We start from the raw sequence: 70,088 nt of genomic DNA, 5'->3' as shown, positions 1-70,088 counted from the left end.
GGCGTGTTCAGGGTAGCATCTGTTCCTCACAACCCCAAGGGCAGGGTTCTTGCTGCCCTCTTTCCAGAAAAGAAAGCTAGATCCCAGAACTGCAGGGTTGCTTGCCCAAGACCGCTCACTAGGCAATGCAGGTGCAGGGACTTGAACCCGGGCCTCTGATCACAAACATCACCTTCACAGAACAAAGAATGCAGCTGGGAACTTCCAGCTCCGATGGCTCGCTCCCTGAAACGTCCCAGCCCCACACCGAGGCCCAGGGTGTGGTTTGTAAAGCCCTGAAATGAAGAGGAGGCGGGACACGCCTGGGAAAGGGTGTCAGGCAATGTCTCAGCAGTTTGCAGAGCTGGCAGACAGATGGACCCAGCACTGCAGACAGCCCAAACAGTGCATTTGCACAAACAGAAAAAAGTGCCCCAACTCAAGATGCTTTACTGCCATCTACTGGAAAATTGTCATAATAACCATGCAAATCTCTGATGACTGAAGTATGAAAATGATGCCCCCTGGAATTATAGAGTGCAGAACCTGAACAACTGTACAGGGCAGCCCTAGATGCATCTTCTCTCACCTGAGAGAATGAAAAAAGACAGGGTCCCTGCCACCATAGTAACTCAAGTCCTGCCCTCTTCTTTCCTGCCTGGGAGTCCCTGGCTCAAACAGAGGGTCTGTAGCGGTCTGTCTCCATACTTTCATCACCCAGGCCCCTGTGGAATCCATTCATCCTTCTTTCTACTCTGCGCACAGGTCCTGAGCATCCCCTCTGGGCCAGGTTCCGTGCTGGCCACAGTGGCTACAACATGGGCAGAAGTCAGTCCCCACGCTTTCTGAGCTCAGAGTCCAATGGAGGATAATGGAACAAGCCATTAAAACTTGGTGTGATATAGTGGCAGAAGGACACACGTCAGCTAGCCTTGGGGACTTAGGGCAGGCTTTCAGGAGACAGTGACAGCTATGTGAAGCCTGAGGGAGAAGTCCAATAAGGCAGGCAAATGGACAGGAAGTGTGTTCCAGGTGGAGGCACAGCACCTGCAAAGGCCTGAAGGCTGGAATAAGCAGGCAGCCTACAAGGCTTTGGGGTCGGATCCTGGAAGGTCCCAGTTGCATCCTTGGAGCTTCAGGGGTCCCAGGCCTCTGCCCAAGGTGGGCTCCTTGCATAGGTGGACACTGGAGGCAATGAGTTGGGGCCCTGGCTTCTGACAGAGGCAACTGCAGGGGCATCAGCTCACTCCATCCTCACAACCACTGATGAAGAACGATTACTGGACCGCATTCTGTGGCTTCAGTTGAGGCTCAGGGAGGGTAGGTAACTCGCTCAAGGTCACATAGCTGGAGAGTGACTGAGTCAGATTGGATCCAGGTCCGTGTGACTCCAGGGCCTGGCAGTGGCCCTCATGGGTGTGACATATGTCTCTGCTGAAGGATGCCAGGGGGAGAGGAGAGCAGCTCCATCCTCCCCTCCTTTACGCTCTCGGGACTCACTTCCTGAGGCCCAAACCCGGGAAAGGAGAGGAAGGGAGCAGGTCCCCATGTGAGAGGATGGCCCCCGACTGCTACCACTCACTCAGCCTGGGCAGTTCTGCTCCAGGTGGAAGGTGGGCGCCCAGCAGCCTCCCCAGGCATCCACCCTCGGGTGAGCCCTCCGCTCATCAATGCCTTCTTCCTCTGCAAGGCCCGGAACAACAGCCTTCTCTCCCTGCGGGGCTTCCCAGGCTCCTTGTTTCTCTCCAGGCTTCAGGCTCTCACGAGGGTTATAGAAACGTATGAGGGGCACTTTCCTGTCTGGAGCAGAGAAAGCGAGTCCAGCTACCCCGGACTCTTTGGGCCCTTCACCAGTTACTAGCCGAGAGCTCTCCAACATCTTCCTGAGCCCCTGGCTCCTCTCCGGTAAGATGTGGATAACATCTCCCCTGGCAGTTTGAGGCCTGGCATGCAGCCACTGCTTATCCCTTCCTCTCAAGGGGACAACTGTCCACTTGCTATGGTGGGGGACTCAGGGCCAACAATCCTGACCTGCCCCTGGCACTGTTAGAGTCTGAGTTACACACACACACACACACACGGCAGAGGGGCAGCTCACTCAGGGAAGACAGTCTCTGGCGCAGTTTCAGAAACGACCGAGAAGCGATGGACATTCATGCACGTCAGTGCCCTGCACAGAGCCGGGCCCAGGGCAGATCGGGGTTCCGTGCCTTCCTCCTTTCTTCCACCTCCAAGCCCTGGCTGGAAATGGATGCGGCCCGGAGGACTCGCGGACCCCGTTAGCTCCTAGGGGGCTGAACAGCTGGAGTCGTGGGGATTGGACCTCACAGGTCCCGTTCACCTGGAGGAAAAGGCTTTCAGTCTGTTCTTGGCCAGGCCTCTGGAAGTTTCCATGGGGCTGGGAGCAGAGCCCCCCAAGCCTTGAGCTTCAGTTTCCTCGTCTATAACATGAGGCCAGTAATATTTACTTTATACCATCATTGTGGGGTTTAAAATTCAAACAGTACCTAAAGCATCTACCACAACACCAGAGACAAGATAAGCATGAAATAAGTCATAGTTATGATCATGACCCTGGGATCCGGGAGGGCTGGGAGCTGTGTGAAGGATGCTACCCTCAACCATCCAACTGCCAGCCACTGTGGGAGTTTGAAAATGCGGGTACAGAGCTGACGAGGACCAGGGTATCGCTCTCCATGCTCCACTCCTCTGTGGGAGGGATGCTGGTACAGACTTTCTGGAGGGGAGTTTGGCAATCGGGATCCTTCTGACCCAGCGCTCCACTTCCAGGAATTCAGCCAAGGAAATAATCATAGAGCCCCACAGAGTTGTTTGTGCTAGGACATTCATTGCAATGTTGCTAATAATAGTGAGAAATTGGAAATAATCTAAAGTTAGAGATGCGCTCAATATACATTTGGCTGAATGCCAGATGGCCAAATGTTAAGGTCGGTACTTGGCAGAAGTCTAGGCGAATGCCCAAGATCACCTTCACGGAGCAAACGTCCTTGATAAAGGAGTACATGTAAGATTTTATTAGAGGTTATTTTTGATGACAGTTTCATTGTTAATGAATTTCATTGTCAACGCTTAGCATTGACATTACAGAGCAGGAGCAAATACGTCCAGAGTGCCGGCACGTCCAGCTTGCCCCGTGTTGTGTGTTACGCACGTCTGAGTTAATAAATCGATGCTTACTTTCTCCTGATGATGGAGGAATGCCATCCTCACTTTTTCTAACAATTCCTTCTTTTCTTCGTATTCTTTATATTCCTTCCCATGTCGAGTCAAATATTATTTGCCATGGGTATTGCCACACGTGATTTTAGACGTTTTCCTCCTCATGAAATTGGGATGTTGACATTCCGTTTTTAGTTTATCTTTACAAGATGTAAAGAATTACCAACAGGGCTTTTTATTAAAGCCTCTTTGCCTAAATAGAATAAAGTAGCCAAAAGTTGGCTACATTTTTAAAGATTATTTTGTTTAGTGTTATGAATGCTAGTATCTCAAACAATTCTACAAAGATTGGAACCATGATATAGTCTAATTTCTGTTATTCTGCTTCATATTATTATTTTAACGTTTTATTGTTGTTGCCTCAAAATATATCTTCTAAAAGTATCTGGCTGACACGCTTTCTCAATATTTGTATTAGCTATCAATGTTTTCTTCTATATTTAAACACTTCAAAACTTTTTTTTTTTTTTGAGGAAGATTAGCCCTGAGCTAACATCTGCCACCAGTCCTCCTCCTTTTTTGTTGAGGAAGACTGGCCCTGAGCTAACATCCGTGCCCATTTTCCTCTACTTTATGTGTGGGATGCCTGCCACAGCATGGTTTGACAAGCAGTGCTTAGGTCCACACCCGGGATCCGAACCAGCGAACCCCAGGCTGCCGAAGTGGAACGTGCGAACTTAACTCCTGCACCACTGGGCTGGCCCCCTTCAAAACTCTTAATAATTATTTCTGTACATAAAGGGGACAATGTTTATAATTATCATGAGTGATCATTTTACTCTTCCAAGAATGAATACACATTTAATCTCTGTCTGATAAAATGTCAACAAATAGAGCACGAAAGAAGTGATTACAAGTTACATCCAGAAGATTATCTAGATTTGAAAGTAACTACATATTAACAATAAATCCGAATGACATGATGTGCGTATAACAGAGGTTATTATGCTACTTGGATGCAAAGGTTATGTCACCTGGTCACAGGATCATGGATCATACACAAATCCGGGGGACCCAGAACTGACATGAAAGCCGGAACCTAGTGACTCAGTCTTTCAAAGACCAAGACTTAAGATAAAGCATATTTTGACCAGATACCAAGGTCAAAGCCAAATTTTGGTGCATCCCTGCGAATCTGTGTCCGTTCTGTGAGAGGGACGGACAAGCTGCCCATGAAAAACAAAGTTGCGGAAATGTGTTTATCAAACAGGAAGGATTGTCTCACTATTGTTGGATCTTAAACGCTGGATATAAGAGGATGAAAATGTGAGCTCCAATTTGTAGTTAAGGGGAAAAAGTCTGAATAGATAGGTGGTTGAAATTCACATACAAAATGTTAATGATAATTATGTCTGGGTTTAGGATTAAAGGATTTCTGCTTTATTTTTAATTTTTTTTTTTGTATTTTCTTATGAAACGTTACTCATGTGGTTTTTAAAAATAAAAAATATTTAAAGTGCATCTTTTCTGTTTCCCCTTTCTGTTTCATCTGGGGCTGGATTTCAAGCTCGCTGAGCTGGCACATGGTCTGGGACACTGACCGCAGCTGCTTGTAGTGCTTGCTGCCGTGTTCATTGGAAGTCAAGGCTGTGGCAGGCGGGCGCTGCCCTTTCTGGGCTGCTTCTGTGAGGAGAAATGCCAAGAGGAGCGGGAGGGTCTGGGGGAGAGGGGAGAGGGAGGGGGCCGTGGCTCCACTGACCAATGAGAAACTAGACTCTCAGAGAGGCTGGAAGTGCCAGGAAAATCCTGCTTCTGTGCCGAGACCAGGGGATGGATAATTTAAATGTGTCTGAACTTTTCCACAGCAGAAGAAAAAACTCCCAAGTTGTCCCCCAAATTAATTTTCCTTTTCCTCTTTATCAACACAATTCACAAATTTTAGGTGGTTACACAACTACTTGTAGCTAGCTAGGTGTGGCCATGTGACTAAGTTCTGGCTGATGAGAGGTAAGTGGATGTGTTGTGTGCAACTTCCAGGAAATGATAAAGAGAGGGGCATGTCCTTTTTCCTTCTCACTGGCTGGAATATGGACGTGATGGCTGGGACAGGAGCAACCAATCTGGACCGTGAGGCAACATGCTCAGGATGACGAAGCAACAAGATAGAAAGAGTCTGGGTACCACATGATCATGGAGCCTCCATATCAGCCCTGGACTGGCTCCTTTAAACTTTATTAAGTTTCACCTTAGTTTAAACCAGTGTTTTCTCAGGGTTTCTGTCACATGTCATAGAACCTAATCTTAATTAATTACAATAGCTATCACTTATGTAACACTTACTATGCCAGCCACCATTCTAAGTGCTTTACAGATGCCATCCTGTTTAAGCTACAAAACAACCCTATGAGGTGGGAATTATAATTAGCCCTGTTTTACAAATCAGGAGCCTGAGACACAGAGAGGTTGACCGATTTGCTTGAGGTCACACAACGAGTGACTGGTGGCACTGAAATCTGAACCCAGATCCTCTCACCCCAGAGCCTGTCTCTGACTGCGCTTCTGGGCCCTCCCCTCTGGCTCCTTTTTATCCTCTGGTCCCATCTGACACTTCCATCCCGACCACAGGCCTCTTCATGTTAACTCCACTCCCCACCCGCTCCATTCCCCATCTCCAGCAAAAAGCCTGTTCTCTCTACGTGCTGTTCCTCTGGGAAAAGACTGACCGGTGAGTCCATGCTAAAGTGTGAGATCGACACCAGCAAAGTATGTCACCACACTGGATGCGGCTTGGGTGTTGGAAGTCAAGTGACCTGGGTTTTATTTCTGCTGCTAGCAAGCTTTGCGATCTTGGCAAATCTCATAACCACTCTGAGCTCCCATTTCCCCATCTACAAAACAGGCAAGTCAGACCTTCATTAGGCAGGTTTGTTGTCAGGATTGAATGAAATAACCAGCGCGAGGCACCTGGCCCCGTCATCCTGGCACATAATGGGTGGCAGGAAATATGGATTTTTATTTAGTTGAATTCCGCTTGTCCGTTGCTCCCTCTAAGCTACCTTTAAAGGTCAGATATTGAGGTGTAAGTTACATACAGTAACGTCCTCCCTGTGGAGAGCTACTGTTCTACAAGTTTTGCAAACATACAGTCATGCAACTACCACTAAAATCAAGGTATAGATCTTCTCACCCCGAATAGTCCCCTCACGCTCCTCTGTCCCCCCCAAACTGTTTCTTTTTTATCCTAATATTTACTGAGCACCCATCGTGGATGAGGCTCTGTGCTGGGTCTAAGGTACAGAAACAAAGCTGATGGTAAGTTCCCTCCCTTGGGGGTTTATATCAGCTATAAAGAGACAATAAACAACAAAATAAACACACAAACAAGATTATCACAGAGGCAGTAAGTGCTATGCAAAAAGCAGGATTATTTAGTAGCTAGTAGCTGGTGGCCTATTTCGGTAGAAATGGCAGGTGTTATTGAGTTGGCATCTTTGTCATTTAAAATTCACAACAAATTCTGCAAGTTAGCTAAAATCCCCATTTAAATGGAAGGGAATTTGAGGCTCAGAGAGGCTAAGGAACTTGCTCAAGGTCACACAGCAAGTGAATGGGAAAACAGGGATTCAAGCCCAGGTCAGCAGACACGAAAAGCTCGCCCCAATAGCTCCTGTTTTTTTCATCACACCACATTGCCTGTCTCCTGGGCCCCGGGCCATCTCTGCCAGAGCAGCAGAGGAAGTTGGAGGCAGTGGGGTTCCGGGGTGTGAGGTCTGGGCTGCCTGCAGCTCTGCAACCATAACAAGGTATCTGAGAGTCCTACAACCAGCCAAGGGCACCGCAGTGACCTTGCTCTCCTGTCTCACCTCCCTCCTCGTCTAATTGAGCTGTCAGCCTTCCGCCTCATTCCCTCCCGTCCCGGACACCTGGCATCGCAGGGCTCTCAGCAGAGACAGCTGATCTCCTCAGGCCTCCCGAGCCTCCTCCATCGTGAAGACATAAACCGAGGTGTGTCGGACGCCGTGGGCACTCTCTCAGCCGCCTTCCTTTTCTTTCCTCTCTCCTTTCCCCTCTTCTCCCCTCTGCCCTCTCCCTCCCTCCTCTTTTCCCTCCCATACCCCCCTTCTCCCTCCCTCTGCCTCCTGCATGCTCTGAGATGAAAGGCCCAATTAATCTTGCTGCCGCCACCTCCACCACCTCCGCTGAGCCGCACACGGGGCCACAAGCATAGGAATCCCTACCAGGACTGCCTGAGCTGTCCCTGGAAACCAGGCTGAATTGGTAAAAGATCACATTCGTTTCTCCACAGCCTGAACACTCCAAAGGAGGCTCCGCCAAGCCAAGCCAAGATTTCCACCCTGATCCATCATCAATCACCAAGGAGATCGCTGGTGTCACCTGTCACCCAGAGGGTGACATTCAGACCTGCTGATTCTACCTTGACAGGTGAGCTTGGCTGTTGAGCATCCCTGTCCCCATCACATGCACCCTCTCCAGCACCCAGACAGCAGAGTGCTTGAGAGCGTCTGGTTCCCGTGCCGTCGGGTGCCCTTATTTATGTCATTTCACATAAATATCTTACCTAAAGGGAGATCATGCAGGTCTTTTATTCTGCAGGAGTATGTTAGATCCTTGCTTCCTTTATGCCCATGACGTGTTCCAGAAAAGTTAAGTATCGATGAGATTTTTGCATGTTAAATCACATTTTAAGTCGAACATAGGCAAGACTTGCAAATTAACGTGCAGCAAATCTCTGAACCTCAGTTTCCTCATAAGAAAAATGGGTTTAATCATTTCTGCCCCAGCTAGCTTGCAGGGCTGTTAAGAGACTTGTGCAATTAAATTTTAATTTCGTGGGTATACTTTGTAAACCTGCAGAGCACTTTATTCCATCCAAGTAATGTTGTTGTTAAAATGAAAACATGGTTGGCCAAGTAAATTAACCACTTCCTAATGGAAATTCTCTGAGAATTCAATTTTCCTATATTCAGTTGGCTAAGATGAAGGTTAAACCTATACATTTTTCAAATCCAGGCAGGCAGGGATGGCATCTCAGTAAGCCTTCTGAGGCTCGAGGAGCACTTTGCTGTTGCCCCTGGCTATGACTTGCTATCGGCAGTAAAGAGCATCCTGTCTGAAGATGTCCATTAAAACCTTAATTTCAGGGCATCAGTTAACCTTGAGACCCCACTCTATCTTCACCCTGATCATGAGAGCATGGGAGCATCAATAAGAGCGTGAGAATAAGGAAAATCCCCACAGCCTCCTTAGGTGTGGCCCCTGGTGTCTCAGCATGTTCTCCATCCCAAACACACAGGGAGTCGTAGGACCAGACAGACATGTGTGTGGGGTTCCCCCCTCAATGGAGAAGCTGCGTGCTGCACAGAGTTCTTCTCTTTGTACACAACATTCTGAGGCAAAATGGAATGATTGCCACTTGGGAGGGAATTCATTTTATTCAAATAACACCACCAAACAGCAAGATTTATGGCACGTCTTTCTGGGAAAGTGCTCGGCAGCAATCAGAGGCCTGTCTGTGTTCCTGCCCCCTTGGGACCGCCTGCAGGCACAGTCATAGCTCAACTATGAGAATATATGACAAGTGCACTGGAGAGTGTGGTTTATAAATTATTTTCTGACGTTGTCTATGGAGATGAGCCTACAGTTGGGGTGGGTGGTGGCAGGATGCAAGATCAATTGTGGGTGCGTCCTCACCAGACATTTCAAAGACCTTGGAACATAGCTTTCCTCTCAGAGAGAGACCAGTATTCACTCATCAGTCAATATACTTTTACTCAGTGTCTCTTCTGGGCAAACCATCCTCTGAGACGATATGGAGGAGACCCCAAAATATTTCCAACCTAGACCAGGAGCTCTCACTTTAGTTGGAAACGTAAGGCGTTCTCATGGCTAAAGATAAGGGCCCAGAAGAGAAATAGGAGGAATAAGCAGCTAACACGGTCCCGTCTCCTGCCAGGATTGAGGCACTCACATTGTCCTGTTTGACTGTCATCACCACAAGGTAACATCTTCATCCCACTTTATGGATGAAAATACTAAGAGCAGAGAGTTTAAGTGACTTGCTCAAGGTCCCACAGCCGGTAAGTGGCAACAAAGTGTCCATTCTTAGTCTGCTTAATTCTGATGGGGCCAGAATGGAAGTGAAGGTTTCAAATTGACCTCCCTATTGATTTTGTCATGGATAAGCACCAATTTTAGAAAAAAAAAAAAAATTTGGCTGTACTTCCTCTTATTCAATTTACTTAAGAGGTGGGGCTGAAGAACCATGCGCTCTAGATCTGAAGCATTAATGTCCTTTTCTGTTGATAAACTATATTTCTAAGCAAATAATTGTTCTCGTCCGTTTGCGTTTCCACGGCCAGATCTCTGTCTCTTTCCTGCCTGAGTACTCCCTTCCCCCACTGACATCTTCCCACGTGCCTTTCGCTTCTCCCTCTCTTTCCCTCCCCTCACGCACACACAAATTCAGACACACACCTTCCCACCACACACCCAAATGCGAAATAAAATTAGAAATACCATCCGACTCTCAAGGTATTTAGGGAATGGAGATCTTCAATCAATAGAGCCAAAACCCAGCGCTCCAGGCTCCCTCCCTCCCAAGCCAGTGCAAGAGGCAGGCAGAGCTTGTGAAAAGGGCCCAGGCAGCCATGATCTTGACACAAAACAGCTCTAAAAGGCAAAAGACCATCTGTGCTTCCCTATGTCTGCCCTGTGGCCACTGGAACTTGCAGGGCTACCAGATTAGCGGGGGATGACGCCTAGCAAGCTGTTCTCTTGCTTCTGTGCAAGACCCTGTCAGAACACGAAAAGGTTTCCTGGCCCCCTTTTTATTTTGATGTACACTGATAAAATACAGAGAAAACAAAATATGTTTTGTTCATATTCAAAAATCCAGGCTGAGCTGATAAGCATATGGTCCTCATTTTAAGGGATTGCTCTTGTTTTAATCAACCAGTTGAGAAAGTGATGAACAATTATTTATTTACGATGCTCGCCTTCATCCAGAGGAGTGAAACAGGGCAGGTGGGTGAGCCATGACAGCCCAGGAAACTGAGGAACTGGGTGCCAATACTCCTGCAGTGTTTCTAAAGCTCTTTTTACTCCACCTCCATCCCCTCCATCTGACACACACTGGCCAGGGGTCCCCCCCTCCTACTGCGTCTCAGCACCCACCTCGGAATAGTGGAGATGGGAAGAGGAAGGAAAAAGGAACAGGGAGAGGGGATGCGGCTCCAGGCAGAAGCTCCCAGCTCAAGCTCTGTATCTGGATAAACCCCTCTGTGTCCTCTCTTCCCGGGCATCAGAGCTCCCCCTGGGTCTCAGGATGAGGCCGGGTTGTGCAGAGGCCGGGAGCAGGCGCATTAGTTCAAATCCAGGCTCTGTCACTTACCCGCCACATGACCTTGGCGTGTGACTGAGCCCTTCTGTGCCTCAACCTCCTCATCCACACAATGGGGGTCATCGAGCTTCTGCTGAGAGGATTAACAAAGCTGCCTTATGCTAAAGGCTTAGCACGCTGCTTGGTACATAGGAAGGGCCCAATTACTAGTGCCAATCAACACAAACTAATACTCCAATGGTGCTTACCATGGGCAGGCCCCGTTTAAGGGCTTTACATAGATTGCCACACAGTCCTCACATCTCTGTTCTACAGATGAGGAAACTGGAATCTGAAGATCACACAGTAGTGAGTGCTGGATATTCAGACCCAGGCAGACAGGCTCCAGAGTCGAGGTTTTCAACCTCTCTGTGCACAATGACGCTGATCTTTATGGGTGTTGCCCCTGGCAAGCTGAGCGCTCAAACCCCCAGGCTTCCCTCGGTCCGAGAGCGAGAGCGGAGAGCAGGGAGGGTTGTCCGCCACAGCGGGGAGGGACGGAGCAGAAGCATCCCTCTGCATGATGTGGCTAGAGCATCCACATCAGGGCCGAATCCAGAGCCTCCAGCTGGAACCGGCAACTGAAGCCAGGCAGGGCTCCCCAGCTCTCTCCAGGGGAATGAGGGGAGGGGGGGCAAGTCCGAGATGCTGAGAGGGGTGGCCAGAGCGCCGCCCCCAGGAGGGGAGGGAGGGGTGGCGGGGCTAGGGGGTGCCCAGCTGCCATCCCCACCGCCTCCTGGCCCCCACTCGCTGGCGCCCAAGTGGGAGGACGGCAGCTGCCCGCTCCCTCCTCCCCGCACCCCCGCTACCTGCCCAGTCCCCGAAGCGAAGCGTGAGGAGGCTGCGAGCCAGCGGGGCCGAGCCCACAACTTTGCAGCCTCGGGGAGGGCGAGAGCCGGCGTCCAGGGCTCCTCTTGTCCGCGACCGGAGCTCGGTGAGTTCGTTTCCCCACCCCTCTGCGGCGGTGCGGCGGCGGCGGCGCGGGGGTCGGCTTCCCGGGCGTCCGGGAGGCGGTGGCCAAGAAGCCGGCGGCCGGCGGCTCTGCCTGCCTCCTAGGGCTCCGGCTGTGTCGCCCTCCGCCGCGGGCGAGGCCGGCGCCGGTGCTGTACGGACAGCTCTCCGCGCCCGGGGTCGCCCAGGGGGGGTCTCTGCTGTCCCTGCTCCGGCGCAGGGCCCGGGCTGCGGCTGCCCGCCGAGCGCCTCTCACTCCCCGAGCCCCTGTCCTTCGCCTTCCAGGCGCCGCGGCGCATCTGGAGGCTGCTCCCGCGCCCCCCTGGCGACCGGCGTGGGGAAGGCACTTGCTTCTCCGGAGCCCGGGGCCGAGGGCTCTCCGGGGTGGGCAGCGCCGCCGCAGCCCCCGGGAGCGCACGCCCGGGGCGGTGCCGAGTCCCCAGCGACCACCCCCGGGCGTGCCTTGCGCTGAGCCCCTGCTGTAGCGAGAGGCCCGCGCTCCCCACGGCGGCCGCGGGTCCCCGGGGACACTGGAACCTGCAAAGGGGACTCCAAGGTGACCAGTCGCCCAATCAAGGCGGGACAGCCCGGACGGAGGCCTCGTGGCATTCGCCCAGCCTGGGTGCAGCCGCCTTCCCAGAACTTTTCTCGCGCCTCGGGCTCGCCGACTCATTAGCCCCTGGAAAAGTTCTCTTGGGCGCCAGAATCTCATTTCCCGGTGGCTTCCGAAGCCTGGCAGAAACCAGCGCTGTGGAAGGCGGGGTGGAGTGGGGATGCGGTGGGGGCTGCGCTCAGCGGCGGGGGGTCGATCCGCCGAAAGGCTGGCCGAGCAGCCACTCCTGCGCCCAGGGCGGGCTTGTTGGCATCGAAAGGGTTTCGGAGCCATCGGGGTTGTTTGGGTTTCTCGCCCAAGGAGGGCGGGAGGAGGGCGCGAATGGGGGATTTTAATTTCGTCGCCTCAAATGAAAACGCTCCTCGCAAAGAAATAGCCTGGGCAGCCAGCGTCGGAGAGATGGGCTGACCGGGACCAGCTGACACAGGTATTCCGGCTGAGCCCCCCATCGCCCCGCACCGAGTGCCTGAGCGCGTGTGTGAATGTATCGATCGTTTTAATTGATTTTTTCAAAAAGCCAAGTGGCAGAGGTTGAGTGTGTGTACACACAGACACACACAAACACAGATACCCAGGCGCACACAGATTACACGTACAGAATCACACACAAGGAAACCCCACCCCCCTACACACACACACATCACGGACGCACAAGCACACAAACCTTCAAAGAGCCTTGGGTAACCAGTGAGGTTCCTGAGCATTGCCCAAAATGTGTGTGTGTGTGTGGGGGGGGGGGGGGCAGGAGGAGAAGAAAGGGGAGGGGAAGCGGGACTTCCAGTTGGTCATTTCTCTCCGCCCCTACCCCAAATCCTTCGATTTCTCCTCATAGGGGGTCTAAAGGAGAAATCCCAAATCTGGGCTCATTTCCACTGCCAGAAAGGAGCGGAGCCCTAGCCCCGCCCGGTTCCTCCCTACAGAGTGCGAACAAGCCCCGACCTCGCCCTCCTTGTGCCTGACCCCGGGGCGCCGGGGCGCCTAGGTCGCTCAAAAACCGAGGGAGTGGGCACCGGGAGGTAAAGCCTGGCACGCAGGGGTCTTTGCGGTCTTGGGGTCTCACGCCTGCTTGGTCCGGGCTTAGGGAAGAGAGGAGGGATGATCCAAGGGACAGGGTTCGAAGAGCATGGATTTGAGTGGAGCGGACGGACAGACAGCTCTGGAGGAGCGCCCTAGGGCGCCCCCTGGACACAGCGGTAAGTCTTCCTCTCACCCCGGGCTCCTTAGGAATGTAATCCAGGATGCTGGCCCTGAGGCTGCTCAACGTGGTGGCCCCCGCCTACTTCCTGTGCATCTCCCTGGTGACCTTCGTGCTGCAGCTCTTCCTCTTCCTGCCCAGCATGCGCGAGGACCCCGCGGCCGCCCCGCTCTTCTCGCCCGCGCTGCTCCACGGGGCGCTGTTCCTGTTCCTCTCAACCAACGCCCTGGGCAATTACGTCCTGGTCATCCAGAACTCTCCGGATGACCTGGACGCCTGCCAGGGGGCCTCGGCCAAGAGGGCTCCATGCCCCCCGCCCAGCACCCACTTCTGCCGAGTGTGCGCCAGAGTCACCCTGAGGCACGACCATCACTGTTTCTTCACCGGCAACTGCATCGGCAGCAGAAACATGCGCAACTTCGTCCTGTTCTGCCTCTACACCTCCCTTGCCTGCCTCTACTCCATGGTGGCCGGCGTGGCCTACATCTCTGCCGTCCTTTCCATCTCTTTCGCCCACCCCCTGGCCTTCCTCACGCTCCTTCCCACCTCCATCAGCCAGTTCTTCTCTGGTGAGTGGGTCTTGGCTGGCAGGTTGGGCCCAACACGGACTCCCCTACCCCGACGCCAAGTTTGCCAGATGTAGCAAATAAAAAGACGGGATGCCCAGTTCAATTGTAATTTCAGATAAACAATGCATAACTTTTTAGTATATGTCTTAAATATCACATGGGACACACTTATACTAAAAAGATTAACTATTTTGTGTCTGAAATTCAAAGTAACTAGCTAGGCACGCTGTATGTTATCTGGCAACCGCCCTTCCTCCCCCCAGCCATCCTCATAGATCATCTCCTCCTTGTCACCACTGACTATTTATTCATAAAATTGTGGTGATGCAGACACTACCCTGCTCTGTGTGAGATGGGGCCGGGTGCTGGCCATCCCTCCAGGCAGCCTGTGAGGTCACCCATGCTGTGACCTTCCTCTGCCTGGACTCCAGTCTTGCTCACACACCACCCCCCCCCCCCCCAAGGACTTTGCCCTCCAAAGGCCTTGCCAACCTACCACAGTAAGGTTGACCAGGGTGCCAGGCCAGCCCCAACAGAAGGCTGAGCCCTACCCTTCTGCCCACTATGTCTGGACCCACCAGGCTGTTCTCCAGCCTGCAGATGGCTCAGAGCAGGGGGACCCTGGCTGGAGATGCAGCCATATTTAATGGCTCCATCTTCACACCACAGAGCCATGGGACTGGTGTGGGGTCTGACCCTCCAGGAGGCTCTGACACCTGTAGGAGCCAGGCATGTGGGTCTTCAACAGGCATGCAGTGGGGCACCCTGGTGAGGACTGTATTTTATATAGTGTGCCCCAAGGAGAGCTTTCTGATACCTGGCCCAGAGGGACCTGGCTCCTGGTGGCAGTTCTTACCACTTTTACCTGGCCTTGAAATTTGCCTCTACCTCACTGCCTTCCACCCCATCCCTACCCTGGCCTTTGACTCCATCTCACTTAGCTCTTAGAAATGGTGGCATGCACATATGTGTGTGTATGATATGATCTCCATTTCTCAGATGAAGAAATTGAGGCTCAGGTGGGATTAAATGGCTTGCCCAGGATCTTACTACTACTGAGTAGCAGTGTCTGGCCTGCCCCCAGGTCTTTAAACAACCCCCAGCAGCACAGGGAATACAGCGTGGTTCCTTACCCACTGACCATTCAGAGACAAAGTGAAGCTGCTTCCACTGAGAACCCGAGGTTGTCTTGATGGGCCTGGGCTGGACATTCATAGAAATTCTGCTCCACTCTGGGGGAAGCCATCATTTCGATCTTTGTTGGGGCTGCAGTCCGGTCCTTCACAGGTGTAGAACTGTCGTGCCATTTAATGGTGGGAATACAGAGGCCCAGGAAGGACCCAGCCGTGGAGGTTTCCTGGAGGTCTGGCTGAGCTGGGCCCAGAACTCAGAGCTCTCGGGCCTTCTGGATCCTGGCGCTGGCATAGGAGGCTGCTGGGACCGAAATAACCAGGACGGGGGAGGGTAGGTGGGCGGGCTGGGGGAGGAGTGTGAGCACAGACAGGTGGAGGGATGAGGAGAGCCAGAGAGCCTCATTACACTTTCTTTTCCAAGTAGTTTTATCACATAAAAATGGATGGTTCCCAAGAGAGGATCTTGAAATGGTTTGATTTGAGATAAGCCTGGGCTTGAGGCCTGTCCATATGTGCTAGGTTTGGGAGACAGAAAGGAAGAGGGGCCTCTTGCTTTGATCTGATGGGAGAACCGAGCCAGTCAGTGCCTACCTGGGGGCCCAGATCCCTGTTCCAGCAGAAGGATGAGTCCCACTATCTTTTACCCCATACCCACTAGGAAAATGGGGCCAAGACTTCCAATCTCCAATTCTCCCATCTCATCTTCCTCCTTTGCCAAAATGTCATCTTTCCCCTTGCCAGCCCTTCTGTCTCCTCCCCCACACATAGGGCTCACCTCTTCAGCTTCTCCCTTCCCATCGCTTCTCCTATTCTCAACCCAAACAATTGAGGGCATGCCCTCTCTCATCTGCTCAAGAGGACAAGTGGATGGGAGTGGGTAAGAAGGAACAAGCTGTTTAATAGAGTGAGCTATCCCCAACTGTGGTACTTTTCCTGAGTCAGATCTGCCACCAGAGCATGAGATGGCTGTGAGTGTGGGCCCTGCGAGCTAGAAGTAGGAGGGGTCTTCCAACGTGAAGGTCGCTGCTGACCACAGGCCCTCAATGGATGCCAAAGAGGTAGGAGACTGGCCAGTTAGATTTTAGAAGTTGTCCTTTCTTTTGGCTTCATGGGACCAGTACAGATTGTGTCACCTCTCTGAGCCTGGTTCTTCTTATCTGGGAAATGGAGATGACACCACCCGACCTGTGTCGTGGCATTTGGATAAGTACACTGGCATGCTGGGTGCCACCGGAAAGCCCAGTAGAAGGGAGAGGGGACTGACATTTGCTGAGCATCTGTGATGTGCTACCCACTGGGCAGGGCTTAATTTGTCCAATCCTCAGTGTGAGTCTGTGAGTCCTAAAGGCTCAAGAATCAGACTCAGCAAGGTTAAGATGCTTTGAGACCATACCGCTGATATGATTCCAACCCAAGATTTGGGCTCTGGGCTGCTGGCTGATGCTCTTTCCACTACACCACACTGCCTACCGGGGGCTGCTTCTTGATGAATGAGCCACTTTGGGAGGGAGGGAGCTTCTTGTCCTTGGATATATATTCAAAATGCTGGGTGATGATCTATCAAAGGTGTTATAGATGCTTGGTGGGAAGCCAGGATGGAGAGATGGGATGGTGTGACCTTTAAGGCCCTTTAGAAAAATTCTGTGATTTTTCTAAAAGAAGCGGAACTATTATTAAATAGTTCAGGAGTTGAGGCTGCCAGGCTAGGCAACTTCAAACACTTCGAGAGAAAGCAGGTCCCCAGAATAGCCTTTTGTAGCTGCTGCATGGGGCCAGGAAAAGGCCACAAGGTCTTTTCTGCGTGCCTTGATTTAGTACCAGAAAAAAGCCTTTGGAAAACAGCTTCTGTCAGCCCAGGCTTGTCCCTGGGGTTGAGTTGCAAGGCAGGCCTGAGCCTGACAGCTCTGATGTTCTCACATCCCAGCTCGAGGGCCATCTTTGCCTGTCAGCATTCCCCAAGCCCAGAGGGCACCATGGCCCCAGGATCCTTCATCCTGCACGTGACTGCCTGAGCTAACCTGTGCTGACAAGGAAGAAGTGGGTCAGAGGAATGGCACAGCCCAATGTGAGCCCTGTCCCGCTGCTGCCCCCATGCCAGCGGAGGGGCTGTGCTCAATGCCAGCTGGAGCGAGCTTTCCATGTGCTGGGCCGCTTGACTTATTCGTCTCCAACTTTGCAAAGAGAAACCTGCTCTCAAAGCTCCTGGGTTGAGGGCAAGGGGAGGCTGCTAGTGAGCAAACCTGAACCAGATCCACATCCTCTTGGCTGCTGAGTCCACTGCTGCTGAGAATGGACATGTTTTAAAAGCCCAACCCTCAGAGGTGTGGAAAATGGAGGCTGGGGAGACCAGGGAAGAGGTGGGCTGAGGCCAGGGGACAGTGGGAGAAGAGCAGGATATGGCTGAGATTTGCAGAGGTCGAATAGGTTGGAAGGTGGGGTCTCTGGGGCAGGTAGCTTCACCTCACTGGAGTGGGTGGTGGTGGGCTTGCCCTGCCTGCCAGGAGAGGGCCTGAGGAGGGCTTTGGAGTTGTCCCTGGACCCGCTGCCCTGGCTATAGGTGTCTGCAGCTGCCAGAGTGGCGGTCCAGCCAAGACTGCAAGCCTTGGAAAGGAGGAGAAAGCTTGATGGCCTTAGGAGTTAACCTTGAACCTTTTTTTTGGATGTAGTCTGTTCGTCTGTGAATGACCATGAGCAGGGAACACTGCCCTGAGTGTGAACCAGAATGCTGGCCACTTTGCATGCAATTCCCTTGAATTGTGCAACTCTATGGAATCATTATTATTATGCCCATTTTTTAGATGTGCCAACTGCAACTCAAAGAGGTTAAGAAACTTGTGCAAGTCCACAGAGCTGGGAGATTCAAATCTAGCATGGACTGATCATCCCTGCTCTGAAGAGGAGTGTGGGATCTCTTACTCAGTGGATGTTTAAAACCAGTAATAGAGAGTGCTGGTTCAGGGGAGGTCCCGCTCAAGGCAGGGGGCTGGCCTGATGACCTTGGGGACCTCTTCCAGCCTTAGCAAACTCTGATTGACAGGACAGCTCTGGCTGAATGTTCTGGTGGCCACATGGTCCTCTTGTTAACATTAATGACTGAATTATTCTCTAAGTCGGTGCTCTGCGCTTCCCTTGAGCCTGAGCTCATGACTTATTCTTCTTGATGACTAGGCCCTATTCTCGATCATGCTGTCACTTCCCTGAGTGCTCCCAGCCAGTGCTCCCAGCTCCACAGAGAGAAGGTGCTTCAGTCTAGACAGCTGCTCAGGCACCGACTCTCTGTCTAGGTCCTCAGCTCACCCCTCTCTCCTCCTGAGAAAAACCCCTTCTCTCTGTTTCCAGCCAGAAAGAGAAGGCTGAGAGAGACGGGCATCTCTCACCCTAAGGAGATGTTAGCATCTGGGCGCTGCCTGGCAAAGCTTCCTTCCCTTCTCTCCCAGGTCCCAGGTTCTCCCCTCTCACCTTAGGAGCCAACAGCACTAAGGAAAGGTTAGGGCAACTAGTTTATCCTTCCTCTCCCACGCTGCAGTGCGGAGATTGCCACCAAATGTAGCTCCAGTCTCATTAACCTCCCTCCCTCCCTAGCGGAGAGCGCCTGCCTGTATGGCAGTTCCTTTACGTGGCCTGGGTGTAAAGCAATTCTGGTGTTTCCCCGCCCCCCATGCAGGAGCTGTCCTCGGTTCTGAAATGTTCGTCATCCTCATGCTCTACCTCTGGTTTGCCATCGGCCTGGCCTGCGCCGGCTTCTGCTGCCACCAGCTGCTGTTGATCCTCCGGGGGCAGACCCGCCATCAGGTGCGGAAAGGGGTGGCGGTGAGGGCCCGGCCCTGGCGCAAGAACTTACAGGAGGTCTTCGGGAAGAGGTGGCTGCTGGGCCTGCTGGTCCCCATGTTCAATGTCGGAGGTGAGAGCTCAAAGCAGCGGGACAAGTAGCAGGCACTCCCATCATTTCTGTGTGTGTGTGTCTTGATACCTCCTGAACATTAGACCACGGCATCCTCGTCTCCACCCATGACCCACTACGACCTCGTGCTGGTAAGGTCCTAGCATCTACCCCTGGTCTGTGACACATAGAGAACAGTGTTGGCTGGTGGATCATGACAAGGAGGAAAAATGACTGCCCAGGCATTGCTAGGCTCCCCGCAAGCCAGCCAGGTGGCTGCTAACTGTTAGGAGAACTCTGCTTTTGTTTCTTCTGTTGGGGTCCCCGCTTTCCCCTTCTGCCTGGCTCGTCCACTCTCTACCATGTCTCATGTCATCACTGCTATCTGCTAGCACTACTTCCTCTTAGCCCCACGTTGGGAATTGGGAGTGAATTCTTGCTGCTGGTATGATGCTCCCAGGGACCTGGAGGCTGGCAAAAATGTTTAAAATTACCATGTCTGAGAGGCAGCCAAATCAGCTCTACCAACTGCTGGAGACATTGGGAAAGGAGGGGAATGTGTCCTTATGCCCTCTGTGCAGTTGTGGGCAGTGGGAGGGAAAAAGAACTTAGTAGCTTGCTGTTCATCCCCCTAAGTTGCAAGGCCCCTTCTCTGGGAGACAGCAGTCAATGGCCTGGGACTTCCAGCTGCTGTCCCCTGTCTGCCCTGCACCCGCTGGCCACCCCAGCCCGGCCCAGGACCTGGCTGGATGCTTCCTTTCCTTGGCACTCTTTCAGCCCTTTCCCTTGGACTCCAGCCTCCGGGTCTTTGCTAGATGCTGGGAAGGGAAGGAAGAAGGGAGAAGGAAAGAGGAGATACTGATCAATGAGGTTGGCATGTGACTGCATACGTGTATAGAAGGGGACGGGTGTGTGTGGTGGGGGGTGGGGTGGAGAGAGATAATGAAGAGTGCAATATGAAAACAGGGGAGGAATGCTTAGGGGAGGGGAGGAGAGAACATCACAGACATTGGGGAATAAGAATGAGAGAGGCAAATGGGTTCCTTTCTGCCCTGTATAAAGGATATTCTAGCAGCTAAAGCTGTTGTGTTTACATGGCTGCCTGGGGAGGTAGTGAGTGCCCCCAAGACTGGAGGTATTCCAGACGCAGGGACTAGGCAGTCATCTGGCAGGCATGCCATGGAAAGAATTTCTGCACAGGGTCAGGAAAGGGAAGAACTCTTCCCACCCCACGATTCTAGAGTCCTCTTCACAACCGCCAGGTCCAGCGGCCAGGTCTGCTGAGATGCCTGTGAGTTATGCACTTTCCTGGAGGGTGGGACATGCATGGAGGGGTCTGAAAATCATGATGCAAACTTCCAAGACCCTACCAAGCCACCAAGGAGAGGGTCTGTGGAGAGACAGGACTGCGGGGTGTTAATGATAGTTGAAGGGGTTAGCATTTGAGGACAGGGAAATGGAGCAGTGTCAGGGGCAGGTGGGGCCAGGGGTAGGGAGAGCAGAGCTGGAAGGTCATGCTCAACTCTGAGAGGCAAGATTGGGAGAGTTGAAGCTGTAATGGGGGAGACCAGAGTACATGGGTGCAATTGCCAGACCAGCCCCACTTATCTGACTGGCTTTGTTTAGGGGCACTGCTCTGTGTCCTGGGGACCTAGAGGACCAGACCCCTGGGCATATTAGGGAGTGGGGACAACACAAGTGCCCCCTGCTGACTGAGTCCCAAGGCCAGTCTGCCATCCATGCAGGCAGCAGAGCTGAAGCTCACGCTCTACAGTGTCCAGCTAGTGGTCACAGTGACCCCAAGTGTTGCCAAAGGACACCCTGAGTTCTTGAGTCCAGCGTGGGAGAACTTAACCCTGATCCTGCCTCCACGCCCCCGAGAGAGGTAATGTGATGAGGGCTCCACCGGCTCCTGCTTCTCCCTCCCATGTTCATGCATTCATGCCTCCTACATAAATTTATTGAGCACCAACTATGTCGCAGGTCTCTTCCAGACAGTGACATACAGTGAACAAGAGAACAAGATCCCTGCCATTGGGGCATCTTGTCACTGCCCCCATGCATGGACTCCCACTTCCTGAAAAATGGTCACTGCCACCTTGGTGGTCAGCAGGGCAGGTCACTTGAAGGGGAACAATATGCCAGAGAGGGTTGAAGGGGAGCCCAGGCTGCCTGGATGAAGGAGTCATTAGGGGGCATCCTCACCCCCAATTCTGGCCATACTTAAGGAGCAGGAGTGGAAGAGAAGAGGGGAAAGGCCCTGGGTGGTTCAGGCCTTGGCTCTCTTCTGGCCCCAAAGCTCTAGCTTGGAAGCTAGCCCTGCCATTCCCAGCTTCTTGGAGCCTCAGCACTGTGAGGCTTGATGTCAGAGAAGAGAGAAAAGGGAAACCTACAGGGGTCGGCTCCGTGCTGATGGCCAGTGGGGGCCAGTGGGAGGCTGCCGGGCGTGGGATCGAGTGGCATTTGTACACATGGTCTGTACTGTCGATGAAGAACATCAATAAAATATGTGGTTTTAAATTGGATTTTCTGTGATCATGTGGGCACTGTTGGTAGCGCGGCTGGCAAGGCTGCAATGCACTGACGCAGTCATACTGGCTGTTAAAATATTTAAGGTAAGTATCACAAAGACTTCTGTTTCAGTAGGTAAATAACCATTGTCTGGACTCCCTGAGTAACCCACCCATGCTGCCCCAGCTGTTCCAGCCCCTCCCTGGGGATCCCTGGCCCACTTCACTCCAGCAATTAAAAGGGCACTGCCTGGCACCTGTGTGAGAACCCTAGAACCCTGCTCCAGCCCTTCTGCCAGTGTCCATTGTGATTGGTCAGGGTTGTGCGGCGTGGTTGGTAAATGTGTGAATATTACCCCCGGGTGGGAGCAGGTCTGCTGTGCTGGAATCTGTGGACCCACGGGACCAGGGGTGGAATGTCTAACCTGGGAACCTTCCTCCTCCTCCCCAACTCCTCCTCCCCTTCCCATGTCAGAGGACAGGTGGGGAGAGAATAAAAAGGGGAATCCACCTGCTCCTCCACCACAGCCAGAGCTGACCACCCCGAGGATCAGCCAGGGTCCCCCCGCCCTCTCAGCCCCTACAACACCTGGAGACCTGGGGCTGTCCAGGCCTGGGGGCAGCTGGGAGCGGGTTGAGCCTTGCAGGGAGGGAGTGGTCCCTGAGCAGGCAAGTGGGTATGACCTCTGATGCAGCCTAAGGACATGCAGGCCTGGACTGATGGAGGACACAAGTGCAAAGTACTGACTCTACTTGCGCTGTTGAAGAACTTTCAGCCTAGGCCGGTGTTGTATACGGTCTCCATTCCCTGAACACATGCCAACAGGCAACCAGCAAGGCAGCCCCGGATATGCTGGGACAGGTGGGAGGGGATGAATGGAGCTGTGGCTAATCTAGCACATTCTAGAGCATGAGCTGTCTACACTCAGAGGGCAGACACATCTGCCTTGCCCACCATTGTATCCTTCATGCCTAGCAGGGGCTGGGCACAGAGTAGGTGCTCTATAAATACTGACCGAATGAATGCGCAGACTGTGTGCTTGCTCACTCGCTCCACATTTCTTCCTTTGGTATGCCACTGTGCTATGCACACTGTGGGGCTGGAAGACAGACAAGACAACTCTGTCCTCCAGGGGTTCATATCCTGGGAGAGGCTCCTGGGAGTGCTCGGAAGAGGAAGAGAGCACATCTAGGCCTGTACCTGGAACCGTGAGCATAGGTGACAGCACAGAGAAGCAGAGGGAGTCAAGGCTAAGAGTTGGAACCTGAGTAGAGGGGGCCTTGAATGCCAAGCTAAGAGATCTGGAGTGAATTTGACAGGTAATAGGGAACCATCAAAGGTTGTGAGCAAGGGAGCTACATGATTAGAGCTGGATTTCAGAAAGCGGAGCCTTGGCGGATAGACCGGAAGTGGGAGGGACCCGAGAAGAGGCATTTGCTGTGATCTGAGTGTGACATAACCAGAGTCTGGGAGGGCATAGTGGCTGTGGGCTGGTAAGGAGGGAAAGGTATCAGAGCCACTTCACAGACAGGGAGCAGACTGGAGGGGTGCTGGGGAGAGGGTCCAAGATGAGCCTAAAGGTTGAGATGGGGTGATCAGGGTGACCTCAAAGGGCAGGCCATCGGGAGCACTGGGGTGGGGAGAAGATCATGATTCTTGGGCTCAGGGCCACCCAAAGCTCTCATCTCTGTCTTGTCCCATCGGTTGGCAGTCGGTGGTATCACTCATAACTAACCACTCCACAACCTTACACGGAGGAGGGGGTTCGGGGCGATCTGCACATCGTATGTTGCAGCACAACTCTCTGACTCCCAAAGCCCGGGGAACCATCTGCCTGTGCCACTAGAGGTCCTGGGTCCTCTGGCCTCCACACCCACTGTCCAAAGGAGTGGGACACTTGGCTCCTCAGTGTCTTGATATTCCCATCTGGAAAGGAGGCACTCGCTTTAGCCCATACCCTAGTGTTGATTAGGCAAAATCTGAACTGCTGCCCTTTAAGCTTCGGGAACCAAGGGGGCTTTGGGAAGAGGATGAACTCAAGGGGCCCTGAACCCCATCCCCCTCCGCTATAACGAGGAAGCCAGTCCTCAGGTCCCAGGGCCCATCTTATAGCCAGTCTCCTTCCCTAAGAACATGGTTGTCCCTGTCACTCCATGCATTTGGTTCCCCAAATGCCCTGGCTCCTCTTTGTACCCTGTGGCCTTCAAATGGCCTCATTGCTCCCCCTTGTCCCCTCCTGTCCTGCCTCTGGGCATGCTCTCAGGGATACTTGGAGGCAGCCCATCCTGCTGGGGACAAAAAACAGGGATGGTCAGGGAACAAGGACGCATTGCTTTTGCCTTGTCTGAGATGCTTTAGAGATGAGGCAGAGCTTGGAGCTGATCGCCAGCCAGGGCAAGCCTGCTGGTGGGGCAGGGGGTGTCTGAGGTAGCTTAGCTGCTCCTGATGTCGGCCTCTGCCTCTGCCTCCATTTCTCTCTCTGAGGGTGGTGCTGAGCCAGCTCCTCCATCCATTCCTCAAGCATTCAATGACGCCAAATCAATGTTAGGCATGATGCCAAGAAACAGGAAGGCAAAGATGAATGAGGCTCATTACCTGATCTCGGGAGCTCACAGGGAAGAGAATCAATGGCAGACGAATGTGGTTCAGTGGCATGAGAACGCTGATGGGGGGGAGAAGGACAGGGTGCTATGGATGCCCAGAGGAGGGCACACACTCAGCAGTGGGTAGGCTGGAAGACTTCCCAGGGAAGGCGACATCAGGGTCACAGAGGATGAATAGGAGTTGGCCAGACAGAAAAGTAGGACCGTGGAGTGGGGTGGGAGGGGTCATGAAGAGGTAGGTCCGCAGGTGATTTGTGGGCATCGCAGTCTCCATTTAGAGTGATGGGGGCACAAGTAGGCACCCTGCAGCCACAGTGGGAGAAGACCTTAGTCCTCAGGCCATGCTCCCCATGGATCCTGCCTCCTTCCTCTGATCACTTCTTACAAAACCTGACTCACCCTAGCTCAAGGTGTTCCACTTGGGTGAGTCAATCACGAACTGACATCTAGTTTTTCTAAACGATCAGCACCATCCTCCAGGTTGGAGACCAAAGGCAGAGGGTCACGTTCATTCCCCAGGGATTCAGCCTGACGCTGCTGGAGAGCTCAGCAGGGAGTGTAACCGCAGGCCCTTCAGGATCAGTTCAACTGACTCCATCTTAACAGAGTCATTAAGAGTGGTCTTTCAGGAACTGAAACCCCTTGTCCAGTTCAGGCCAGTTAAGACCATCAACCCATCAACTGGGCCTGCAGCTATACTCGATAAGGGGCCTTTTTGATGTCAAGAAGGTAAAAATTCCACCCTCAGATCATGGGAAGCCCGCCATTTTGTGAACATGCGTCCTATAAAGAGCCATGAAGCTTGACTACGTTTGCGCAGAGCATCAGTTACCTCACTTCTCCTTACTTTCAACCATCTATTCCCACACTTCAGACCACCTTGCCCTCCACCCATGAACACCCCCTAGTCCTCATTTTTGGGGAAGCGGATCTGAGTTGGATTCTCCTGCCTCCTTATTTGACCGCCTTGTGATTAAATTCTTTCTCTTTGCAAACTGATCATCTCGTCATCTTGGTGATTCGCATAATCGTGTGGCGGGCAAAAATGAAGCTGGGTCGGCAACAGGAACATCAGAGATCCCTGGACCTCTCTCTGAGCCCACAGAGGGGCCTCGGGGACTCCCCACCACTCCTTCCTTCCTGCACCGCCTCAGCAAACGGGGTTGAAGGAAACTGTTTTTACGAAGATGGCTTCCAGGAACTAGAGTAAACTTGAAAGGCTAAAATCCTGAAATGTAGAGATGACCTTTCATGATGTTCAATCCCCATCCTGACTGGCGAGGCCGGCGTCCCCGATGTGGCCCTCTGCACCCCGGTGGGCACGCCATCACATGTCTTTTCCTTTAGCCTAGGCCTCTCCCAGCCCCCCTACATCCCACATCTCCACGGGGCCTTTCCTCAGCTGGTCCAGCCCCCGGGGGAATCTCCCCCTACGCCCGGCAGCTCTCCTGACTCACTCTCTCCTGTGTGGGTTTCATCTCCCAACGCTACTGTCAACATTGGAATCCGGCTTCCCCCATACCTAGCACGTAGTGTAGCATACTGACACTATTGTTGAAGCAATAATTCTACTACGAGTAATAATGATCAGCGTTTACTGACCATTCACGACATGCCAGGCCCTTGTCATACACACATGTAACCTACATTAACTACTTATTCCTTATAGCAACCCCTTGAAGTATACTATGTTATTACCCCTATATATAAGAAACTGAGGCACAGAGAGGTTACATAACTTTCCCAAAGCCTTGCAGCTAATAAGTGGCAGAGGTGGGATTTGAACCCAGGCTGCCTGCTGCTGAGTTTATCCTTTTAAACTAGACAATAGGCTATCTTTCCATCATGGACACTTGTACACACCCAATCAATTCCCTGCTGAAAAGTAACAAGGAGTGGAGTTCTCACTCATTAATTCATTGATTGACAGATTCATTCAACACTAATGCCTAGTTTATTGAGCCCCTGCTATGCATCAGGCACCGGCTGATACAGAGAAAGCAACCAGGCTCAGCCTCTGTCCTCACAGAACTGACAGTCAGCTGCTTACGGTGACTGTGCAGGTGAGAACAGGCTGGCTTCATGGCCTATGTGATTCTGATCCCTCCCACACTGATGTTTATGGGGGCAAGTTGCCCTGGATGGAGCAGCTTCTTCTGGAGGCTGATGGCAGAGGTCTGAGGACAGTCCAGGCTGGGGACCCTACCCCAGGGCTCGAGGATGATGCCTAGCCAGGGAAGGAGGTCTGAGCTGCTTCTGGGCCGCTGACCTGCCAGGCAGCGTCAGGGTGCCTGCAGGAGGTGGACAGCCACTGCCAGAAGGCAGAACACAGCTGGGCACATCTGCTCCCGCCCCTGGAGACCAGGGCAGGGGGGCACCAAAGACCCCAAAATGGAGTGGACTCTGAGGAGAACATCTCCAGAGCTCAACTACGACACAGAAGAGGGAAGCCTCCGGGGGAGCCAAAGCGCTGGCTGGTGAGGCGGGACCACATGTTAATGCCCCCCAGCGAAGGCAGCCATGGGGCAAAGCTGTGCAAGCAGCGAGCAGGGCACTGACCCGGAACCCTGAGCCCAGAGCAGCGGAGAGGCGGCACTGTGAGGCCTTCCAGAGAGGAGCAGCCCCTGCATGGGCTCCCCCCGAGAGTCCCTGTCCCCCTAGCCCCTTTCTGGCCTGCTTGTGATGCCCGAAATCCCCACCATTAGTATCTCCTTAGAAATAGCATTGACCCCACAAACTCCTCCTTCCCAATTCTAGGATTTGCTTGAGCTGCCTGCTTTTTCCGCCTGACAGCTGGCTGAGAGTCGGGCCAGAAGCGTCTGAATGGGGGATTTTAGAGAGGAGGGGAGAGTGGCGTCCAAGGCTTGGGGACCCTGCATGAGCCGTGGGAGGGGGGCCAGCCTGGGAAACCTCCCCACAGCTTGGGGCAGGAGGAGGAGGGCAGGAGCCAGGCCTCGGATGGGCAGAACTGAGCAGGGGGGTGCTCACAAAGCTCCACCCGGAAAGTGGCATCTTGGAAAAATCACCACACTGTGAGTCCAGAGTGCCCAGTGGTTCTGCCCTGAGTCCCTGTGTGACCCTGGGCAGGTCACTACCATCCTTGGACACTGGACTCAGACTTAGCAAGCACTGGACGCTCTTAGCCCTCAAAGGGTATATTGTTTGAATGACCCCCTCCCCAATGGGTAAGTGCATTCTACTTTGCCACAGACTCCACCCCTCCCCACTGTACAACACAGAGCTGCCCACCATCTTCCTCTGCCAGTTGGGTCCCTGGAAGCTTCTGAGTTTGTGACCCTGGACAGGCTAAGCTTCTTGAGAGCTGGGTTCTAGTGCCAACTATGCCCCAGATATGCTGTGTGATGTGCCACAGGCTACTGGGCCTGGCCTGGCAAATCTTCCACCTAGCATTGTGCTGTGGACAGTGGGGGAGAAGACAGGAATAGCGCTTAAGAGAAAGAGCAGTGAGGGATATGACCACAGAATTGGAAAGACGGGAGGTGAAATGACACGAATCTGATTTTGTTGGATTCCGAGCCAGCAGAGGTCACCAGCGGTAGGGGCAGGGCTGTTGCTGCTTGGCTCAGACTGCAAAGATTGCTCGGACGTCCAGGTGGAAAGAGAGCCAGGAGCCCCCAGGAGGGACGCCGGGGCGGCGGCCAGCTGAGCGAGCAGCGAGGCCCATCCACCTGAGCGCGCCTGGCAGCCGAGGCCGCGAGTTCCCTCGCATGTGCTGGGTAATTAACCAACAGGAGCGGAGCGGGCCGGGCGGGTGGGGCCCGACGGCTCGCGGAGAAAGGATTTAATTAGCAACTCTTTCAGGAGAGAAAATTAAATTACAGGAAACAATGGTGCACTCCGAGGAACACGAACCCCCTAAACCGACTCCTCAGACCCCCGCGCGCGCCAGGGCCGCAATTCCACAGCCGGGGCCCCACCCCGTGGGACTCGGGCCGCGCGGGGCTGGGTGTCAGCCGCGGCTGGAGCTGCGCGTCCCCGTCGCGCGCGGCATCCCCGGCACCTGCCAGCGCCCGCTGCCGTGGCTCCGCTCCGCCGGAAGAGGGCGCCGCCGGGCCGCACGCCCGGCTCTCCTGACGCCTGGGCTCCGCGGGCAAAGGTGGGGGGGCGCCCGAGAGGACCTGGGGCGAACCAGCCCCCCGGGACCGGAGTTGCTGTAGCGTTTCTTTCCTCGCCGAGCCACAGAGGGCTTCAGGGATCAAAGGGCAAGATCTGGACCTAGACTCGTGCTGCTAATAGTGGTCTGACCCGAGACTCACCTATGCGTCAGAAAAGCGGGAGACACAGGCGTGATCTCAGAAAATGGGGTCAGGGAGTGCCAGCACAGGGCAGCCTTATCCACTCCCCGGTCGCCGACCCGGCCCCTGTGCTTCACCTCCTGGGAGGTCCTTAGCGCTCACCACCTGGCTCTCACCCCTGCCGACCCTCCGCAGGCACCGCTACCACCTGATAGTATTTTTATTTCTAACAACAGAGACCATTCTTGAGCTCTTGCTAAATCCAGGCCACGTGGTGAGTACTTGGCCTGCGGAAATTCACTGAGTTATGACCACAGCCCTGTGCCTGTGATTAGTCCAGATCTGCAGAAGAGGAAACCTGAGCTCAGAGAGGCGGAGGAAGTCACCCAGGAACACACAGCTGCTGACTGACATTCACATCCCATTGGCCTCTGAGCTCTTCTCCAGCCGGGGAGCATCCACTTTTGATCCCTAGTCCCTAATACAGAGCCTCCACATAATCGGTCCTCAGTAAGGATTTGTCCAATGAATGGCAGGTGTTTCCTTGTTTGTCGTGGGCAGGGGTGGGTGCTACTAGCTGAGCAGCTGTGCGGATGCGATGGTGTGTGTACAACACCTGGAACAAGCTGGACCACTGTGAGCATCTCGTAAAAGCTGGTGCCAATGCCTCTCACACTTGACAGTGTGTGAGCATCACCTGGGGATCTGGGAAAAATGCTGATTCTGAGTCAGTGGGGCCTATGATTCTGCGTTTCTAACAAACTCCTGGGGGGTGGCAATGCTACTGATCACACTTACGGCACTGTGCCAGGCTAGTCTCTCCTCCCACCCTCCCCAATTCCAATCCGGAGATAGGGAGCCATTGCAGCAGTTCTCAGCCTTGTCTGCACATTTGCAATCACCTGAGGAGCTTTAAAAATTACTGATGGGGGTGGGATGCAGGAGGTCCTGCCTCCCAGAGAATCTGATAGAATTGGTCTGGGTGTGGTCTTGGCATAAGGATTTTAAGAGCTTCCCAGAGGCTGCCAAGGCTAGAACAGCTGTAGTGAAGGTGCCTGAGGCGGGCAGTAATGTGAACAAGGAGGTCAGAGAAAGTTCCCCTGATCCAGGCAGGGGTGGAGGTCAGATTGTGCAGGAGACTGGAGGCTGGGCCACCGCTAGGAGGCTGGGCCGGGTGTGAGACGAGGGATCCTGGCTAGGGTGGGGCAGACCACCCATGCTCCTGCCTCCTCAATAGCTCCCCACCCCCTGATTGTATAGCCCCAAAGAGGGGTGAAGCCTGGGACCAGCTGGAGAGAGCATGCTTACCAAATACTCTGCAGGGTGTGCACTAAGGAGGGGCTGGGTTCTGGGTGCGGCAGGGTGTGGGAGGCAGGTGGGGAGCTCGGCTGATTGGCTGCTCACAGCCTGTAAATACAAAGTGAAAGGCTGACCTTGGACCGAGACCAGGGCAGCTGTCCCCGCCCCCCCCCGCCCCCCCCGCCCCCCGGCTTCTTGAAGGGCTGCACAATCTTACAATTACTGTTTACTGAGCACCCACCATGTGGGGCCACTATACTGGACACTTTATATACCATGGCTCACTAATCTTTTCTTTTTTAAAGATTTGCACCTGAGCTAACAACTGTTGCCAATCTTTTTTTCCTGCTTTTTTTCTCTTCAAATCCCCCTGGTACATAGTTGTATATTTTAGTTGTGGGTCCTTCTAGTTGTGGCATGGGGGACGCCACCTCAACATGGCCTAATGAGTGGTGCCATGTCCGCCCCCAGGATCCGAACCCTGGGCCGCGGAAGCAGAGCGCACGAACTTAACCACTTGGCCAGGGGGCTGGCCCCATTTTTTTTTTTTTTACAATAATCTTTTAGAGCAGAAAGTAACCTAACAAATGAGGAAACAAGGCCCCGGAGGTGACAGAACTTGCTCGCATCACATAGAAACCAGATCCAGGTCCACAGCCGTGACATTTCCAGCTCACCGCGATGCCTCTGCTCAGGCTCTGCTCTGGCTGAAACGCTGCTCCCCTTCCTCTCAGCTTATCTAAACTCCACCATGCGCCAGGGCTGAGCTCAAATCTCCACTCGCCTGGAGCTCCTGTCGAGGTCTTGGCAAGCTCCTGCAGCTCTGGTCTGTGGCTGGCCTTGGCACCAGGCCACACTACCTCCCTTGCTTTCCCTGTGACTCACGTCTCCTGGCTCAGCGGTGAGGGCTCCAAGGCTGGGACCACACGTGTCTTTCTGGACGCCCTGGGCCTCAGAAAGTGTTTGGCGTTGCCAAGGCTGGGACTAGGGTGAGGCGAGCAAAGAGCTTACGATGCAAAACTGAAGGAGGTGCTCACGCTTGGGGTCGTGCAAGGGCTTCTGAGGCAGCGGGGTGGGGAGGGGGGGTGCTGAGCAAAGCAGAGGAGGCTGCTGTTGTGGGTGAGCTCAGACGGCTGAAGGTGAGTCACCCAACAGGATAATCCACTTCTGAGAGCTCTCTCCTAGTGTGCCTGGGCGTTGGGGTGAGCCTACCAACTGATTAATATGTTGTGTCTTTACCAACCCTTCTGTTCTCAACTAGTAGTTTCACATGAAGAGCTCCTGCCCTAAGATGCTAAACCCAAAGGTTATCAAAATGTTTGACGTAAAAATAGAAGTGAGTAGGACGTGTCACCTTGCCTAGGCTCACACATCCACCTTCAGACGTGTAAGACCTAGTGGGACCCGGACCATCAAAGGGGCAACTGACCAATTGATGGTCATTGCCACCTTCCCGCTAGAATGAAGCAGGGACCTTGTCTATTTCCTTTATCACTCTCCACCCTACAACCAGGTCAGCAGCGGTGTTGACAACTTTATGTATCTGTTACCCTGAAGTGACAATAACAGTGTCTTAGGTAAGCTTCAGGAATCATTAAAACTTTCAGAAGTAGAAATGATTAAGGTTTGAAAATAACACAAATTTTGATGGAGTAGGGGGAATGGGGGTGAAAAACCGAGCAGTGAGGACCCCATGTGTGAGGATGCCTGGGGCTGACCTGTGCCATCAGGTGCCTGCCCACCTCTGACCCTGTGGGTCCCAGAGCCCTTTTTCCCCTCAATTGAAAAATAGTAATCAGTGTGGCAGAGACATTTACCACCCAGGGCGTGCTCTCCCACATTTCCAAGTCCCCTGCAGTTGGCGGGGCCAGGAGGCCAGTCCTGTCACTGTTGGCCCAATCTGACTAGTATAATCAGCAACATTAGTCACTGACTAGCAGCTTCGCAGAGTAACTGATGCTTGGAAAATGCATCCAGAATGAGAGCAGCATATACTGCGAAATACATCTTCACGGACAAACATCAATTCGAAGGCTTTAAAGAAAGGCTTTCACCTTAAAGTTATCCTGGGCCCTCGGCCTGCTGGAGCGCCAGGACCTGTGAAAGCATGCTGTCTAAACCATGCCTGTAACCGTGTCCTCAGCTGTGGGATCCTGGGCTGTTTGGCAGCTCGCTGCCCTTGGTGTGTTTTGCTTAAGGGCACACTTATTTGCATTTGCCGAGCAGCCCAGTGACAAGCAAGGAGAAGCCCAGAAGCCTAGATGGAGAACAGAGGGGAGTCAGAATTCAACATTTGCTAGGAGGACCACTCAACCTCCAGAGCCAGGCTCTCCTGTGTCTGTTAAATATGATGCAGGGCCTGCGGGGGCTGCAGTGTTTTATTCGTGTGTTATCTTTAAGCTTCTTCTCTTCCCCTGACTTGGGGGCAATTTATTAATTTGTACGAGGGTGACAGAGGTGGCACTCTCGCCCCAGCTCTCTGTGGGGGTATTATTACAGTTTTACCATTCCTGAGTAGTAGCACGTCTTGGTTTTTCGGCCAGACCCCGGGAGCTGCCACGTTCTCAGCCCCGCACGAAGGGCGGGGCTCCAGGCCCAGCACTCCCAGCTGCCCAGCCGGGGGGCAAAGGCTTGTGGGCACCCCTGGGGAACCGAGGCCTGGTCTGCTCTTTACAGAGACATTCACCAGAATTAACGAGCACCCCCTCCAAAGCCACTGCAATTCCTGAGTCTTTACGAAAATTAAAGGCAGCTATTTTTACCCTCATGCTCTGAAGCCACTCTGAAGGCCTCGCTCCAAACACTAACCACTCAGCCCGCCTGGCCCTCACGCGGGCTGCCTCGGGATCCTTCTCTCAGCGTTTATGCCTCTTCCTTCCCTAACAGCTTCCACCCACTCGCTGTGTTAAGTTCGTACTCCACAGGCTTTTCTCTCTTTCTCGTGCATCTTCTCCAGCTGCTGTAATTTGAGGAAGGAACCATACAGACTGTTCTTTCAAGCAAGTCTCTAATGTCTTGCATAACCATCCTTCAGAAAGAGAAAGAGACAGGAGAGCCACGTGTTCCAAGAACGGAGGAGGAATTCTGAGAGGAAGATGCCTAAGTGGGCCCACAACTCCAGGGACCCACAGAATATCTTCTCCCAGGAAGCCAGTCAAAGGCTGGGTTGAGGTTTGCTCTCTTTCCATTGGTTGTAAATGAGATTTTGGGAGAAGACAGTCAATTATTTCAAGCAAATGACAACCCTTAAGGGGCGGAATGCCATCACTTGAATTCCCTCTCCGGGCTTGTGTGCAGGGAGGCTGCCTTGCTCGGTGGAGCAATTTTTAAACACTTTAGAGACATCATTTTCTCGCAGCTCACCATAATCTCTGGGTGTCAAGTGGACAGCAAGGATTACTCCCCTCCTCTTATGACAAAAGAAACTGAGGTATCGGAGATACAGGTGCTCCCTGCCGCCCGCTTCTCCCCAGCAATTCTGAGTGCACTGTCTCACCCAGGCAGACAGCTTCCCATCTCTCCTCTCTCTTCCGGCGTGGATGAAAGGTGATACCCAGGAGGCTGGGACCAGAATAAAGTCCTCACCAAGTACCACCGCATCTACGTGGTCTGTGACTGTTTACCTCAAAAATAATGGTAAATCGGGGCCTGCCCGGTGGCGCAGCGGTTAAGTTCGCACGTTCCGCTTCTCGGCGGCCCGGGGTTCGCTGGTTTGGATCCCGGGTGCGGACATGGCACTGCTTGGCAGCCAGGCTGTGGTAGGCGTCCCACGTATAAACTAGAGGAAGATGGGCACAGATGTTAGCTCAGAGCCAGGCTTCCTCAGCAAAAAGAGGAGGACTGGCAGTAGTTAGCTGAGGGCTAATCTTCCTCCAAAACAACAACAACAACAACAACAAAATAATGGTAAATCAACCCAAGAGGCTCCTTACAACACACACAGAAGCATCTTCCCTGGTTGCGGGGAGAGAAATCTGGAAGGAAATAAAAGCTGATTGACCTACTGTCCAAAGTAGAAAACCAGTTACATCCTTCATTTCAGATGAAAGGAAAGAGCTGTTAGCAGCTGACTGACTAGGAAAGGACATGATTCAGCTCCAAATTATTCTCCTTTGGGGCTAATAATTGTTTGAGAGCAGTCTGTTATATGGGAATTAGTGAATCCATGTTAGCTGCAACCAGGTAAGAAAGGCAAAGCCAAGGCAGACTGGCCGAACGCCTCTCCCAGCGTCCCATACAGTAAGTTAAAGGCCGGCAGAGTACTGTAACACACCGCCACGTAACCAGAGCGCTCGGAACCTACTCTCAGGCACCCCAGGTTTTTAAAAAATTTAATCTGTTTATTTTATAGCTCACCTGTAACACAGCTATAGATCTGACAAACAGATGGAGCTGGGATGAACCACAGACAGAACCAATTCCAATTCTTCATTACTCAGCTGAGAGGAGTGACACCTAGAGGGGGTCAGTGACTTATCCAAAGTCACCAGTTAGTGAGGAACAGATGCGGCAAGTGCACGCAGGTCTTAGACCCCTTCACACGGTACAGTCTGCAGTGCTGCCATAAAGACATGGATCACACAGGCAAGTCTGCGAACACGCGTCCTGGGTAGATGAGTATTTCCACGTACGGGAATCGAGCCAAGGGGCCAGGGCTACAAACTCAAGCAACTGTGCCCTGCTCAGCCCGGCCGGGGCCAGGTGTGTGCCTCGCTGCTCTGGGGTCCCTCTTGTGGAAGGATGGCGCTCTTTCAGGAGGGACCTTCTCTAGCCACCTTTACTCATTTTTATTTCATCTTGATGGACTTACGGCCATATTTTTAAAAGTTACTTAGAAAATTGTGTAGCACAGAAATAATGCTGTAAGAACTCGACTACGGCAACCCTTTAGACCTTTAAATGAGGGTAAGCTTTTTATTTCTGCAGTGTCTTAAAAGTCCCGGGAGGGCGTCCTGGCTGGCTCGGGGAGCAGGACTCCAGGCGTCTCCCCGCTCAGCGGCTCTAGGGGAGGATTGACGAGGAGGAGCAGAGCGTTGGCAGGGTGGCAGTCAACTCCAAGCAGCCTGGAGGAAGGCAGGGACATGTGCCTGCTAAGGACCTTCCTGTGGTACACAGAACTGCACCTAATGTGGCTTTAGTTTATCCCAGGAGACAAACTCCACTTGTGAAAGTGTCAGATCCGATGGAAGAAATCATTGGATTGTGTCCTCCTCTCACTCCTCCCAACCTCCCCCGTCCGAACCTCCAAGCCTCCAGGGACCCGGACGGCTCGCCCACCTGCAGTTCCTCTCAGGACACTGGTCAAAGGCTGAAGGAGGCATTTCCATGAGTTCAGTATCTCAGCCCAACATTCCCAAAGGACGTGAGTACACAGGTTTGAAACTTAAATCGAGTCAAATATTTACTCTAGATTTCACTTAGTATTTTTAAGCAGTTATAAAGCAAAAAGGCCCAATAGTTTTCAAGTAAGTGACTTTTATTTTTCTCTGACATTTCACAGTCAATTTCTACAAAACTTCATACTTCTCCAAAAGAATTCACATTTGGTAAATAAATCTCTATCCTAAAGAATTCATAGCAGGAAAAACACTTCAATATGTGCACGAGAGTTACTTTTCTGAAGGAGTCATAGTAGAAAAAAGTCAGACAATACTATAATGAATAAAAAGCAATGAGAGTGTAATAAATTACAAACGTCATTAAACTCCATTCTCATAGCCAATTCAACCCGCAGCTTTTTCTAGATGTGTTTCAACACTGCCAACAAGATCTGCCAGGAGTTCTCCTGAGGGTTGGTGTGTGTTAAGAACGCCTTCTCACCTCAGAACGCGGCAGCTCCGCCACAGCGCGCGACACCAGACCAGAGCATGCACTGCCAAGACGAGTCCTACTTACAGCCTGTGCAGCCAGCCGACCTTCCTGCTCAACCCCGACGCTCCTCCGTTTGCCGATCTGGCTTCTGGCCCCAAACGTCTGCTAGCCTCAGTGGATCTCACCTTCCAAGATCTAGCTTCTCTACTTGGCTCCATCTGCTAACAGCTCCTCCAGGGAAAGAACACCCATGCTAACAGCCTAGATGGGCTTCCGCACCAGCTTGCAAGATCAGCAAAGAGCCGGCGGGGGCGGACTGGGGGCGCTGCTTCTCCCTGCCCCTCAGCAGTGAGGAGCAATGACGGCTTTCATCATCTTTTACTGTGACAGGAAGGGAAACGGCAAACCTTAATCTAGGAAGAAGCGGCCAAGAGGCACAGAGCGCCACAGAGGGTTTTCCGATGGAATAAATTTGGTTCTCAGCAAGTGTGTGCAGATTTTTGACACTCAGTAAGGCTCATGACTGGTGCCCAGGCTGTTCTGAATGCACCTGTCTCCAGAGCTTTCCTGCCAAACATATTCTGCCAAAAAGGAAGCTTCCTCGCATGGTGCGCAGAGCAGAGATGCTGTGGTACCCCAGAGAGTCGGGGGGGCACGGGGAGTGGGCCAAGGGCAGACTGTTCCAAGGAGCTGCGTCTGCTTAGAGACATACGCGCTCCGATCCCTCAGACTCTTTCAGAAAGCCAATGGCAGATCACTATTATCCTACAGCGACCAGGAGCATCTCGGGATTTTTATTAACATCTCGAACTGTTTATTTCTAAATCGGTCCGATCTAAATCATACACAGTTGAGAACAAAGTGCAGGCAACCTGCCTACATCAGAGTTACAACTACCTAGTAAATACGAGCGTTAGCTTCTGGCCTTGGTAGAATTTCAAGAAGATTTTCCTTGTAGAAAAGATGAGGCTGGTCATACAGAACTTCTTATTAAGGTAATTTGTACAAAGATTTTCAAGAGGATGAGATTTTAGAATAAGAGGATAGAAAGTGTGAAACAATACCACTTAGAAATCTAAGCAGTTTACCTTTACAAGGAAGCTGGAAGAATGTGTACCATCTGGAAATTCTCATCAGATTCTCCATTTCTAGATGAACTTCACAGAACCAACACTATCCCTCCGGCTTTGCTGCCAAAATCCAATGCAAGACACAAACGCGACTTGCACAACAGCCGCTCCACGTCACCACGCACCGCACGGACACGTGGAAACTTCGGGTGTGAAGAGAAAATGGATAAGAACGCTTTCCAATTTTTTGTGGACTTATATTTCATAACCTCAGGATGACTTTAATTCCAAGTTTATCAGGCATCATAATCACTTCTTTCCTTTTATAAAAACAAAAGTAAAACAAAGGGGGCAGCAGAGGGTTAACTTACATTACACTCTCAGGAACCAGGAAGCCATCTTTAAGATTTTCATACATAAAACAGGTTGCATTGTCCCAAAAGAAGAAAGGGAAAGAAGGCATAAATTACCAAAATCTTCCGGCTCCTGACAAGAGATGCCGGCCCTGTCTGCTTTCTCAGACTCTAAGTCAGAAAAGCAACTCATCAACTGTAATTCCAGATGGTACTGAATCCATTCCACACTTAAACATCTGAAGGATTCTGCCCAGCAGTTTAAGTGAAGAGAAGCCTGGCCTGTGACTAAGGTGTCGAGTCAGACGGCACAGCCCTTTCCCCTTGACTTCCACGTCTAAGAAAACAAAGCTTGAAGTGATTAAGTGCTGGCACCCCCAGCCCAACCTGTGCCCAAAGCACTTCAGGTTTCACCCAAACGCACTGCCTCTTATTTTCCTCTGTGACTAAGACGTTCAAGGGCAGAGCCATGAAGGGATCCTTCAGTCACCTACTCCCTGGCTTCACAGGTGCCGGTCTGTACATTCATCCGTGTCACTCACCCTTGATCACAGTGAGTGGGTAGGATGGTGGGAGGTGACAGCTGGAAGAGCCCCACACAGTCATCTCTCCTCCTCTGCCCCGTGAACCATCTAAGTGCCTGAAGGCTAGGGAAAAGGAACTTGAGGACACTCCGAATCTGAGGTCCTCAGTGGAACAGAGACATAGTAAACTGTGCATAGACCACAGGTTAAGACAGCAGCCAGGTACTGGCATGTGGCTTCATACGTGAACTGCTGAATAGTTTAAGTTTAGAAGGAAAGCTCTTACATAAGTTTCAGGAAATGGGAATAAGATAACAGCAAAAGAGTTAAAGAACCACTCAAGTCACAGGAAAACGTGCCTTCTGAGCTATATGTCTGGGTGATCAGAGAGTGCTTCCAGGTCACTGCCAGCATGACTGGACCCGGATGTTAAAGACGCCTGCAGCCTGGCCCAGGCCTGAGGAGCCCTGCTCTTGGCGGCCTCTATAAACAGCTGGGTCTGCTCCTTTAGCTGGTCTAGTTCCACCTGAGTTGCCTGGTTCTGACGAATCAATTCCTTGGTTTTCAAAGTGATCTCCAGCAACCCGGACTTGTGCAGGACCACCAGGGTGTTCTGAAAGCGCCGGTGTTTGCTCTGCCGCTGCTCTGAGAAGACATCCGGGCTGCGGCAGAGGTGCTCGGCGGCCCAGAGAGGCGAGCTGTAATTAGCCGACAGCGGCGAGAGCGGGGAGCTGCTCTCTAACCCATGCAGGGTGCTGTCTGATGCGCAGACAGGACTGGCAGGGGACGCAAAGGTCAGACTGGGAGCTTTAGCCACGTGGCTGCTGGACACTGGCTGAAGAGTCTGAGGACTTCCACCTGCCACCTGTGAGGGCACCCCCTGCAGGGCTGAGTCCTCGGCAAGCTTGGCAGTGGGGGGCACGGGAGCTGGGGGCCTGGACGGCACAGCACCAGGCTTGGTCGGCTCACTGGAAGACAGGCTCGGCCCGAGTCTCTCAGTGCAGATCTTCTTCTGCGTGCCACTCTCTCCTCTCTCTTCGGGGCTGAAGCACCTTTTGCCTGGGTGTGGGGCTATTTTGGTATAGGAATTGAGAATGGGCAAGTAGTTCCTGGAGTCTGACTTTCTCTCGCCAGCGTGACATGGGCTAACAGGAGGCGGCACGGGCGGGTGCAGGAATAAGAGCTGTGGCTGTGCCGAGATCACTTCAAAGGAGGGCTGGACCGTCCACGACTGGGGCTGGGACGAGCTGCTGCCCTGAAAACAAAGGGAGAAGAGCAGATGACGTGTTACCTGCTGAAAGACAGACGCGCGGACTTCCGTTAAAGGAACAAAGCAGACACTCGGACATTCACAACCATTTCAAGCACAGCGCTTCCCTCACCTAGAGGGCAGCCCTTCTCAAGAACAGGACTGGAGATGTGGCTTGAAGATCCATTTGGGTCTGACGGCATAATTTTTTTTTTTTACTTTTGCTAAGGGAAAACTGGGAGAAACATCTATTTTTATTCAAGTGCTATCATTCAGAAAAAGAAATTGTAGGTAGGTGAAGTACTGACATAGTTAAGGTCACAACTGAGGCCATAAAATAGAGATAGTAGGATTTCCTGGCACATGTGAAAATGTGCTAATCTCAAGCCTATAAATGTGACTTCACCCCAAAGTCTATCTCCATTTACTTACATCTGGAACCTCTTGTACCTGAAAACAACTTCTGATTAAAGTTACATCATGTCAGGAATCCATGGACCCCATTTCAAGGCAGGGACACCCAGCAACCATAAACCCATTCAAGAGAACCACAGCCGCCGTGTATTGCTGCTCCTACGGGCTGGCAGTGTGTGACGTTCTATGTGGGCTGTCTCATTAAATCTCCATACGCCCTCATGAGGTAGTTGTCATTTCCCTTCACAAATAGGAAACTAAGGCTTGGAAAGCTGAAATAACTTGCTTTAAGACACCAAGCTACTAAGTGATGGAGCTAGGATTCCATCCTATGTCTGACTCTAAAACCCATCGTAAACATTCTGCTGTTCTGCCTTTGTTTTATTACTCCTCAGTTAGACATTTTCATTTCTAATTAAAGCATCGATTCAGATGGAAGTCTGATAGAGAAGGGCATGGCTACTTGTCTCCAATATTTAACAGCCAGTCCAGTTCCAACTCGGTCCCAAAGATATGAGTGTAGATGAGGCTGGCAGAGAGAGCCTGGCAGAGCTTCTGCTCCTTGGTGGGGTCCTTCGATTTAGCTGAAGAAGGCTATGGACTATCTTCCACACGTGCACACCGTTTTGCACACATTTCAGCTTCCTGGACGCCTGGCTAGGAACTTTAGGCCAACGGTAAATCATCTCCTGTGCGAAGGCTGGGATGGCCTGGGGAGTCCGTTCTGGAGTCCTCTTGATGTTTAAATATACTCTGGGATGTTCGTAAGCAAACAATGCCAGGCCTAGCAACTGCACTTCCCTGTCAGAGGAGATCCAAAATCAGGGTTCCTTCTAAGCAGAGATCACCTAGTCCTGCTCAGGCAGAAGCAAAACTTCAGGCTGCCCCCTGGTCACTCACACCCTAAGGGTGGGCCTATGAGGCAAACGGATCCAGAAAATATCCAGTCACTGCTTTCCCAAGATGCTCTCACTGGACTGTTCTTCCTAACGCCACTGCTCTGCCCACTGCCCTAAGAGCTGCTTAGCTTACTTGTTCTAGTACGAGATTTTACAATGTATTATTCATGCTGAAATCATCTAGGGGCATACGGGACAAGATTTTAGACCTGGATAGGATCTCGGAGTCATTTCACATAAAGCCTTCATGGTAAAGATGAGGAAACTGAAGTCCACGGTGGGTACTGTGTGCAACATCCAGTCCGGGGCAGAACTGGAACCAGACCTCAAAAGAAACATACCTAAAACTAAGCAGCAAGAAGCAAGGTCTTACATGAGATGCAGAGATTTTTTTTAAGTACATTGTTATTTTAATTCTAAAGTGTGCTGGATTCTAGCATGTGTGAAAAAACAAAACTAAACTCCTGGACTACTCCACGAGGTCAGCCCACCCCCAAGCCTCCTGTCTCCTCATCAGCCCAGCAGCCTTCCCAGCTGTCTCTGTCCTGAGAACGCAGCTCCTGGAAAAGCCTCCTCAGCCCTCAGCCTGTTCTCGGCCCTCCCTCCAGAGCCGCCAGCCTCGCCTCTAACGAAGAAGGCAAGTGAGCACAGAGGCCCGAGGGAGCAGGGGGTAGCAGCTCTGGTGGGGCCGGGACCACCAGACTTGGGCTCCATCTCACGTCTTTATTATCTCTCTTCATCTCAACAGGGAGAGCCGTGCTTCCCACTGAGATGTGATTTGCCAGGCAAAAATCTTCCAATTCTTTTCCCAAACTCCCCAGGTTGCCTAGTTGAAAATCAGTTTGTGCTCCTCAGAAATAACTAGGTAATAGCTGAAACTCTAAGGGTCCCTGTCAGGTCGCAGCCATATTCTTCCACCCAGGGTGGAGAGGTCAGCAACATAAAGCCAGACTTCAAACTTCACTAGCTTCAAGCAGCCTCCTCAGCGGACCCAGGTGAGAATGGGTCTATTTCAGAGCAAAGCAGGGAGAAGTTAAAGGTTCTTTAACCGAGTTCACATGACTGAGTTCTCGGTTTCAAACATGGGGCTTAGCTTAGATTTTCACCTAAATCTTCTTTCATAGCTAAACAACAGGGTATTCTTCAACTCCACCGCAATGCTGTGTGGACTCTGCCGGGACAGCCATCTGAAGCCAGAGAGCTGCTTTCTCACTAATGACATCAGCTTTGACTGATGACTAAGAAAGTGCTCAGAATGTGACATGAGAAACATGGAAACTGCCTCTAATCCTCAAACAAATAAATGCATCCCACATATCTAAATCCCCAGGGCAAGTCAAATTGAAAGAGAGCTTTTGTTTCCACTCTAAATTCTGCCATGTATTAGAAGGCACCACGGAAGTTATGACATCTCTGCTTGGTTCCTTTACACATCACTAAAGTGTTCTGGAGTCCCTTTGGACAGACTAGGAGTACAGAAATAAAACAGTCTTACTGTCTGGAAAACAAGAACACATGTCATGATTCTTGTATTCCTTTTTCAAGCACTGTCGGCAGTCGAAGGGAAAGCCCCCTCCCAGGAGAGAGGTGCGCCTCGCTGTGCTGCTCGTGGGCTGCTGCGAGACTCTCCCCTTGGTGGCGGGGGGGGGGGCTCTGCACACAGCAACTCAGAAACTCTCACTCGCGCAGACGTTAGAAGCTATCGGGCCTGCTCACCTGTTTGACCAGCACGTTCTTCATGACGACCATGGGGGACAGTGCCGGGAAGGCACTGCTGGCCGTCTTGGAGCTCTGCCTTGGCCTGTCTTCTCGCTTCCAGCCTAAGGCGCTCAGCATGTCCTCCGACTCCATCTGCTCTGCCGAGCTCAGACATTCTGAGCTCCCATCTGGTGGGCAGAAGAATGGTTAGTTCACTCAGGCTCCAGGCTAGGGGCTCTTAACGGGGCCTCCTAGGAAGCCATGGACCCCTCGAAATTGAACGGAACATTTGTGATCTGTGTCTTTGTGAATTTTTCTGAGGAGAGGGTCTTTAGCTTTCACTGGATTCTCAATAGGATCCAAAATTATCCCTCCCACCTCAAAAGACTGAATTACTGCCCTAGGACAGCAGACTTCCTAACACTCTCACAGACAAAAGCCTGCATCAATTAGGGCTCAGTGACAGCAATCATCACCAGCTACAGGAGACAGGGGTTGAAGCCTTCAAACACAGCTCATTTCCTTCAAGAATCTGCTGTTGAAAGGGGAGGGGAGTGTGTGCAAACTGGCGCAGGGTTAAGACCTTCAGAGGCTCTGGGCACCACAAGATGTAATTATAACAAGAAGAACAAAACCAACCTCTAAACCTCAAATTGTACATCCATGCTAAAATTAGAATAGCTTCTTCTTAAGTTTTCTAATTGTAAAATTCTGGAAAAATTCATCAAGGCTGAAGTTAAAAATGTCTTTCTTTGTTAGCCCCTCCGCCCAGTTCAGCACCTCCTTTGTTGGTGTCCTAAATGCATGTGGAGTGTGCCTGCTGGGGATCCTGCACAATGGGCGACAGACAGAGGCAAGTCTCCAAGGCAAAGAAAATAAGCTTTCCTACGTGAGATCCAAGAGAAAGGACTTAATTAGCCACCTACTGGAGTCAACCGAGAGACTGCGGGAACCGCCAGTGAGGGGTCTGGTGACCCCCTAAATGCTCATCAGGAACCTCAAAGGAGCCTGGACGAGGCAGGACTGGAGCGTGACTACAACTTAAGTGAGTGCCACTGTCAACGCTTGTATTTTTTTTTTTTTGAGGAAGATTAGCCCTGAGCTATCATTTGCTGCTAATCCTCCTCTTTTTGAGGAGGAAGACTGGCCCTGAGCTAACATCTGTGCCCATCTTCCTCTACTTTATATGTGGGACACCTACCACAGCATGGCTTGCCAAGCGGTGCCATGTCCGCACCCGGGATCCGAACCGGCGAATCCCGGGCCACCAACGTGGAACGTGCTAACTTAACCGCTGCGCCACCGGGCCGGCCCCTCAATGCTTGTATTTAATCAGAATCTCCAGTGAGGCTTTTTACAGATTTTGGGGTCCTCCCCTCCATCTACTGAATTGATGTATCTGGTGCCCAGGCAGGTGGGTTTCACACAGCACCACAAGTACTAACTCAAATGTGCACCTCAAGTCACGAACCATTAGGACCAAAACAAAGGACCTCAGGAGCAGTGCAGGCCTAGTGCTGGATCTGGCTTTCTAAATGCCATTCTGCACAAAAAGGAAACCAGGGCTCCTTGGAGAAACAGCTGATTCCAAGTCTTTGGCAGGGAAGTATGAGATGAGCTGGACATCTTATTGTCTCAGAAAGCGTGGGAATGCTCAAGCACAAATGGCGACACCTCAAAAAGACACAGGAGCTATCGAGAAGTGACTCCCAGTGGGCAGATGTGGGACAATCTGAGCATCAAACTGAATTACAAAAGAACTCCAACGAATCCACAGAGATACTCAAAGAAGAGGGCAGAGCAGGGAAAGCGCTTCTGTACAAACGAATGTCCGCTAACGAAACGTACGAGGAACGACAGAAGAGATTATCACCTGTAGACCAGAAACAAGGTAACTGATTCAGGCAACGATCACCAATGGAAGCTAAACCCACTGGTCAAGAGTTTGCTGCGGACATGATAGTCACACAATCTCCAAGTATCAAACCGTAAATTACTTAACTACGAAGAGAAAAGGGTACTTTTACAATAAAGAAATCTGGTATTCGCTTACACACTACCTTAAGCAAGATCAACCAGAGCATCGCCAAGAATAAGACAAACTTAGAAGTCTGCTTATGTGTTGCAATGGGAAAGACACAGCATAAAAAACGTAGTATTCTGGTAAAAAATGTTTATCCCGGGGCTGGCCTGGTGGCATAGCAGTTAAGTTCACACACTCTGCTTTAGTGGCTAGCGGTTTGCTGGTTCGGATCCTGGGTGTGGACTTACGCACCACTTATCAAGCCATGCTGTGGCAGGCGTGCCACCTATAAAGTAGAGGAAGATGGGCACAGATGTTAGCTCAGGGCCAGTCTCTCAAAAAAATAGTTTATCCTGAGCGTTTTTCCCCCCTGAGGAAGATTAGCCTTGAGCTAACATCTGTCGCCGATCCTCCTCTTTTTGCTGAGGAAGACTACCCTGAGCTAACACCCGTGTCCATCTTCCTCTACTTTACATGTGGGACACCTGCCACAGCATGGCTCGATCCGGGGTTCGCTGGTTCGGATCCCGGGTGCAGACATGGCACCACTTGGCAGCCATGCTGTGGTAGGTGTCCCACATATAAAGTAGAGGAAGATGGGCACGGATGTTAGCTCAGGGCCAGTCTTCCTCAGCAAAAAGAGGAGGACTGGCAGTAGTTAGCTGAGGGCTAATCTTCCTCAAAAAAAAAAAAAAAAACCCCCAAAAACCCCAAAAAGCAGTGCATCAGTCCACGCCTGGGATCCGAACCAGGGAACCTCGGGCTGTGGAAGCAGAGCACAAGAACTTAACTGCTGTGCCACCAGACGAGGCCCCTGTTTATCCTGATTCTAATAAGGGAAAACTGCCAGAAAAATCCAGACTGTAGACATTCTACAAAAGAACAGGCCTAATTCATTCGAAGATGTCAATATCATTAAAAAAGAACGAAAAAAAGGAAGAGAAGGGACAATGAGGGAGCTGTTCTAGACTAAATAAGACTGAAAAGACAGGACAACTAAACGAAATGCACAAGCCTCAACTGGATCCCGGATCCCAGAGAGACAGACAAAAAGACAGACAGCTATAAATGATGCTACTGGAACAAGGGGAAAAATGGGAATGTGGACTGTAGCTAATTAATAACTATATTGACATTAAATTTCTTGGGTATACTGATAATGCACTTATGTAAAAAAAATGGTATTTTAGGAGATTCACACAAAAGAACTTAGGGATAAAATGTCAAGCGTTTGCAACTTATTTTCAAACAGTTCAGCACATATAAATATATACATATATAAAATGTGTGTGTGTTGAGAGAGATAAAGCAAATATAGCAAAATAGTATCACTCAGTGGATCTGAAAGAAAGATATCCGCGGTATTCACTCACTTTGGTATAGATTTGAAATTTTTCAAAATATAAAGTTAGGAAAATAATTAAAATGGAAAAAACTATCTTGGTTTTGCAAATGGCATCATATTCCAAGGTAGCTGGAATGATAACTCAGGCGGTGATGAAATCACTGGCACCTGGAGCGGGAGTGCCTGGACACATTCACTGGGGCCACTTTCTGGGGCATAATGAGTTTTGTGGGTTTTTGTTTTTGTTTTGCTGAGGAAGATTCACCCTGAGCTAACATCGATTGCCAATCTTCCTCTATTCTGTATGTGGGTCGCACCTAAGCACGGCTGCCGATGAGTGGTGTAGGTCTGGGCCCAGGAACTGAACCCGGGCCACTGAAGCAGAGTGCGCCAAACTTAACCACTAGGCCATGCGGCCAGCCCTGAGTTTGATCATTTTTAATACCACCGTATGTTTGAACAGCACAATACTTTTTAAGGCACTTCTACTTAGAGAATAAAGAGACCACTAGAAGAGCTATCCAGACTTCAGGACATTCTACAAGACAACTGGCCTGACAAAGTTGAAGTTGCCAGACGGAGAAGTGCCAAAATGTCAACAGCACCAGGAATAATAGGTGCTAGGATTATGGATAATGTTTATTTTGCAGGTTCCTAAACTTCTAGGCTTCTATAATGAGCATGTATTATCTTCATGATACAAAAAACAGATGAAAAACAAACACGACGTTAAAAGAAAACAAAGAGCACTAGGCCTGCAACACTTCTGAAACCTGTCTAATCACACAGGTCACCAGAGGCACTTGTAGAGAAAATAGAACCCACGTTGCAGACCCTTGCCATCCGTCTCCAGGAGAAGGGTCTCGACCAGTGTGTTTCACAGATGCCTCAGAGGAGCCTTATGATGAGACAAGCTTGGGAAACTGCCAAGAAACAGAGAGGAAAACCCAAAGGGCTACCAGTTGGCCAGCCCTTCCCTGGACTGTCCTTATTCTAATCCCTTGGTGGGTCTGTGCTGTTCCTCTCTCAGCAACAGTCTATTTATAATTCGGCTTCTCACGCAGCATGCCTACAGGGAGAAAATACACCAATCTAAGGATGACAGCTCTCTAGTCTTCCTAACAGCTGCATTTCTCACTACAAATTAACAAATCAACAAGACGGACTGATTAGTCTCTGGGAGGCGAGACTGTATAAATTTCCTCTAGGAGAGGGCTCTACTCTCAGGATGCTGACCCAGCCAGAGTCCCCTGGCATCAGCCCTCTGTATCCCCTGGACCAAAGACGTTGACACTAGAGCCATATTCAAACCATGACCCTCAAATCTGGAAATTAAAGAGAGCCTCAGCACAAAAGTCAAGATTCACTGGGCATGCAGCTAGAGCTTTCAGGAGGGTTCAGGACAAACTACTGAGGAAAACTGTGCTACTTTCTTGTCTCTCAGAGATTCGCAGGTTTGGAACGGGGTGGGGGGCTCAGAGTCCAAATGCAAAATGCACAGACACCAGCCGGGATGGGTGTGGGGGAAACGTGTTTAAACCCAGCAAAATTACTTTCTCAGCAAAAAAGTTATCTTAGATTATACACTACTTTTGTCTAATTTGTCACTTGGTGACAACATGCAATAGTATTTTTCTTCCGGCAATGCAACTATTCTTATGAAAAAGGTGCTAAGACAAGAGAATTATGAGTATTTAAATCTCTTTTTCTAGTAACCACTTGTAACAGCTGGAAATGTAAGATGAAAGATCATTCCCTCGGAAGGAACTGAGCCCAGGTGACTCTGATGGGTAGCCTGCCATATGGCATCAGGATTACTATTTTAAGAGAGCAGATAGTTATTTATCCTGCACGTGAAAGCTTTCCATCCTTATCACACAAATGGGGTTTAGGAAGGACGTTTTTCAGGCAAACCGCTCATTATAATGTAGAAAGACTAAAGCATTTTTAACCTGAAAATCCAGAGTCCTTATCTGACTCAGCAGCTGCCACACCGTGTTGACGGGCCACTTTCTTCATCTCGGCGCCTTTGCCGAGCTTGGCCGAGAGTCTTCTGGGGCCTTCTCTGGATGGGTTTTTCCTCTCCATGTTTTACTAGGCCGGAAGTGGACTCATCAGTACTCTTTTCATCTGGATCGCCCTGTGAAAAACAACAATTACATAAGAAGCCACTGCCCAGAGGGCTGGCGCAGGTGAGCCACATGGTGAGTGAAGTCAGGGCAAAGGACATGGCCTCGCCCACTTCCTCTGTAGTTTCTGAGGCTTCAAAGTTTACCAACAGTAGAAGAGTTTCTGCCCAGAGGAGGTCACTGTCCTCTCGCTGCCCTCTGATTCCATTCTAGATTCAAGGCACACGTCCACATGCAGTGGAAGCTTTGTAAATTGCTAACAAAGGCACGTCTGATCAGGCTTCTCGGAATGGGTAACTAAGCCCCTGCTCCCCAAGGAGGAGAGGTCGTGCCCACCTGGACAGGCCAGCTTTCCCAGGCTGCAAGTGCGGGCCCTGACTTAGGCTGCCTCCCACAGTGCACTTTCTCAAATTAACCTTTTCCTTCTTTGGATGAGGTACTGAACACAGTAAAAACAACTCCTTGTATACGCATGCTACATTTTGCCCTAAAAAGCACTTTTTTGCACAAGTAAGATCACAAATAACAAGCTGTGATTGCATAAAAGCCCGTAACATTGCTGCTATTCACGTTATCTCACCTGAGCCTCACGAGGGCCTCCTCAGCTGCCATCCCATTTTACAGAGGAAGAAGCTGAGCTCAGAGAAGTTACACTCAGTCATTTAAAACTATTTCTCAAGAGCCTGCTCTGAATCAGGCATTGTGCTAGGACTGGGGACAGAGTGAACAGAACAGACACGGTCACTACCTTCCTGGAGCTTTGGTCTAGAGAGAGACAGACACGAACGAAGTAACCATACAATTAGTTAACTGCTATTTTGATAAGAGCTCTGAAGCGGAGGGGCTAACAGTCTGGGGGCACAGGGAAGGGCAGGCTGTCCTGAGGCAGTGACCTGTAGCTGGGATCCGCAGGATGAGAGTTAGCCAGGGAAGGGGACGGGGCAAGTGTGGAGGCCCTAAGGGGGCAAGGAGCCTGACACCTTCTGAGAGCTGAAAGGCCAGGGAGGCCAGAGCACAGCGCAGGGGGTGGAGAAGGTCATGCTCTGATACTGGAGGGGTCAGTGGGTGATGGACAGGCAGTGCATTGTAACCCGTGTCGTAAAGACCTGGGTACGAAGAGCACTGGGAAACCATGGAAAAATTTTAACCAGAAGATTGACATGATCAATTTGCATTTTAAAAGCATTTTGGATGCTGGACTGAGACTGAAGTGGAGAGAGGCCAGAGCGGCAATGAGATTATCGGGGTGCTACCACAGTGGTCCAGGCGAACGGAGGTGGTGCCAGTGGAGACATATTAGGAGGCTGACTTGCTGGGGCTTGGTGAGCGTATGTCGGGGGGTAGATGGCGGTACCATCTTCTAAGATAGGGAGCCCAAGAAGAGCACAGAAGGGATTGGGTAGGGTGGTTAGGCTGGTTCAGTTTGGGCCACGTAGAAAGAAGCGAGTGGGTCGTCCAAGGGAGCTGCTGGGCGGGCTGTCACAGGTACGAGTCGGAAGCCCAGGAGAGAAGACTAGATTTGCCTTAGTGACATACAGCTTGTCCATGGCAGATCCAGAACTAGGCTAACAGTGCAAAGAATGAGAAAAATGAGCCCTTCAAAGGGCTGGCAGGGGCTGAGATCCTTCCAGATGTTTTAACAAGGCCATGTGGGTCACCAAGGAACGGCAGCTATAAGGCTGGCATGCTAAGAACACAGCATACTGCAGGGATCAAGAGAGGAGGCGGCCAAGAGAGAAAATGACATTAACAAAATTGGGTGGGTGCTACGGGCTGAATGTTTGTGTTCCTGCAAATTCATATGTTGAAACCTAACCCCCAAAGAAGATGGTATTTGGGGCCTTGTGGAGGGGCTCAGGTCGTGAGAGTGGACCCTCACAAACGGGATTAGTGCCTTATAAAGGGAGCTCCAGAGAGAGCTGTAGCCCGGTCGACCAGGAGAGGACAGTGAGAAGTCTGTGACCCGGAAGAGGACCCTCACTGGACTGCGCCAGCACCCTGAACTTGGACTACCACCCTCTAGAACTGTGAGAAATAAATTTCTGTGGTTTATAAGCTACCCAGTCTGTGGCATTTTGTTATAGCAGACTGAATGGACTGAGACAGCAGGTGTACGCAATGCCTGGTAATGTCTGAAGACATGCGTGACTCCATCCATTTGTCCTTCTGAGTGGAGACACGAGCCCCTGCCAAACAGCACTGCACCTGGAATACCCCGAAACGCCACGTCTGAACATCCCCGCTAAGACAGGATCTAGTGAAGAACATCAACCACTCCAGAAGCAGGGGAGGGATTCAAAATAAACAGAAGACAGGGATGCTTATGAGCATCCTTGAGTGACCCTCTCGCTCAGAGTTTTGCATTCAGTAGAAGGGGACTAAAGAGGACACATGCTGATTTTAATTTTAAGCATAGTTCCAAGGAAAAATTATTTTATGCCATATCTAACTCATTTAAGGGGACTGGCATCCCCATTCAATCCATGTATAACCATGCACTCTTTGACAGGTCACGTTTAGTACTGTGTGCATAAAAGATCCACAATGGCACTGTCACATCTCGCACAGCACTGTGCAAAAGGAATGTCTCTCTGTTGGATGGCTATGAAGTGTGACAGCACAGACAATCCAGTTGAAAAAGTAGACTAAAATGTAAAACTGTATCTCTAATTAAATCAGAAGCCTTTTGTATGAAACAACAAATGAGCACAGTTTCATTTTCCTGAAATAATACTGTCTGAAGGTGAACAGGAGGCTTCTTCAAAAGGGAAGCAGACGTAGCTTGCGGATGGGCAGGCAGACTTATTCGAGTCTGTCTCTGCTGTTGATTCAGATGATGGAGGCAGCTCATGTTGCAACTAACTAAGAACTTGACAAAGTTTCCTAGTATCTTACTAAACATGGATTATTTTACAGGTTATTTTTTTTCCTTTTTCTCCCCAAAGCCCCCCAGTACATAGCTGTCTATTTTCAGTTGTGGGTCCTTCTGGTTGTGCTATGTGGGGCACCACCTCAGCGTGGCCTGATGAGCGGTGCCATGTCCACGCCCAGGATCTGAACCGGTGAAACCCTGGGCCACAGAAGCGGAGCGCGTGAACTTATCCACTCAGCTGCGGTGCCGGCCCCTACAGGTATTTTAGATAAAGCATCCCAATCTAGTCTTCTACAACCCTTGTGACAACAAAAAAGATCTTGTTACTGTTTTTAAACTGTAGTCAACAGAGCTAAAGATACACAGCAATGTATTCTGGCTCATAGGGAATTTGCAGGACAATATTGATTGTGGAATCAAAACACTGAAACGTTGACAAACAGGTTAATAGGAGTACAGATGCAAAAATTTTAGATCCTGGGAATTGGTGGCAGTGGGAAATAAAGAACATATAATCTACTTTAGGATAGTAAATTGACTACTTTGCATATGAAAGTGACTAAAAACATGAATGCCTCTGTCCTAAGTAAAGTTCTCTTTAAGCAGCAGGAGGCCTTAGTGTCCCAGAGAGGTTCCAGTGGGACGGAGAATGAAGGGCTACATGCCACCTTGACCTCTCTTCTCTGAGAGAAGCAAGTCCCTCCAGGGAGTGGCACTGAGGACATCAATGAGGCTGTGAACAAGAGACCCACTCATACACAGCTCCATACGAGGCCCTCAACAAGAGAGAAGCAGACAGTGATGGCATTTACTACCAGAGCTCTCAAACCCAGGGCCGTGCAAATGGCAGTCTGAAAACCTCAAGAAGATTCTTCCTCCTCTTTGGTATTATCTTACAATAAAGGTAGATGCTCATAAGCTGACTAGGGGTTGAAAACTGGGTTACCAAGCTCCTACCCGCTGAGCCATCTCAGCTGCCTGGCACAGACTGGAAACCACTAATATTGCTTTACAAACATCTCAGACCCCCACGCGCCTGACTCTGCATTAGAAGGCCTCCAACTTAAGCTCCCAAGTGTCAGACTTGACCCTAATCGGGCCTCTTATAAGTACATACATAGCACGTTGTCCAAAAGGTTCCCAGAGAGACCAGTACACACTAAAACTCATAATGGAAAGTGAATCAATAAGCATAGAGGTTTCTATAAATAGGTATCAGATGAAATTCTAACAAGTGCTCCACAGCATTTGGCTCTTTTATTTTTGCACTTCTTACATCATGCACTTCTTACATTCTAATTATTTGTTTGTCTCCTCAACCTCAAGAGTTGTTTTTTCATCTCTGCAGCCTCAGCCCCCAAGAATTAATGTGTGAGGTACTCAACAGAATAATAAATTCCAACAAATCTTCTGTCCTGCTGAGTCTTGCTGACAGCCCTAGCAGCTTAGTTGTCACCGAAATACATGAACAGCTTGAAGGTCAAGATGCCGCATTTCCTAACACGATGGTCACCTCAAGATCTAACTGCCAGGTCTGGTCTCCCGCAGGAAACAGACCTCTCACCTACCCCTTACTCTAAGATGAAACCTCAGGGAGAAATCCACCAACCAAATCAAAGACTGGTCTAATGCACAGACAGTCTCTATGGAGATTTAGGCTTGTGATAAAAAGGAGACCCAAGGTTTACAAGAAAAGGATCTGAAATGCTGCTCTCAGACTTCTCCTTTTATAGATACTTGGCAACTTTCCTGAGAGCTCAAGTTCCTTTTAAAATGTGTCACGTGTATAACCTGCGTGCGCAGACGGAGGTGTGAGGCGAAAGCACGAGCAGAGGCTTAAACACAATAAAGCGATAAGGCCACAGAAAATTAAGACCTCACCACCCAGAAAACCACGAGTAATCCCAGTGAGAATTATAAATACATTACTAGGTTTCTCTGAAGTCACTGTCTCTTGGTCTGCACATTCAGAGATACCATTCTGGGGGAATGTGTGCACAATTTAACAGAGAACAACAACAAAAAAAACCCATCTACTGAAATCTCTAATATTCATCTTCCCCTTCACATCCATTTTCATTTCCCAACTTGGCTGCAAATTCAGGTCAAAAATCCTGAACCCTGATTCCATACAATGTCCTCTATTTGGAACCAGGTATGGCTCACTCCATTCTCCTCTTTCAAGGAGGAAATAATATCAGAGAACTTTCTCAAATCCCAGCTTTGAGAGGGCCCACAGTAACAGTGCCCACCCCCCCCATTCGCACCAGCCCACGCTGCATCTGTGCCAGACAGCAGGAGCACCCTCCAGGCATCCACCAGCCTGCCAGCTCAGCAGGGCAGAACTGGGCAGACCCTAGGACTGTGCTGTGACTGGCATACCACCAGCCTCCCAGGCAAACGCCCAGGCAATGCCTACTGCCAGGACTTGGGCAATCACTGGCTGGGGCCTGTGCCCTGGGTCTGCAATTAGAGTTCCCCCCAACCCACCCACTAACCATTAATTCCTCACTTGGCACTACCCACGTGCTCCCCCATCTCTCCTCTCCCTGGCACCACGCCTGGCAAGTTGGCCACCCAAGAGAAATAACCAGCAAAGGGAGTGACGGCAGGTCTCCAGAAAAGACAGCACACCTGTGCCCCGGGCCCAGAACGGGGCACTACCTCCACCCCGAAACTGGAGGCCCAGGACCCTCACCGGGTTACCAGCTCCCGCGCCCACTCACCTGCTCATACCCTGCACCCTGCTCACAGCCCGGCAGGCCTCCAGGCTCTCCCGGCGCCCGGAAGCCCAGCAGGGGAGCAGGGCCCACCGCCCCAACGGTCTTCCCCCACCGACTCCTCGCACAAGCCCCCCAGGCCGGCCCCAGCCCCCTCCCCACCCGCGATGCCCTCTCCCACGCAGTCCCGCCCCTCCTAGCCAAACCCACCGACTCAATGCGGGAGGGACGCACCACCTCCCGCTCGAACCGTTTGGCCTTCTGTCCCCCGAGAGTCCCTGGTCTCTCTCTGGCCCACCTCGCTCCCCCTCTTCTCTCCCCTACTCCCACCTCCTTCCCCAGCTCCTCACCCAAACCCTGCCCCGCGCCCAGCCGTCCCTTCCTCACCTAGGGCCGGGGTCGCCGCTCCACGACCAGACTGGCGGGTCTGGTGGCGCATGCGCGAGCCCGGCCCCGCGGCTCCATGACAACCCCGTCGTCGCGGCGTCCCGAGCTATCCCAGCCGCCTCCCGCCCATTTCTCCTCCCCTGCCTCCGCGGGGATTTCTCCAGCCACGTGACTCTGCTCGGAGGACCCTGCACCATAGAGACTGCCCGCTGTGCTCCTAGAAGGGCCCTAGGAGGCGCTCCTTGTTCCCGCCTCCGCCGGAAGGTGAGGCCGGCGCGCCTCTCGGGGAGGGCGTGCGTCCCGACAGGACTGGCGCTCTCTCCGCAGAGGGCCGACGTCTCTATGGTCGGTCCCCCAGGCTCCGCCGCCATTTTGTACCGGGGACCTTGAGAGACGAGCCGCCGGGCAGGGTTTCGAGGCGGGGTTTGGAGAAGCCGGCAGCGGGTCGGCCTGTAGCACACGTGGCGGGAGGCGTGGTTCTCCTGCGGGAGCGGTGGAGGGCGGCCGGAGGGAACGGCTCTTTCGGCTTGTCCGTTAGGGGTGGGGACCGGGACAGGCCATGCGAGCCGGTGGCGGGGCGGGGGCGTGGGAGGCAGCCGTGTCCCCACCGCCCCGCACGCGGCTCTCGCTTTTGTCACGCCTGTCGCGGCGGCTGGGGTGCGTCCCCGCCTACCCCTGGAGACAGGGCTCCGCGAGGCTGGGGCGCCGTCAGTATTTCTGTTGGATGGTTGCATGTCATTTGATGTGTGACTCACTCTGTCCCGTGCGACTGTCCAAGATGTTGGGTTTTATATGGATGCTGTTTCTCATGCCAGCGCTTGGTGAAGCGTCACACACGTGGAACAGCTGAAGATTAAAAAAAGGGGTTGGGATCAGTTGAAGTTCTGATGCGTTGAGTCAGTGAGGGTTACTTCTTAGATTAGGAAATATTTCTACACGGGTGACTCTAAAGAGGCTGCAAGGTGGAGGCCAGATCTAGAGCTGCCCTGTCCAGTAGCAACCAGAGGATATTGAGCTCTTTAAAGTGAAAAAACTTCAGCCTCTCCGCTGCACTAGCCACATTCAAATCTTTATAACCATATACAGCTAATGGCTATTTTATTGGACAGCCGCATGCCAGTGTCGCAGAAAATTGAATTGGGTAGTTCCGATCTAGATGACGGGGAAAGGGGAAGTCGCCCTCTGTTGGTAATCTAAGCCTTTCTGAGCGCTGCGAGGTCACCGTTAAATCACGGTAATTCTCCAGACACAGATAATGCTAATGCATTCCTAGCTATGAATGCATTTATTAGCATAAGCTCTACCAACAAATAATAATTGAACGCCTACAGCATGTAAGGCTTTTGTTGAGGAGATGGAGGAAGTGAAAACAATAGTAAACAATTATCAAGTAATTAAGAGCCAGGCAGCGTTACATGCATTCTCTTATGATGCCTCTAGAAATTTATGAGATCGGTGCTATTATTTCCAGTTTATAGATGAGGGTGCTGAAGTTTATGCCGGTGATGACACAACTACTAAACCCAGGATCTTAAGTGTTAAGCCATATTGCCTCTTTTTGAGGCAGAATAAAACAGTCTTTGCCTTCAAATAGCCTTAGAATCTGATATGGGAAATAAAGACCTGCTCTAGTAAACAGGATGAGAGAGAATCTGCCAAATGCCAGAGGATTTTGAAGAAAACGTAATTAATAAAATCAAGGGAGTAAAACAATAACCTTCAGCTTGATTTTTGTTTGTTGTTGGAGGAGGAAGAGACCAGGAGCTAAAGCTTTAAGAAGGACAGATAAAAGTTGGATTTACAGTAATGGAAGTGGGTGAGAGCATCATACAGACTAGGCGAAAGAGAATAAATGAAATAAGCAAAAGCATGAGGATTATTTTAGTCCTCCAAAGGTGCAAATAAATCAAACTGCCGTGATTCTACTTACCTTACGAGCAGACAGCCATGCTGTATCAATAACTCGAACTTCAAAGACAAGTTTGGTCATGGAACCAAATGAATCAGACCAGTTTACTGAGAGCCATAATTTTTATTGAACCACTGTGTGGTTCTATGTAATTAGATGTATAGAATAAATAATTCATGAAACTGAATATTATAAAAATAATGGCCAAACCAATGTAGAAAGTTTTCTTCCTTTCTATGTTAATTCGCCAGAGTTTGTCAATCAGCATCTCTGTTGATGAGTTCTTTAATCTTCGCTGTCACACTCTGGTCTAGGCTAAGGTTCCCATGACGGAGAATGGGTTTCCAAGCGCCACTTCTTGCTGCAGAGTCCTTTCTAATTTGAGTCCTCGGTACCAGTTGTTGTTCAAGGCTCATTTTGCCACCATCACTGCCAGCAGGGGGAGACCTGCTCCCTTAAATGCTACACTTAAGGATTTGCGAATCAGCCGCTTTTCCTTTTTCCTGTCACAGAGTGGACAGACTGGAGGTCAGAAACTGTGCCTCTGCCCAGCCTACTTCATTAATTTGTTACCCTGCCCGCTTCGTGTGAGGATTTGAGTTTTCAACCCTGCCATGAAGAGTTAACCCTGTGTTGAGCTTTATTTGAAGATATTTTAAAGTATACAATATACTGTATACTTTAAAATATTTATAAATAATTGTTCAATACTTACTTTAATATTTAAGATTGAATTTAAAATTAAAGTTATTTTAAAATTATTTGAAAGTAGTTAAGATAGTATAACAGCAGTGGAAGTATTCAAAAGATCTGGTTTCAAATGCCAGCTCCTATCAATATCATTTTTTAAAGGAAGGGGCATTTCAACATCTTACCCACATATACTCAGGGAGGGAGATAGGCCGTGAGCTCACAATTTAAAAATTGAATAATTTCTGCTTTATGAAAGACTCATTGCATTATTCTTATCTTTCCAGTTTTGCTGAGGAGCAGTGAAAACATTGCCATGAGGCTGGCATTTGAGAACCATCTACTTTATTTTTCTGAACCGTAGCTTGGCCATCTGTCAAATAGTTATACTCTTGGCTGAAGCTAGCGTCTAGCCTTACTGGTGCTCACCACTTCACACTTTTTCAAGAGGATTTGATGGGATGGTAGGTGTGCAGATGCTCCAGAATCCCAGAGCCATGGGTCAGTGAGAGAAGGGGAGAGGGGCTCCGGCCTGTGTGTGGGCAGAGGGAGCTACATGTCCCAGGCTGGCAGAGAGAGGTGGACGATAGCGGGATGTGTGATCTTTTCCTTAGCAGTCAGGTGAGTAGGCGCCCCCAGCAGCTAGGTTGGTTCTTGGCTCAGATTCTTACGGGCTCTCTGGAAGAGCAGGAACAATAAAAGGATAACATTCAAGTTATAGTCAAGTTATAGTCTAATTTATAGGCACAGGTTTTATTTCAAGGGCAATGGAAACCCCTCACAAATAATTCTCCATCATCTTGCCAATACCTGAAATTCCTTTTAAGTATAATTGCTCAAGATGCAAATACTCTAGAACCCAAGACAAATTCTTTCATAGTAACAGCTAACAGAGTGCTTACTATTTGCCAGACACTATCCTAAGTGATTGGCCTAGATTTACTCATGTAATCCTCACACAGTCCTATGAGATGAACGTGGTATCATTATTCTCGTTTTACGGAGGAGGAAACCAAGGTAAAGAGGCCATGTCACTTGCCGAGGTCACTGGTGGTAAGTGGTGGAGCCAGGATTTGAATTGCAGAGTCCCTGCTTTTAGCCACCCTACCAGACTGCCTCCATGTTAAAGTGGAAATGGTACCACCATGCCCTTTCCTGCCGTGCTAAGGAGGAGGCTCGTGGGGAGCTGGAGGGCAGTAGGTACAGACACGTGTGTGGGAAGGGATGCCAGGGATGGAGACTGGGCACTGAATAGGCAAGCTTTGCAGAAGACACCTCCATCTGGTCCTCTTTCTTTCACTCGGCGCTTGGTAGAGATATTTCTTGTGTGGGGGGTATGTGCTGGTTTCAACCCACGTTTCTTCCCACACCACTCAGCAGTGCCTTTTACTTGGTAGATACGCTATCTAGAATCTTTTTAGTGGAAAGATTTTAAAAGTGTCATCTCCCCCCACTAAATGTGAAGTCTTTGATTTAAACTCTCAACTTCTTTCTTTCTCTAGATGACCCAGAAAGCTGTGCAGTTGCCCCTTTGCGTGGAACCATCTGATTTTTGACTTATAGGTTCTCCTTGGCCTCGTATCTTGCCTTGCAGGTTTCCCTCCCTTCTGTAAACAGCCTCTGGACTCCAGCTGAGTTCCCCGGCATGGCATTGCCGAAAGGCAGGGAAGACAGGCCGCCACAGCAGAACGCCAGACGGACCTGGGGCTCTTGAGCAGAAGCTGACACTTCAGTAATAGGAAGCTGGCTACAAAGCCCAAGGTCAGGAGCAGCCTCCGCACAAACGTTAATTATGCCCCAGATTGGACACCTTCTGTCTCCTGTGGCTTCATCCAGACTGGTTTGCACTGTGATTTCTCGCGTACCGATCTGTCTCCCCCACTGGAGCCTGAGCTCCTTCAGGGCAGGAATTATATCTAATGTTTTTCTCCCACAAAGCAAATTCTACATAGTAAGTGTTCAACCAACTTGACATCAATGGGACCCCAGCTTCCTGAAAATTTAACAGTGGGCTCACACATCACTGACAGGACTCCAGAGAAGGAAGACACCACCAACCAGGGGAGGGAGTCGCTTCCAGGACATGGTACAAGGACCAACTGGAGATCTCCTTTTCTTTTGTCAGTTCCCTGACACGGTCTGCTCTCTGCCACCTCCACGCCTTGTGCACACAACCATATGTGTCATTTGAGGCATATGAGAAGGAGGAGCGAAGGGAGCCGCTGCTGACAGGTTTGCTCCACACTTGGAATTCTGCCACAGAAATTCCAGAGCCTCTGTTGCTCCTCCTGCCCCACCCCACCCCACCCCTAGTCATTGGAAGATCTTTTCCATCAGAGCATTTGCTCAAGAATGCCCTTGCATCGTCCTCCCTAACGTTTGATTTGACTCTTGGCTGACTCTGTTTGGAATTCCATGAAGACTCCTAAAAGCTGGTGGGCAGTGGAGATGACGGATGTGGTGGCTTTACTTTGCAGACAGAGATGTGCCCAGGACCTTTGCACACTGGCCAGGCAGGGCTGGTCCCTGCGACAGGCTTCACTCCACAGGGTTGGCTGCCTGGGCTTGTTTGAGTCAACCTCACAACAGTTTGGATAAATGGGCCCCGGATGTTGGGTGGATGCCTTGCCCCGGTGTTCACCAAAACTACATGGCTAATTTTATCTCAATTCAGAATCTGCTTTCTCTGCCACTGATTGGCTGATTGGGGAGACCAGGATCTCAAAGTTAAATCTCAAACAGGAGACTGAAAAGCAAGCAATTTCCAAGGAAGACTTCAATATATTCATGGGAGTAGGGGGTGGGCAAATATTCTCTTTAAAAAAAAACCTAGTGGGGGGAGTTCTTTTAGAAATTCATGTGAAAAAGAGAAATCCTCTTAGCTTCCCAAATTTGAAGTGGCATTTAAATTTAAGTTCTCTTTTACTTAATGTCAGAGAAGCTTTGAGACAGTCCTTATTCATCCTCCAATGCTTTATCGTGTTTTCAGCCTGTTTCAAAGGCAGCCATGTCAGTACGTGCAGTGGAGTGGAGTCTTCACAAGGCAGCTCATTTGCCTGAAATGGCTAGGAAATCACATCCAAACAAAGAAATTACTAAGAGCATTTTCTTCAGGTATAAAAAAGTGTGGTTTATTCACCCAGAACTTGGTTTTCTTTGAGGTGTTGAGTGTCCCTTTTGAGACTTAAAATGCTGCTTTCATCTGGTGAAATCTCATCCCAGCTGGAGTCACGGACACGCTGATCTGGAGCCCTTATTGACTTGACAGCCATCCACATGCAGAACTACAGTGCTTTTGGCCGCCTGCTTTGTGGGTAGGGATAACAGGATAACCCACAGGATTTACCCACAGGGTAAATGCAAGAAAATTCACTGGAATGTCTTGTGCTGATAATTTAACAAAATTCTCCCTCCGGCACTTTCTGACAGGGCATGGGGATTTTCTCCACTGTCATCACACTTCAGGAGCGATTGTGTCATCCAGGTGCAGGTGTTCTTGGCTGTCCTTTACCTGTTGTCTCCTCCTGTCACAAATAGCCCGGAAAGAACATGACTGGTCCATCTCTATTAATGGGGAATTACCAAGTGGTTGCCTAGCAACTGGCACAGGGCATCAATATGGTCTCTGTGGTGGAATGTAGAGTGGTTGGCTCGCCTTTCAAGAATGACTGTATTTGCATATTTCTTTTGGGCTTCTAGAAAAATAGGTATGTTTTCCTGGATTTGAGGCTATTAAAATGGCCTTTTGTATTGCTTTACCCCAGTGTTCATCTTATAGTGGCCCAGTATCATAAAAAGTGACAACTATCTGATCAAATCATTAATACAGCAATTGCTTCAATTAAATTCAATTCAGTAAGCATCTTCTACGTACCAGATACAATGCTAGATACTGCAAGGACTTATAAGGATAAATAAGTATGGTCCCTGGTCTCAGGGAGCTCATGTGTTTAATAGATATGTATACATCATTTGTTTACACGTGTGAAATAGACAGCTATGATGTATATGTAAAATTAAGGTATTTTTATTTGGAAGGTTTCCTTTGTGTTTGATCAAAGGATTTTTCACTTTTATTTAGATTCCTACCTTTATAGCTTACAGCTGCAATCAGTTCAAAAAGCTGCAATCAGTTCAAAATCACTTTTAAGACATGCTCTTACTGGAATCTCAGTAATTAGCAGCTCTTAAATAGCTCTTGTTGGAGCTGACACTGCCAGTGTATTCGGGCGCTGCCCTGCGTCTGTTCTGTAGTCTTCCCGCGTAATTGCTTGTGAGCTGTTCACAGCCTCCCCGCCTCTATTTTACACATTCCAGTTTAAAAAGAAGTCCCTTGCCTTTCTTTGTCTACTTTGCAGCATGCGATCAGCCTCTGTGCACTTAAGGAGGGACTTTGGAATGTTCCAGATCTTGCATCAGGGAGTCCTTTGATCACTTGAGCTAACTTCTTTCCCACTGGGGAGGCAGTTGCTATACAAAGGGGTTGACTAGCTCCTTTCCCTTGAGTTGATTTGTCTGCTGGGTTGGTTTGGCATCTTCTTCTTCTTCAGGAAGGTGCCAGGGCATGGTGTGAAGCAACTGTTCCCGACAGCAGTGGTGCACAATGCTGTGCACACTCATTCGATGCCCCTCCTGAGTGGACGATATCGGGAATCCACAAAGAAAAGAGGAGGCTCTTATGGGTTGTGGCACTGTGGCACCAGGATGCTCCGACACCACCTTGCATTAGCGCTCTGTGGCTTCTCTGTTGCCCTCCCAGATCCCAGTGCAGGGCCTGCATTTTGCTCGTTTTCTCCACTATCCACCTCTCTCAGATCCTTTGCCATTCTTGAGAAATCATTCAGACCTCTTGTCTTCACGCAGAGCACCTGCCCTTTGCTTCCAGACCCAATGGCACGCAGAAGTTAGGGGACAAAGGGGAGAAGGGGCCTTATGGGACCAGCCCCTGTACATATGTTCTCTTGATGCTTCCTCCTTTCATCCTCATAACAGTTTCTCTGGAGCCCCTCGTAGCCCAGGCCACAGACGAAGCTCAAAAAGTGCTAACACATATTGCTCTAAAGAGTACTAACATATTCTCCTGTCTCAAGACAGCTTTTCACTTATGATCAGACCAAGCGATATTGACTATGTACTAGGTACCTCCTAAGGGTCAGGGACACTGTGGAGAATAAGACACAGTCTCTACCCCTGAGAAGTTCACAGCTGGGTTTTGTTAAGTGCTGTAACGACGAAATGGAACACACACGGAAGGTCAGTGGATTTAGGTGTAGGGTGGGCGTTCAGGAAAAGAGATGTGGGGCACCATTTCAACTAGACCTGGGAGGCTGGCAGACCAGGGGGCCTCTCTATTTACCTTTAAAAATGGCCATAGCGCAGAGAAGCTGTTTCCCTTTGATGTTGGGAAATCCTTTACTGCTCTAATCTAAATCCTTTACGCTGCTGCAGTTTACCCCATATTCCGCCTCATTCCAACTTTAGTTGGAATAGCAAAAACCTCTGCCTAATAACCTAGTCATGCAGAAGCCTTTAGCAAATCATATCTGGTACTCTACCCTAACATGGGAAAAACTATTTATTTTCCTCCTACCCCAAAACCCTGTGGCTAGACTTCTCTAGCCACTGCCCCCACGAAGGATAGGGGGAGGCAGGGCCATGAGTTAGTGGGAATTCTGCCCCAGATCTGCACTATAAGCATCTTTCATGGCATTTTCACTAAAGACAGGATTTTTGAATTTGAATGACATAGAGAAGAGAAGACTAAAGGGCAGTGTTTCACAACACCCTGCTACCAGACTTCACCAGCCTGCAGGTGCCATGAGGTCCTACTGACATCCAGACCTCAATTTCTTTAATTCTGAGTCCCCCACAAAGGTCTGTAGAACTTGCTACTCGTCCCTTCTCCCTGCCAACTCTTCCTCAGCTATTTCTGGATGCCCCTGAGGTATCTCCCATAGGTTCATGGGCAGACCCACCCTGCTGTCCCACTGCCACCTCCCCACTGGCAGTCCATCCTTCACGGCCCCTTAAAAGAGATGCTCATCAACATGTGTGTCCGCTGGAAGAACACCGTTCTTCTAATGGTCACTCCTGTTGCTCTGCTAGACACAGCATCCTCTCCTGGGGCCACTCTAACCCACCAACGTGGCAAAGTGGAGGGTGGGTAGAGCGTTGGAAACAAACGACCTTCTCACTGATTGGCTGTACTGTGACCTGTGTCCCAAAGCAAAACTGCTTGTATCTTTAGTTGCTCAAAGTCTTACATGATTACTTCTCTTTTCATTATCACCCTAACTCTTCCCTCACTGGGGCTCGAAATGGTGCTGATAATGTCTGCCCTCCTTTCCAGGTTCGTGAGAATGGCATGAGAGAAAAATAATAATATAAATAAAAAGCGCTTTGCAAGCTGTCAAGTGTTTGTTATTCTCTAAAGGCAAGCTGGAAGAAACCACAGCAGCCCAGTCACATCAATGCTGGGAGGATGCTCTGTGTCCACACATCACGCCACCTTGTGTCTCCAGCACCAATGTGAGGCCTGGAACTACCACGACCCATCCTGATATACTATCTTGTCTTAAGGCACAGTGGGAAATCCAGTCTGGTGAGGCCAGCCCTGGAACCTGAGAGAGTGGGAACGACTGGGACTAGACGAATGTGTGAGTGCTCACTGACACTGAGCGCCAAATCCCCTTCTCCATCAGAGGCCGACTCTTTGGAACCACTTCTCATCTCAGAATCGTGGCTGTAGTTTTCCCCAGCAGTTATCAGTCTTCATGCCAAGAGCACTGGTGATGCAGCATATCTTAAAAGAGTATTTCACTATTATCTCTGGGATTTTTTCCAAGTCACGGACACTGTTTCTTCAAGTTTTGATGCTGGCACTTTCTTGATCTTACCAGAAGGATCCTGCATATGCAAGAAGTGTCAAACAAAGCACCAAAATATATCACGATAAGAAAAGGAATGCTATAATTGTGTCATATCCTTGGAAAGTCCAGAATGTGTCACCAAATGGTCATGACTTTGGCATTAAAAAAGGTTTTGTGGGACGACTGGCTTCCACCAAGACCCAACCCCAGCGGCAAAGGCTGCTCCAAGTCTAGGCATGCCTCACCCGTCTCCCAAATGGGTTTAGGAGCTCTGAAGTTCTCTGCACTGGATGATGGCTGGAATTATAGCAGTAGACAGATTGGCCTTAAATTGATTTTGATATAAAGGTTCTGTTGACACGGATCTGGTCCCATTACCTGCCATTTCCCACTCAGAACCTTGTCCCTTTTGCTGTTTCTGTATAATATTTGTCCTGCACATCTTATAGCCTGTTGCTCACCCATTCACAGCTCCTTTGCTGGTCCCCTGGCTCATGGCGAAGGTCGTGGCCCCAGGAATGAGGTGGGGGGTGGGGGTCCCATTCCCCTCCCCCCCATGTTTCCCCCGTGGGCTGAGTTCCAGCGCTCGTTCGTTTTGCACCCCTTTCCTCCCATGGTCTTCTCATCCTCTTCCTCCCTTACAGCCAGACTCCCATCCCTTCAGTCAGTTCCACCCCGCAAGGCGATCCACTGGCCCCACCCCTCTGGCTGATGCGGACCTAAGGGCCTCCCGCACCAGAGCACCCAGGGTGGTGGGGGACAGGGCGCAGGTGGCGAGGACGCCCCAACTGCATGTGCGCAGGCGCGGCCGGCCCTGCACTCCCCAGGACTTGGGAGAGGGGTGGCGGCCGCTGGGTCGTGCTCTGCTCTTTGGAAAAAGGGACTCTTCAGCGAAGGGACCTGCCAAAGTCTGGAAAACAAGTCAGCAACTCACTTTACACCTTCTTCAAATGGCGAAAGAAACTGTGAAAACCAGCTTTTATGGTCTAAGTATATTCTAAGTTCAAAACCTAAGTGTTCTGTTACCACTGTTACTTGTTTAAAAATCCCTCTTTCATGAACTTTGGCCAACGAGGGTATCTGGGATTGGAAACACATGGGATCTCTATCAAAGGAACCCAAAACATCACTTCCATACAATATGCAATTTCTGGAACGGAGATAAAGCCTCAATAAACGTCAATCAATAGTCTGCAACAAAGGCAAATAAAGGCTTAAGAAGAATATTGGCATGGTGTTCTTAAAAGAATAATGTCCCATATTTAGTCAACATAGTGATATGTTACTATTGTTTTCTTGTGGTGGGAGATCTGAAATTATGAGAAGATGGTTTCTGGATCTAAACAGGAAGAGATGGTGCCTGGCCAGGAGGAGGAATTGATTGGACCATAAACAAATATGTTAGCAGCTCTTCTGTTCCCATTATTCTAAGTCGTCATTGAAAAAACTCTATGCCTCACATGGACCTATGCATTTTGTAATGCATTATTTTAAAATTAATTTGTTTGTATAGACAGGAGCCCCACAAAAATATTTTCCTGGGGCCTGACTTAAGGGTTGCTCCTGATGACCACTGCCTGGCCAATGGCATGATGGATTTCAGAGATATTAGAATATGAAAAAAACTTGCATCTTAAAATAGATGAAACACAGTAATTTAGTGCCTTAGAAAAGACAGAAATTTCTTTCGTTCTCATTTGAGGTACTCATTCCAGGCTGGCAGGAGGCTCTGCTCCATGTGGTCCTTCAGGGATCTAGTCCCATCTTGGCACCAGTTCCTTGCATCCTCGTCTGTCATCCCTTAGGGCTTCATTTTCACCTGTGTGGTCAAAGCTGGGCCTCAGGCAAGTTCATGTTCTGGTCCAAGAGAAAGGGAAAGAGTGTAGATGAGCATGACCACTGTCCTAAGGCATAGGTCTGGTCATCTCTTCTGTTCATATAGTGTAAACTTAGTCACATGGTCACACCTACATGCAAGGGAGGCTGGCTATTGTGATCTCCAGCTGGGGAGCTCTGGGCCCAACTACAAATGTGTTACTTCAGAAGAAGGGGAGGATGAATCTTGATGAAACTCTGATAGTCTCCATTTCAGGATCCCATTTGAATGAACCATCTCAGTTGCTAGTTTGTGCTAGAGACCATATGAGAGCTTTTGTCTGTCACCTGCAGGTTGATTTGGACAATCATGGCACAGTCTCTGTGCTGCCATTCAGCAAAGTCCTCCTTACACTGTTAGCTCTTACCTGGATGGTTTTAACAACAACGGGCTTCTTTTTAGTAGACACACTGTGGTAGCTATCCATTGCTTTTCGTCATCCAGAATCCTTCCACCTGTCCTCTAGAGTTGTACCCTGGTTTTCCTCTTGGGAACCCCCACTCTTCCATCTTCGATGTCCTGCATGCAGAGTTGACTTCACTCCCAGATCCAGGGGTAGGTGTGTAACTGCAGCCTGGCCAGTTAAGCTGTCACATTCCCCGGCCATGGGCTTTTGCTTGGTGATGGGCCCATGACCAAATCAGAGCCAATGAAGTGCAATGAAACTTTTGCTAGGACTGCAGAAAGAAAAACACTTCATATTTCTTCCTCAAACCTGGGAAGATATAGGCTTAGAGTGCTGGCAGCTATCTTGCCCCTACAAGAAGAGAATATGGAGAAGAGCAGAATCAAGAGATAAAGATAAACCAAGTCCTGGTGATACTGTTTGAGTCCCTGGTCAAGCTAGTCCTCAGTCAGCACTCTGCTTAAGTCCCTGGTCTTCCCGGTTATATGAGACAGCATCCACCTCCCTCCCTAAGTCATTTAGAGTTGTACTTTTTATCACTTGGTGCAACCAAGAGAGCACTAACTGACACAAGGGCCACAAAGACTTGGGGTTTTCTTGCACAAAATGAAAATTCCCTTGGGATACATGTGGCCCAGCTCTACCCTGGATCTTCTTCGTTGTCCAGTCACTGAATGGGCACTGCTCCTAGCCGGTGGTTCTCAGCCAGGAGTGATTTTGCCCCCCAGGGATGTTTGGCAATGTCTGCAGGCCGTTTTGATTGTGACAATGATGGGAGAGGAGAGGGAGGGGATGTTACTGGCATCTTGTGGATGGAGGCCAGACATGGTCCTAAACGTCCTTACAACACACAGGGCAGCCCCCACAGAATTATCCAGCCCAAAATGTCATTGGTGCTGAAGTTGACAAGGCCTGCTAACCCCAGGCTGAACTCACATGCTCTGGAGTTACTCCCCAGTGCAAACACGCTCCGAGAAACTGAGGCCCCGGGAAAGGGCTGTGTGCTCGCCAGGGAAGGCCTCACCCTCAGACTCTCCGGGGCTTGTCAGCTCCAGGCAAAGTGACAGCAACTTGTTCATGATTAAGCGCTTCGGGAAACTGATCCAAGAGTGCTGTCATTGCCTGGTGGGGGTTGTGACTGCTTCTTGGCACCAGGGTCTGGGAGAGAGAGAAATGGGTGGCCTGGTGACAAAGGGATTTTATTTAGAGCCTAGCATCTTTTAAAGAGTATTAGGAGCTCTCTCTTTTACAGACTGAAAAACTAGGCTTGTTTAGGTCCTGAAATACCCCCGTCATCGTTAGCATGATAGATGCTTTTTACTGAAATGTAGAGAACCAGGTCTCCACTCCCTAAAGCATCTGTGCTGGGGGACGCGGGCTTTTCTAGAAGCTCTGAGTATGGACTGCTCCTGCTTTCCAGGCTCACATCCCCACTTGCATTCCAGCCCACGCCTCTGCTCAGCTGGTTCTTGCTGGAAGCTTCCTGGTGGGTGTCTGATCAGCAGACCAATGCTCTGAAGACCACCCCCCCACCCCGACTCTCTGCAGAGCCCCAGCTCCTGCCTGGTCCTAGTGTCCTCTCTGAAGGGCCTGCCCCTCTTTACAAAGCTTGACTCCTAAAGAAGGATAGAGGTAGTCCCAAGCTTGCTGCAAAGACAATGAGAGAGAGGAGACTCAGAGGCAGCCATTTTTTCCCCCCAACAATAACAAATAAGTTACTTAAAGGACTGATCAGTGGCAGCTCTGACATTCCTAGAGAATTTACATTTTTTTAGCAGAACCTCCCCCCCACCACCACGCTCTCTCCTGGCTTTTCCCAGACCCCTACCCACTTAGTTGACTTTGCACAACAGGGAAAAACAGCTTTTGTTCCCAGGCAGATCTGTATCCTCCCAGAACCTTTCCTGCCTCGCCTCCCCCTCCTGGGGTGAAGTCAGGCCAAGACGGGGTGAAGAGTTCGGAGAGTGTGGGTGTTTTGCACCGGGACAAGGAGTCCTTTTTTGTTGTTGTTCTTGGTGTCATTTCCAGACAGATAGGAAGGGAAAAATAGTAGACATTTTTCAATTCTGGACAAAAGCTGAGACAGAACTTTCTTCAGGAACCTCGCAGTGGATCAAGGCTCTGCCCTTGGGGGGTAGAGGGAGGGGAATATAAGACCCGACTTCCCTTGAGAGAACGTGAGTCCGGTGAACCTTATCTGTTGAATGTGGGATGTAATCAAAATGCAATTCAGTCTTTGCCTCTTCCTGTCCATTTGACGATTCAGCAAGGAAGGCGTTTTCTCTTCCCATGGGTGACAGCCCAGCCAACCCCACACCTCTTCTGGTCAGCCTCAGGTATGGTCATTTTATGTCACAAAATCCACAATCAAGGTAGAGGTTTAAAGTATCCAGTCACAGATATAAAATGACTCATCTTCCTTTAGAGAAAAATCTTCCTCCTCCTGCTCCCGTCTGTCGTTGGGGCCGCCAGCCTGCAGGGGCTGGGTGGCCGTGGGCCTTTGTCTGTTTTCTCACCTGCCACCAGCTCTCCGGGCCTGGCAGGCAGTGAACACTGTTTCCTGGGGGGTCTCCTCCCTCAGAGGTTCCCATCTCTGAGGTTCTCTCCTGAGGTTCCCAGTCTGCATCTCCATTCTAGGTAAGGACTTGTGACTCCATCTTCAGCCCTGAGGAATCCAGCATCCCCCTTCAATGTCTTCCTGCTGAGAGCCCTTTGCCCCTCCAGGAGGCGCGACAGAACTTAAATGAGTCCCTGCAGGACCTCTCTCCCCTACAGCCTGCATCTGGGCCCCCCGAAGTACTTATATGGCCCCTGCCCCAATCCCAGTGCAGCCCCTCCACTTGGAACAGGCCCGTGGGGACCCACAGCTCTGAATGGCTTCGTGGAAGCCCCCATCAGGAGGCTTGAGATGGAGGTGGTAGGGACCCCAACTCCGTTGAGGGTGGAGCTCCCGACATAGCTTTACTCTTTCAGGTTTCCATTTCCAAAGCTTCCCATTCTCCACACTCTGGCCCTTTGTATATTCCTGATAGGCTGGGGGCCCAAGCGCTATGCCACTGGTTCTCCATCGTTTCCTTCGTAAATACCACACATGGCGGGGGAGTGTCTCCTGCTCAATTTGGCATCTGATGTTGTAGTAGCCAGCCTAGGATGGCGCTCAATTATCCTCACCTCCTGATATGCACACCCTTGTGTAGTCTCCTCTCACCCTGAACAGGGCTGACCCCTGTACACACTTGCTATTGCAGAAATGATGGTAGGTGACTTCCAAGACCAGCTCATTGTGGACCCCAAAAAGATATGGTGAAGTCCTAACCCCTGGTACCCGTGAATGTGACCTTATTTGGGAATAGAGACTTTGCTGATGTAATCAAGGATCATATTGAATTAGGGCGGGTCCTAAATCCAATGACTGGTGTCCTTATAAGGAGAGAGACAGAGTAGACAGATACAGGGGAGAAGGCCATGTGAAGATGGATGCAGAGTTGACAGAGCGATGCTGCCACAAGCCAAGGAACATCTGGGGCCCCCAGAAGCTGGAAAAGGCAAGGAAGGATCCTCCCATAGGCCCTTTGCAGGGAGTGTGGCCCTGTTGACCCCTTGATTTCAGACTTCTGGCCTCCAGAATTGTGAAAGAGTAAATATGGGTTGTTTTAAGCCACCCTGTTTGTGGTACCCTGTCACCACAGCCCTAAAAGACAAGTGTGGTCATAAGAGACATGGTGACTTCCCTCCAGCTCTCTCTTGAATCACTCTTCCTGGGGGGAGCCAGCTGCCATGTCGTGAAGTTACTCAAGCAGACCTGCGGAGAGGTCCACATGGCAAGGAACGGAGGCCTGTTGTCAACAGCCAGCACCAACTTGCCGCCACGAGCCTCCTTAGAAGCAGATTCTACAGCCCCGGTCAAGCCTTCAGATGACTGCAGCCCTCACTGGTATCTGACCGCTACCTTCTAAGAAAACTTGAGCCATCCAATGGAGCACTTCTCCAGTTCCTGACCACAGAAACTGTGAGATAAATGTCTAGTAAGTATTGAAGGAATGTGTTATGCAGCAATAGATAACTAATGCTGACATCTCTCATACTGAGGCCGCAGTATAACCTGAAACAGGAAGAGTTGCATTGTATAACCCTCATACATCACTCAGAACGGTCAGGGGCCCCACTGCCGTTCTCTCTGGGGATGTTTCCAGCAATGGGCTCCACAGCCGTTTGTAGTGCAGTGTCCCACTTATTAATCCACCCGTGAGCACCTTCCATGTGTCAGACACCGTGTTAGGGGCTGGGGTTATGCATGTGAGCAGTCCTGTTCATGGCCGGGGGCCATTATGGCCATAGCTCTCCTGGTAGACAGATATGGGCAAGGAGGATGGCACTCGCTTGCAGAGGTGGGGGCGGGGGGTGTGTAGAGACACTGAGAGGAGACGCCTTCAGCGGTGTGATCTTGCAGAAGTGGGTTCAGGGGTCCACAAGAACAGTAGGAGGTAGAGCTGGAACTAGGATCCAGACTGCCCCCTGCTGGTCGTGGGTTTGTGCTGCCTGAGCTTCACAGAAGCTGGCTGGTGGTACCAGGGACTCTGCAGATACCTGGAGCCATGGGCTTGGATCCTGCTGGGAGGCTAGTCTTTGGATAATAGTGTCTCTGTGGAAAGATGGCCCGAAGTCCTGGGATCTTGTTTCTGCTCTGCCAACTTGGCTAAGTCACCCACTTCGGGGATCCTTTGACCCATGACACACGGCAGCTCTCTCTGAAACAGCAGAAGCTTACAGGTGAGAAGGCTGGCCCTCACCTCTGCCTGAGGCCTAGCCCTTCTTAGTGGTGGTGGTGGTTTCTAAAGAGGTTGGACCAGAATTTCCCAACTACAGAAATCTTCCAGGCTGCCCCTTCCCAAGGTCAAAGCGCACACCTGCCAGATAAGAACAGCCACCGTTTCTGGAGCATCTGCTCAGCAGTAAGTGGACTCTCCAATCTTCACAGCATTCTCCAAGACGAGGGATTATGACCCACATTTGGCAGTCAGGAGAGGGGGATTCAGAAACGAGCTAATGACAACCCAGGCAGGCTTGTCAAACCCTAAAGGCCCTTGTGTCCACTTGCCTCTCACTGCCACAGAGGGTGACTCGGGGCATTCAGTCTGGAGATTAAAGCCAGTGCCCCAGGAATGCGGATTTTCTCTAGCTCCAAGGATTACCATGGGCAGGAGGTAGGGTAGGTAGACGCTGGGGGCAGTGAGGCTGCACAGAGTGGTGGTTAAAGAGAATGGAGTCTGATGCCA

At 50.6% G+C, this 70,088-nt stretch overlaps 2 protein-coding genes and 1 long non-coding RNA gene across 6 annotated transcripts; 2 read left to right on the top strand and 1 right to left on the bottom strand.

Moving 5' to 3' along the window:
* Positions 1–6,882: 6,882 nt before the first annotated feature.
* ZDHHC22 (zinc finger DHHC-type palmitoyltransferase 22) lies at positions 6,883–21,424 on the top strand. Of its 3 annotated transcripts, XM_070514118.1 has the most exons (4): positions 6,883–7,164; positions 7,466–7,602; positions 13,347–13,886; positions 18,684–21,424. In XM_070514118.1, the coding sequence occupies exons 3-4, from the start codon at positions 13,361–13,363 to the stop codon at positions 18,947–18,949; spliced, it is 792 nt and encodes a 263-aa protein (XP_070370219.1). In that variant the 5' UTR covers positions 6,883–7,164; positions 7,466–7,602; positions 13,347–13,360; the 3' UTR covers positions 18,950–21,424. The 3 variants fall into 3 exon arrangements, with proteins under 3 accessions (XP_070370219.1, XP_014696379.1, XP_014696380.1); XM_014840893.3 differs by lacking the exons at positions 6,883–7,164; positions 7,466–7,602 and adding an exon at positions 11,002–11,492; XM_014840894.3 differs by lacking the exons at positions 6,883–7,164; positions 7,466–7,602 and adding an exon at positions 12,412–12,549.
* Positions 21,425–35,023: 13,599 nt separating this feature from the next.
* Positions 35,024–53,313, bottom strand: CIPC (CLOCK interacting pacemaker). 2 transcript variants are annotated; one of them, XM_044774090.2, is made up of 4 exons: positions 53,063–53,313; positions 46,907–47,094; positions 41,605–41,774; positions 35,024–38,581 (listed from the first exon to the last, which is right to left on the bottom strand). In XM_044774090.2, the coding sequence occupies exons 2-4, from the start codon at positions 47,040–47,042 to the stop codon at positions 37,694–37,696; spliced, it is 1,194 nt and encodes a 397-aa protein (XP_044630025.1). In that variant the 5' UTR covers positions 47,043–47,094; positions 53,063–53,313; the 3' UTR covers positions 35,024–37,693. The 2 variants fall into 2 exon arrangements, with proteins under 2 accessions (XP_044630025.1, XP_044630027.1); XM_044774092.2 differs by lacking the exon at positions 53,063–53,313 and adding an exon at positions 52,886–53,005.
* An 82-nt stretch (positions 53,314–53,395) lies between these two features.
* Positions 53,396–63,738, top strand: LOC106830951 (uncharacterized). Its single transcript, XR_006530272.2, has 3 exons — positions 53,396–53,506; positions 55,949–56,125; positions 57,164–63,738. It is a non-coding gene; the product is annotated as an uncharacterized lncRNA (long non-coding RNA).
* The last annotated feature ends 6,350 nt before the right edge of the window (positions 63,739–70,088 follow it).

This window comes from Equus asinus, chromosome 7 (assembly GCF_041296235.1).
Source record: "Equus asinus isolate D_3611 breed Donkey chromosome 7, EquAss-T2T_v2, whole genome shotgun sequence".
NCBI lineage: Eukaryota > Metazoa > Chordata > Mammalia > Perissodactyla > Equidae > Equus > Equus asinus.
This window is presented reverse-complemented; position numbering and strand designations above follow the sequence as displayed.

Bases quoted from the DNA above. Each gene is read 5' to 3' on its own strand.
- ZDHHC22 (XM_070514118.1), top strand. From the start codon at position 13,361: ATGCTGGCCCTGAGGCTGCTCAACGTGGTGGCCCCCGCCTACTTCCTG. The intron at 13,887-18,683 runs GTGAGTGGGTCT...CCCCCCATGCAG, and splicing joins CATCAGCCAGTTCTTCTCTG to GAGCTGTCCTCGGTTCTGAA.
- CIPC (XM_044774090.2), bottom strand. From the start codon at position 47,042: ATGGAGAGGAAAAACCCATCCAGAGAAGGCCCCAGAAGACTCTCGGCC. The intron at 41,775-46,906 runs GTTAAAAATGCT...TCTGCCCACCAG, and splicing joins TAAGGACTCTGGATTTTCAG to ATGGGAGCTCAGAATGTCTG. The intron at 38,582-41,604 runs GTGAGCAGGCCC...CTTTGTTTTCAG, and splicing joins AGAACGTGCTGGTCAAACAG to GGCAGCAGCTCGTCCCAGCC.